This window comes from Aegilops tauschii, chromosome 3 (assembly GCF_002575655.3).
Source record: "Aegilops tauschii subsp. strangulata cultivar AL8/78 chromosome 3, Aet v6.0, whole genome shotgun sequence".
Lineage (NCBI taxonomy): Eukaryota > Viridiplantae > Streptophyta > Magnoliopsida > Poales > Poaceae > Aegilops > Aegilops tauschii.
The window spans coordinates 464,503,944-464,576,032 of NC_053037.3; positions in this window are offsets into that span (position 1 = coordinate 464,503,944).

Here is a 72,089-nt window from a genome sequence, read left to right on the forward strand (position 1 = left end):
GTGTTTGAAGGAATAGATCTAATGCAATAAAACTGGGTATGAACGGGGTATGATCAAAGTGTTACTTGCCTTGCTGATGATCCGCAAAACCTAGCGATTCGAAGTAACAAGCGGCACACTCCGGGTACTCTATCGCAAACAAACAAGCATACAATCAGTACTCAACTAATGCACAGGTAAAACTCGAATGAAAGATCCAACCAGAAAGTTCACCTTAAGAACTCCGGTTTGCAAAAAGAATCAACTCGAAAGAAACAACGAAAGTCAAACGGCGGAAGAAAGAAACTTCGTTTGCTAATCTGGATCTAGGTCAAATTTTACTGTAGCAAAAACTTGTTTGAGTAGGTTAAACGGAAAGAGAATTTCGAGACGAAACTCTAGGCGCTTGAATCATCTGATTCCGATAAACGAGCGAGAAGTTAAACAGAAACGAAGATTCGATCAGAAATCGAATCTGAGAAAATAACGAGAAAAATCCGTCGAAAAAGAAAAACGGACGAACGGTTAAAGAACGGACGTTCGTTAACAGAGAAAAACCGACGAACGCGTTCATTGAAACGAACGGTTCGGTGAACGCTCGTAAAATAAGAAAACCGAAAAAAAACCGATCTAGGGTTTTTTTTAAACGAAGGGTTTTTTTAAAAAGAAAACCGGTCAACGGGGCGAGGTCTACCTCGTCGGGGTAGAGCTCCGGCGGGGCTCCGGCGAGGGGCGGCGAGGGCGGCGGGGCTCGGGCTCGGGGGCGGCGGCGCGGGTGAGAGAGAGGAGGCGAGGGGGGGTATATATGAGGGGGGGTGCTTGGAGGAGGGGCCAAGCCGGGCGGCGGCGTAGCCGGGGCGGACACCGGCGGCGATCCCGTCTCCGGGACGGAGACGACCGGCGGCGGGGTTGGGCCGTCGGCTGGGCCTTTGGCCCAGTCGGCGCGCGGGCGTTTTTTTTAATAAGTCCCACGAAGAAAAATGCGTAGAAAAATAAATAAAAATCAGAAAAATATGAAATAAATTTTCCCCGTCTAGTTAGAAAATCTAGAATAGGGTGAACATTTTTAAAATCAAAAATAAATATTTTGAAAGCATGCATATTTTTAAATGCAATAAAAATTACAAATAAAATCCAAATAAATTTCAAATAATGATCTTAACATTTTTCCTCCAGTATTTTGTTTTGGAGAAGTCATATTTTCTCCTCTCGTTTATTTTAAGAATGAAATAGTTTTCCGGAGAGAAAAATAATTAAAATCCCAATCCTCGTTTGAAAAATCGAATATGAAAATTCGAGAAAATCCCCAACTCTCTCCGAGGGTCCTTGAGTTGCTTAGGATTTATCGAGGATTTGTCAAAATGCAATAAAACATGATATGCAATGATGATCTTTGTATAACATACCAAATTGGAAATTTGGGATGTTATAGAGGCACTAGAGCAACTGCCTAGCTCAAAAGATATAAGTGAAGCACAGAGAGTATTCTAACAAATCACGAATAATGTGTGTCCCTCTTAAAAAGGTGTGTCCAGAAAATATGATTGTGGCAAACTAAAAATCAAACAAAGCAAACACTACAAAAAAAGACACATCCGTGACATTTCGGGCCGAACGAATTTTTTTCCTGTCATGCTTATGACACTTCTATGACAATAATTGTGACAAAACCCGGTATCATCATAGATGTGGTGGGCTCCTACTTCTATGACAAAAAATCATGACAGAAAATGGGCTTTTCGTCCTGGGCGGGCTAGAGACGCAACTGCATGACATTCTTTGGGCCGTGCATGACGGAAAAAACCGTGCTAGATGGCGAGGAAAATATCGGGGAGTTCCTAGTTACGGTGGGTGGTCGGGGGCCGAGCGATGCGCGTTTCTCTCGTACACGTACGCGTGTGTGTGCGAGGCATTGCGCTCTAACTGAACCTGAGCGAGGCGTTGGGCTCTAACTGAACCCGAGCGATTGCACTGTTGGCTACGCGTTACTGAACCCGAGCAATCGATCGATGGCTGTTAACTGAACCCGATTGAGTGATTCCTTCGCCACTGCTGCTAAATGAAGCCGATCGAACCTGCTGCCTCTGGATGAACAGTGAGCGTTGTTGGGGGGGTTGGATGAATAGTTCCCAGTGGGGGGCGGATGAACAGGACCCCATGGTAGTAGAGGCCATTGCCGCTGGATGAACAGTACCCCGATCGATCGAGCCGGTTGGGGGGTGGATGAACAGGACGCCGTGGAGGGCTGGATGAACAGGATGACCCCATGGAGGGCTGGTTGAACAGTAGCCGGTGGAGGGCTGGATGAATAGTAGCCCGTGGAGGGGTGTTTGAACAGGACCCCGTGGAGAGGGCTGGTTGAATAGTAGCCGGTGGAGGAGCACGCGGTGGAGGCTGGATTAGCAGTCGCAGGTGGAGGCTGGAGGAGGTCGACGGTGGATGAACAGTAGCCCTTGAAGGCTGGAGGAGGTCGACAGTGGAGATGAACAGTATCCCGTGGAGTCCCGTTTTGCGGTACGCCACACCCCTCCCGGTGAACAGGACCCCCGTTTCGACCGTAGCGCTCCAACACAAGTTTGTTTCCTCCGTTTTGCAGTACGCCACACCCCTCCCAATCAACTGGACGCCGTTTCGACCGTAGGAGGTCCAAGAGAAGTCCGTTTCCTCCATTTTGAGGTACGCCAGACCCCTCCTGATGAACAGGATCCTGTTTCGACCGTGGCCAGTCGAACACAAGGCCGTTTCCTCCGTTTTGCGGTACGCCAGGCCTCATTTCCATCGCCTGTTCCGTCCAAGCCAGTTGGCTCCTGATGAACATGACGTATTCCGTTGCCTCCCGATGAACACGACACATTCCGTTGCCTCACCATGAACACGACGACGACGCAGTTTCTCCGTTCCGACCCAACCATGTACACAAGCCCTGGCCGTACGTATGCACGAGTAGGCATTCGAGACCCCACCCGTATGTACGTACGTGGCCGTATTTACTTTCTTGCACCCTGGCCGCTGTACATACGTGTACATGCTACGTGTGTGCCTCTACTACGACACGTGCCCTTCCTTACACGGCCACGGTTGATCGCTGCATCCTGCAGACAGACCGATCGTATGTACGTACACGTTCACGACCAAAATGACAACGCTACATACGCTTCGACCAGGCTGGTCCCAACTGTCAGGCACTTCCTTGCATGCGAAGATGTAGCTCGTGGGTCCCAGCAGTCAGGGGAGCGAATCATGTTTTTGCCCGTAATATGGACGCACTTCCTTGTGTGCGAAGATGTAGCTGGTGGGTCCAAGCAGTCAGGGGGGAAACTTTTTTCATGAAATACGATGGCCCGTCCGGTGGGTCCCTGCTGTTAGGTGGAGGAATAATTATTTTGCACGTAATAAGGAGGCACTTCCTTGCTGTGGCCGTGGACCCAGTTGTCAGCCTCTCCATGTATAGTACTCTTCCGATGGAAGTCGTTCTTTGACCACATTGACCACGCCGCGCTGAGAGCACCAGGGCGGTGGACGACGGCGAGGCCTAGGAAGGGGACGACGCGGAGCCGGGAAGAGGCGGCAGTGGATGCCCACACGAAGGGGAGTATGTGGGTTGACTGCGGTGTGAGGCTGCCGTCGTCGGAGAATAACAGGAGGTGTGGGTCAGTATAGTGGGATGGCATGGCCAATGGTGGCAGCACAGCCGGACATGGGTGGCAAGAGCAGGTTGCACGGTCGACGCTTGTTTGGGCGGCTGGAGCAAGAAGACTAGAGGTTGAAGAAGCACTACAGCCATTGGATGGACATCGTATGGTCACTGGAGCTAGAATCGTTCATATTGACTAAGTTGACAAAGCCCTCCGTCCCCGTCATCTTAGTAGGCCCACAAGTTAGCCTCCCACTATGGTGGGTCCCAGCTCATAGGGGGATTATTCATTTTTTGTGCGTAATAAGGAGGCACTTCCTTGCATGCGAAGATATAGCTGGTGGGTCCGACCTATCAGTGGGGGAACATTTTTTTGCGAAATACAGAGGCCCTTCTGGTGGGTCCCAGCTGTCAGGTGGAGGAATCATCATTTTGCCCATAATAAGGAGGCATTTCCTTGCGTGCGGCCGTGGACCCAGCTGTCAGCCTCTCAACGTACAGTCCACTTCTGATGCATGTCGTTCATTGACCACGTTGACCATGCCGCGCCGAGAGCACCAGGGCGGTGAATGACGGCGAGGCCTAGGAAGGGAACAACACGGAGCCAGGGAAGACTCGGCAGTTGTTTCCCATGCAGAGGGGAGTACGAGGGTTTCCTGGTTCGTCTGCCGTCGCCGGAGAATAACAGTAGGTGTGGGTGAGTAGAGGGATGGCTAGGCCAGCGATGGGAGTACGATGGGGCGGTGAGGCCTGCGCGGCAGCACAGCCGGCCGCGGGAGGAGGGAGCAGGTAGTCCCGCCGGCGCTTGTTTGAGCGGCTGGAGCAGGAAGAGTAGAGATTGAAGAAGCACGACGGCTGGTGGATGGACGTCCAACAGTCACTGCTTGTGCGTCAACCTTTTTTTAGGAAAGCCTCAAATTTGTGGAAAACAGCATACATCCCATCTGCCTTTATTTCTAATAATTTATAGCCCATTTGCTAATTCTTAAGGTTTTTTGGAGCCCATATTCTTTTTGTTAGCATTACAGCCCATATTGTGGCCACGGTTAAAAAATTATACAAAATTTTGCATATTTCGGTGCGGTCCGAACTGTTTTTAATCTCGAAATTTCGAGTCACATTCAAACTGATTTTAAAAATAAATCTATATCAATAGAAAACCCAACAAATTGTCCACGCATAAAAATCAATGCAATTTAAAATCTCGAAATGAAAAAAATGAAACTAATTGCCGGTTTGATGTGTTTTAAAAATGTACAACCCATTTCTCATTACTGATAGGCCATTTTCTCGGCCAGCCAAATGAAGCTCTCCTCGTCTTGAAAGATTTGCAGCCCAACAGGCCTGACAAAGCGACTTACTTGAAAATCACAAAAAACTAGGCTAGCCATTTTCAAAAAGAAAAAATATTGAGCTGGTCTGTGGTAAACATAAAAGAAAAGGTTGTCTAGACCGCACAGCCCAGTTGACACCCTGCTTCCATCTCAAAAACAAATTAGATAAATGCCAGTCCAATTATGGCGATTCATAAAAATGCCACTGCAATTTCCAAACTTTTAAAAATGCCACTGCAATTTTTGCAAATTTTGAAAAACGCCACTTCAAATTTTGCAAACTTTGAAAAAACGCCACTCCAGACTTCGAAAAATGCCACTGGAAATGACATGAAATTGGCATTTTTCAAAGTTTGCAAATTGCATTGGCATTTCTCGGAATCACCAGATTTGGAGTGGCATTTATCAAATTAACCCAAAACAAAAATAACTGGGCGAGCTGCTGGGTCCCTGGTGTTAGCCGCTCGTTGTGCAATGCTCTCGTTTATGGACTACGTTGACAATGGCATGGGACCCAGATGTCAGAAATCCATAGGAGGAGCCTTTTTTATTGGCTTGAAATAAGGAGGCACTTGCTTGCGTACTGCCATGACCTTGGTGGGTCCCTGCTGTCATCCTCTCCACGTACAATCATCTCCTGATTGTGTACGCGTCAACCTGGTAGGCCCACAAGTCTGCCTCTAAACCCGTAGCGGACAAATACAACCCATTTAAAAAAATAACAGCCCATTCCATACATTCAAACAGAAAGTTCAACATTCAGAGCAAAGTAACAGGTCTGATCCAGATATAGAGTACTGAACTTCCACGTTGACAACCATCATAGCCAAGTTAATTATCTACTCCCAATAATACTCTAGTAGTGTACAAGTACTAACTTACTCTTAGCTAACTAGACGATGTCGGCCGCCATCTGTGGTACAAGCTAAACGCCAGCACCGGCGTCCTCCGCCTCGCCTCGGACTTGCCAGAGGTGCGATCACTACAAAAAAAAAGACACATCCGTGACATTTTGGGGCGAACAATTTTTTTTCTGTCATACTTATGACACTTCTATGACGATAATTGTGACAAAACCCGGTATCATCATAGATGTGGTGGGGTCCTACTTCTATGAAAAAAAATCATGACAGAAAATGGGCTTTTCGTCCTGGGTGGGCCGGAGACGCAGCTGCATGACATTCTTTGGGCCGTCCATGACGGAAAAAACCATGGTAGAAGCAAGGGCGAGGAAAATAGCGGGGTGTTCCCGGTTACGGTGGGTGGTCGGGGCGGAGCGATGTGCGTTTCTCTCGTACACGCACGCGCATGGGTGCGAGGCGTTGGACTCTAACTGAACCCGAGCGAGGCGTTGGGCTCTAACGGAACCCGAGCGATTGCACTGCAGGCTACGCATTACTGAACCCGAGCGATCGATCGATGGCTGTTAACTGAACCCGATCGAGCGATTCCTTCGCTACTGCTGCTAACTGAAGCCGGTCGATGCTGCCTCTGGATGAACAGTGAGCGTTGCTGGGGGGGTTTGGATGAACAGTTCCCGGTGGGGGTGGATGAACAGGACCCCGTGGTGTTGCCTCTGGATGAACAGGACCCCGATCGATCGAGCCGATTGGGGCTGGATGAACAGGACCCCGTGGAGGGCTGGATGAACAGGACCACCCCATGGAGGTCTGGATGAACAGTAGATGGTGGAGGGCTGGATGAATAGTAGCCCGTAGAGGGGTGGTTGAACAGGAGCCCGTTGTCGGTGTCAAAACTGGCAGATCTCGGGTAGGGGTCCCAAGCTATGTGTCATGGATCGATGGGTAACAGGAGACAGGGGACACGATGTTTACCTAGGTTCGGGCCCTCTCTATCGAGGTAATACCCTACTTCCTGCTTGATTGATCTTGATGAATATAGGGTTACAAGAGTTGATCTACCTCGAGATCATATGTTGTGGTCTAAGACCTAAGGGTATGATGAGTAATGTCATAATAATCTATCGACTAGACTGGCCTTGGCTTATATAATGCACCAGAGGCCTAGGATAACAAGAGTCCTAGCCGAATACGTTGGTGGAGGGGAGTCGTTGTCTTGATCACCAAGTCTTGTGAATACTCCTTGTATGCGGCATGGGTTGCCCGAAGTGGTCCATGAGCGAACCGCCATGGGGGTCCTCGGCCCGATCCACCTAGTCAGGAGACGATGTGGTGAGTACCCCCTAGTCCAGGACTCCGTCAGTAGCCCTCTGAACCGGTCTTTGAGTTGGGGACGCTCCTCGATCCTTCCGAACTGTTCTTCATCTTCAGTCGTCGGTCTTGAAAACGGGTTCAACAAATCTTCTCATCTTCGATCTTGAGGATCGCCCAAGTAAATCCGGAGAGCTTACACCTTGGGTATCCGAGGAGCCGCTTTAAGTTATCGGCCTTTATCAATGCCTTGTTATTTTTATGCCACACCTCGGATTTGAATTTGTTCCCGGGCGGCAGTGTCCTCTTGTGTCCGAGCTCGAACGCCGGACTGTATTCGAGGTATCTTTTGCAGCTGAGCACCAACACCGGACCGCTTCCGAGCTCCAACGCCGTAATGTATCCGAGCTCCAATGCCGGACTATGTCCAAGCTCCAACGCCGGAGTATATCCGAGGTGTCATAGATCACCTTGGTTCAAAAAAGTTGAAGGAGTTTAGCCGAGCTTAATGCCGGAAATGCCCTTTTATGAAGCCAGCCACTGGCGCCCGAGCTTTATGCCGGACTGCTTCCGAGGTGGTGCACCACCCCGACTGCAAGCCGATTTTTCGTCAATATTTTTAATTGGTGCAATTTATTCTCTGCCGAGATATATAGCCAGTAGCCCTCAAGGTGTGTATCAGTCGAAAACCCGAGATGCACCAGAACGATGACATAAGACCGCTAATCCCAGTAGCCCCTGAGACTCAGGTTGATTCACAAAATCGGCCTGAGGATCAACTCCTAGCTCGGCAGAATACTTCGGGACACAAAAGCAGTGTGCAAAGTCCTCGAGACTCAGGTTGGGTGCGGCCGACCAACTTGAGGATCATAATCTCCTCGAAAACTATATTGCACTTAATTTTTCTGCATTGGATTGCCAATGCAGTAGCCGCCGAGACACTGGTCGGGTGGCAACACCAGATCAGGGGATCGATGTGCCCCTTTAATATTTATAAATAATGAGCGTGAAGCCCAGTAGCCCCCGAGCCTTAATGTGGGCATGGGTGGCCGAATTAAGGATCGATATCCGGAGTAAAATCACAAATTATGTGTAATGATTCTATGTATCCAAGTACTTTACATTAGTAATGCTAGGATCCGCATTGTACAAAACTTTGTAGACTGACCATCGGTTTCAACCTCCTCGGCCAGAAGCCGGGGAGTGTTTGTCCCACTTTATAAATCCTTTATGAGGGCAAAGATTTACGGCAAACAAGGCAATCCGGTCATACGGTTTTATAAACAAAGGTACGCGGAGAGATATGTTATATTACTTTTTAACGTAAGAAACATCTTCCAAAGAAAATAGTCCCGCTATCGGTTCCTTTCTTTGGGTTGTCATGCAAACCATGATCATGAAACCTCACCTCCGATCAATGCAGGAGAAAAATATTGAGGATTTAGTCCGGAGAAAGTTTTCGAAGTCTATGGTATTAATGAACCGAAATTTTCACTTCCATCGTTGCCGACCAATTATATCCTTTAAGATCGCTAGCTTTCGGCTTCACCCAGTCTGAGGTACTAACTCGGATGACCCGGTAGTAACAATCACATAGGTGCTCCCTTTACCGCCTAGCAGAACAATCGGGAATGTAGGGGTAAGCACAGGAGCCAGGCAACCCAGCTTGGCCAAAATATTAAGTCAAATTGATGCATATTTATGGCTTTATAACGATGATTGCGGAAGGGAGCCCTCGTATATTAAATACAAACGCCGATGATATGTTTATTTTGACTCTGTTGCGACCGTTTATCATTTGAAAGTGGCCCATCGTCGGCTTCCACCCCTGTGTAGATGCTACGCAGGGTGTTTCCGCAATAAAAAAACAACCCTTAGCTGACGTCTCGGTGCCCGAAGGCGGTTGTGTTAGCAGAAACAAGGCAATCAGATATGCGGGCTTTATAACTTTCAGTTAGTCCTAGGAGCTTAAAGCTGGAAGGCTAGTTACTAGCCCCGGTTAGTGTTCGGCGACAGCCGAGGTCATGCCGTAAACATTTCGTCCAATGTTATGAACGGCACGTCGCTTAACACGGGGTGACCTCCATTGATCTTATAGTTTAACGCAGTCATCGGATCGCTGACCAGTGTACGCTTATTGTGACAGTCAGTTTTCGGCTTTCTCCACTGAGGCGCTTAACCATGCGAGCTGGAAGCACAATCGCAGTGGTTCTCCCTTTGCACACCTAGCCGAACAAAGCGGAACGTAAGGGGCAAGCACAGGAGCCGGGCAACCCAACTATGGACCGAAGACACAATTCGAAACCGATGCATATACAGCAATATCCGAGAATGTTTTTGCCGAATCTCTAAAGCTGTCCGGCGTTGCACTACGAGACTTATGCTGGAAACACACAAATAGTTTAAAAGTGCATTAGGCTTGGAAAACCAAAAACTTCAGTAAAAACTTGATGTCCGAACTAGATCAAGTGTTTGGTGCCAATCCGAAAATTGGTCTTAAAAAATTTGTGCTTTTGTCGTGCATTAATATGACACATCCGATCTCAAGACCTCAAGCGGGTCAGCCCACGGCTGTAACCTCCTATCCCGAAGGCGGAGTACCGCTCGTTAGGCCAGTTTAGCGAACTAAACTCGAACGGCTTTGAGAGAGAAACTAGGCTCCCTGGCTATTGACCACACACTCACGTCGAAAAAAGGAGTGATAGAAAAAGATTTTGCAACGACCAAGAAGAAAACACTTATTATAAAACGGCTCATACTAATTTAAGATCCCCCAGTGACTTGGGTAAAAGAATTTTATGTATAATGATTGTATGTACCGAAGTACTTATATCATATCTATGTTCACCCAAACTTTAAACGTGTCTTAACCGACCGTCGGCTTCTCCCTCTTCGGTCAAGGGCCGAAAAGTGTGATGTACTCCACCTGTCGAGAATATCGACGGTGTTTCCGATAACCAGGCAATCAGGCCATAAGGCTATAACGGACAAAGCGCGCTCAGGGAACTTATGCTATATTACTGACGAAGTGTAAGAAGCATCTTCGAAGAAAATAGTACCCCCACCGATACCTTTCTTCGGTTGCTCATTGTTACTATGAGACTTGTGCAATGGATTTTTTGTACTCATGAGTACCGTTGTGTGCCGACCATGATTGAAACAATAAGAGCGCTAGCTTTCGGCTTCACCCAGTCTGAGGTCCGATCTCGAATGACCCGATCCTGACAATCACAGAGGTGCTCCCTTTACTCCCTAGCCGAACAATCGGGAACGTAGGGGTAAACACAGGAGCAAGGCAACCCAACTTGCGGAACACTTAAGTCAACATGGTGCATATTGTGGTGTAATACACGAACAGGGAACGAAGCCGTACAAGTATAATCATATGCAAGAGGAAAGGCCTCATAAAGGAAGCCCCAAGTAAACGGGGTATTTGAATTTGTGTGTCACAAACAAAGTTTTGACAAGGAAGTTTTCCACATACAACTTTTTGCCAAAAAATTATAATGCTTTGGTCAAACTGAACAAAATTTAAAGTTGAAAATTCTGAGCATAAAAGCGACTTAGCTGGTTAATGTGCTCAGTGTCAATGCACGGCCCAAGCTTATGGCGGGACAAGGTCCTAGCCCCCAAGCCGGTCCCGAGGTGGCGGAGCGAAGAGCTCAGCACTCCGAAGTGGCGACATAGCACGGCCAATGCAGCCCGACAGTGTGACGCCGAAGTCCCTGGCGTGGGTTAATGATGTGGTGACTGTCTGTGTCAAAACCGGCGGATCTCGGGTAGGGGGTCCTGAACTGTGCGTCTAGGATCGATGGTAACAGGAGACGGGGGACACGATGTTTACCCAGGTTCGGGCCCTCTCTATGGAGGTAATACCCTACTTCCTGCTTGATTGATCTTGATGAATATGAGTATTACAAGAGTTGATCTACCAGAGATCGTAATGGCTAAACACTAAATGTCTAGCCTGTATGACTATGGTAATGTATATATCCTTTCCGGACTAACCCCTCTGGACACCGGGGGGAATCTAGGGTTACATAGAGTCGGTTACATAAGAAGGAATCTTCATAGTCGGTCGCCAAGCTTGCCCTCCACGCCAAGTAGAGTCCAATCCGGACACGGGTACAATCTTCGGCCTTCATCTCTTCATATCCCATCAGTCCAGCCGAAAGGATAACAGACCGGACGCCCGAGGACCCCTTAGTCCAGGACTCCCTCAGTAGCCCCCGAACCAGTCTTCAATAGCGAGGTGTTGGGCACACAAATTGTCTTCGGCATTGCAAGGCGGGTTCCTCCTTTAATGATCTTCAAGTAATGTATTCGGCCATTGACCCCACGTCGCTCCCCTCGGCTTCTGCGCGTCAAATAACTTCGTCTTCCACGTGTTGGACGAATGTGGAAGGTCGGGGCATTTTTGTGAATAACACCCCGTCCATGCAGGGAAGAGCGCCTATTTAAAGAGATTAGATCCTAGATCCATTTGGCACCACGCAGAGAAAATCCCCGGAGACTGCTAGGAGAAACCATTCGACATGGCTAGCGTTCCCAGCTCCTCCTCCCGTTCCGGCCCAAAGAAAGGCGAGTGGGAGAGGTGTTCTGTGCCCCATAGTCAATTAGCGAAGCTGCAGACACAGGGATTTCTTCCCCCCGCAGATCTAGTCCCTGTTCGAGTGGGCCTAGACTCCTTCAACGGTGAGACCCAGGCAGAGGCCTTCCCCAATCCATCCGGGGGGAGCGAGTGTGTTTTGTCCCCTACCTACTAAGAGGCGTCAGATTTCCAATCCATCCGTTCCTCCGAGGGCTTCTGGAATACTATGGCCTCCAGCTACACAACTTCACCCCTGCCTCCCTTCTGCATGTTGCGGGTTATGTCGCTTTATGCGAACTATTTCTGGGCATCGAGGCTAATTTCGAGCTATGGAGGAAGTTGTTCTGCCTTGTCCCACGTAATCACGAGGGGTCAATATTTGAAGTGGGCGGAGCCGAAGTATGGTGTATCGCTGATACCGGATATCCGTCCGGCACACCAAGGAAGGCATCCGAAGAATGGCCTTCCGAGTGGTTCTATATCGAGGACGTTGCGCTTCCTGACCCAGTTCTAAAGGGTCTTCCTGAATTTGCGAGTGTTCCGCGGAAGAAACGCCACAGTTGGCGTCCCCGGAGTCTTGAAGAGGATGACAGCGCAGAAGTTCATCAGCTCATGAGCAAGATAAAGATGCTCGCTCAGTCCGGACTCACAATAATCGAGGTAATGGCGACCTCCATAGTGCGAGGGGTTCAGCCGCTTCAATACAGAGGGCTGCCAATGTGGCACTATAATGGAGAGGATGATGCCTCCCGCTGTGGCCGGAAGGGTCCGGATACCCCCACCGCTCTGGCTAAAATATTGGCCGAGCTGTTTAAAGGGGAGGAAGAGGATTTTCTTCGCATTAAGCGCAGAGATGGGTACTCTATGTATGATCCTCCCAGTTGGGTAAGCCTCAACCCCGCTGCTTCACTCATTCCACTTCCGGATCACTTTTGATAAATTTCAAGTATGTTTGTTATGACAGCACTTGTGGAAAGTCACCGAAGGACTTCATAGTCCCATCCCACAGCCAGAGAACCACAACCGGGAGCTAGATCCTGGGTTTGAAGAGGATCCGGATATATTCGTGGTGCTCGCGGAGGGAGTTTTTTACCAGACAAGCAATGACGGCATAGAAGTGGCCATCACCGCCGACTACCCTGGCCTTCTTCCAGCTTCACATGTAAATAATCAAGAAACACCTTCTCTAAAAGAGTGATCTTATTCTGCCTCACCCACCGCACTGTATCGTGCTCCACAGGGGAGACGTTCGATGATTCCGAAGAGATCGGCTCCTGCGCCGGGCAAGCCTTCGAAGAGGAAGACCGGTGAAGACACAGCCAGGCCTTCATCGAGGAGGTACGGATAAATATGCTTTTCAGCAGCCGCATCCGACTGTGACTTGTGTGTTTGTTTGATTACAAGAAAAAGGTTAGCCGAACTGTGTCCGGGGGCCCGGTCGGTCGTGCTCCCAACAACCGGGATTTAGGTCCAATCGGGGAGACTAGGGATGGTGTAGGAACAACGCCAGACTGCCCTTCGGCCGAGGGTTCAGAAAATATGTCCATCACCAACTCGGAGGTAGAGAGCGCCATGAACCATCGGCACTGCAGGGCTGTCTTGCGAGACCCCAAGTTCTCGGAAGAGGCATTCAATGCCTTTAGCTCGGGCGACGCATACATCCGAGCTGCTCGAGATGGGCTTAGAAGAGCCACGAAGCAATATCTGACAGATGTGCAGATAAGTTTTCTTTGTCCAAAAAAAGGATAACCCTATGCCCGCAGCCCCCGAGACTGAAAGTAGTTGGTACAACTGATTTAAGGATCGTTGTATGACCAGGCCTTTACTAAGAAGAATGGCCTGCTAGCCCAAGAGCTGGAGCAGTATCGAGCGCAGCTAAATGCTGCTACCCCCGAACTGGAGATCTTCAAGAAGGCATCTTCCGGTAATGTTCCCCTCCATCGAGGAACAATAATTTTATATCAACTGTGCTAATACTGTTGCTGATCACATAATAGGATCGCCTGATCAACTAGAAGAGAAGTTGAAGATCGCCCAAGAGGGAGAAAGAGAGGCGAAAAGGCTACACGCCACAGGCGAGCGTGTGCTGACCCGCGTCAGGGATGAGAAGAACAAGCTACAGGATTCCAACACTACATTGGGTGAAGAGTTGAAAGATGTGCGGGCCCAGCTAGCCGACTCCGTGAAGGAGAACAAGAAGCTGCGAGGTGGCATATTCAGTATGTATCTGAACTATTTTTAGAGTAGTTCGGAGATAAATGGAACTGATATAGTTATGATTGCAGGTATATTGACGGGCCGTCCTGAGGAGGAGGTGTCCGGATCATCAAGTGATCTGCTGCAAAGACTGCCGCAAGTGCACGAGCATGCTCGGCTGGCCATGCGGAGTGTTGCCAAGGCCTTATGGCCATCCGCCTCCCCTCCAGGAACTATGGAGGAGCTTGTAGAGCTGTTCAAGGGAGCGCGGCTGCGTATCTGACTATGGAAGATATTGGCCTGTCGAGAGGGTGCGCGAGAGGCCTGGGCCATGGTGAAAACGCGATATACCAAGCTGGATCCTAATCACATGGCCCGGGTTGGACCGCTAGGGTCAAATGGGGAAGAAATTCCCGTTAGTTTAGTATATGACCAAGTAGAGGTGGCCGCCAAATATTCCCAACAAGATTGTAAGTTAGACTGCCTGTTGGACGGTGTAGAGGAGGAAGTGTTCGAGGTTAAGTGACTATGTACTTTCCTCGTCATGTGGAACTCTAGCTGAATTGTATATCATTTGTCATGGCACACCTTTTCGCTTCAACCTCCGGACCTGAAGGTGCGGAGTGTTTCCAAATACCGTCGCAGCTGAATAGGCCGGGGTATGCATGGAAACTAGGCGTAGGGGTCATAGTTGCTTGAGCAGACAAGTTGTATCCGGCTAGATATGTTATATTACGTGGAGATTGTAAGAAACATCTTCCAGAGAGAATAGTTCCGTTAAGGGTTCCTTTCCCTGGGTGTGCATGCATTTAATGTACATGTCTGAATTGTGATGGGAAAATCACAGTGTATATAACTTCTGGGGGTTCGCAATGGAATAAATGAAAAGACATCTTTAATTCACCGACCGAATATTCCCTTAAGAACGCTAGCTTTCGGCTTCACCCAGTCTGAGGTACACATCCGGATGACCCGACAGTAACAATCACAGAGGTGCTCCCTTTATGCCCTAGCCGAACTAATGGGAACGTAGGGCATAAGCACAGGAGCCAGGCAACCCAGCTTGGCCAAAACTTAAGTCATATCGGCTCATATAATGGCGAAGAAAAGGTACATATGGAAGAAAACGCATATGTGATGAGCTTGATGCTCCATGAATAATGAAAAAGCTGCTGTCCAGGAAGCCCCCAGGTATAATGGACGTACATATGTAAATATGTGTACGTCAGCGGTGTTCGGTCAAGCCGTATGAGAGCTTTAAAGAAAAAAAATAGAGGTGGAAAAGAGAGAAAAAGTAATGGAAACTATACGCGAGAAGGAGACGAACAAAGAATTCGGTGCTAGGCATAGAACCTTCAGAGTCTAGCCGCGTTCCAGGGGTTCGGCTCTAGGCGATTGTCTGATGCATCACGAAGACGGTACGCTCCTCTGGTAAGAACTTCGTCAATTATGAAGGGACCCTCCCATTTGGGCTTGAGTTTGTCCTTTTTCTTCTCCGGCAAGCGTAGAACGAGTTCGCCAATGTTGTAAGTCTTGGCCCGTACTTCTCTGCTTTGATATCTTTGAGCCTGCTGTTGATAAAATGCTGAACGGGCTTTGGCGACGTCGCGCTCCTCCTCCAGGGTATCTAGGCTGTCCTGCCGATCCAACTCAGCCTCTTTCTCTTCGTACATACGCACTCGAGGTGAGTCATGTATAATATCGCAGGGCAACACAGGCTCTGCACCATACACCATGAAGAAAGGCATGTATCCGGTAGTACGGTTGGGCGTGGTCCGTAGACCCCATAGTACAGAGTCTAGCTCCTCAACCCAGTGCTTGTCTGATTCTTTTAAAGACCGCACTAGTCTGGGTTTGATGCCGCTCATAATAAGACCATTGGCTCGTTCGACCTGACCGTTGGTTTGCGGGTGGTAGACGGAGGCGTAATTGAGTTTAATGCCAAGATTAGTACACCAGGTTTTTACCTCGCCGGTTGTAAAATTAGAGCCGTTGTCGGTGATGGTGCTGTGTGGAACACCATAACGGTGCACCACACCGGATATGAATTCTATCACTGGGACGGACTCAGCCGTTTTGACCGGCTTAGCCTCTATCCACTTAGTGAATTTGTCCATCATGACCAGTAGATATTTTTTCTTATGGCTTCCCCCTTTAAGGGGTCCGACCATGTCTAGTCCCCAGACCGCGAAAGGCCAAGTAATGGGGATAGTTTGTAAGGCAATTGGGGGCATGTGGCTTTGGTTGGCGAAAAGTTGGCATCCGACGCAGCATTGGACGAGGTCCTGTGTGTCTGCTCGGGCTATCGGCCAATAAAACCCAGTAAGGAAGGCCTTGCTAACAAGGGCCCGAGCTGCGGCATGGTGTCCACCGAGACCGGCGTGAATTTCCGTTAAAAGCTGCCGCCCCTCTTCTTCGGAGATACATCTTTGAAGTACTCCGGTAGTACTTTTCTTGTAGAGCTCTTCGTCGTGAACTTTGTAGGCCTTCGAACACCGAACAATGCGGCGAGCCTCATTCTGGTCTTCGGGAAGCTCCTTCCTATTAATGTAGGCCAAGAAAGGTTCGGTCCATGGGGCAATGACCGCCATAATGAGATGGGCCGAGTGTGTTATTTCGGTGGCTGAGCCCTCGATACTATCGGTGTGTTCGGGATTTGGAGTTGTATTCAGATCTGGACTATTGTTGCCGCCCTCCCCTTGCCACACCACGGATGGTTTGAAAAGCCTTTCCAGGAAGATGTTGGGTGGGACGGGGTCGCGCTTAGCGCCGATGCGTGCAAGGACGTCCGCCGCTTGGTTACTTTCTCGGGCGACGTGATGAAATTCAAGTCCCTCGAACCGAGCCGACATTTTTAATACGGCCTTACAATAAGCCGCCATCTTTGGATCTTTGGTGTCAAAGTCGCCGTTTATTTGAGATATGGCGAGGTTCGAGTCCCCGCAAACCTCCAGGCGTTCTATGCCCATGGATACAGCCATCCGAAGACCATGCAGTAGGGCCTCGTATTCGGCTGCGTTGTTAGAGTCCGTGTATAATATCTGGAGTACATACTGGACGACGTCTCAAGTGGGGGATGTTAACATGACTCCCGCTCCCAGCCCTGCCAACATTTTGGAGCCGTCAAAATACATAACCCAATTGGAATATGCGCCGTACTCTTTAGGGAGTTCGGCCTCTGTCGATTCGGCGATGAAGTCGGCCAATACTTGGGATTTGATGGCTCATCGTGGCTTGTATGTTATGTCAAATGGAAGTAGCTCTATGGCCCATTTGGCGATCCGTCCCGTGGCATCGCGGTTGTTTATTATGTCATTGAGTGGGACCTCCGAAGCCACCGTGATTGAACACTCCTGGAAGTACTGTCGTAGCTTGCGGGATGCCATGAAGACCGCGTATGCTATCTTTTGGTAGTGGGGGTACCGGGACTTGCACGGTGTGAGGACACTTGATACGTAGTATACTGGTTTTTGGAGCAGAAATTTGTGTCCGTCCTGTTCTCGCTCGACGACAAGCACGGCGCTCACCACCTGATGTGTTGCCGATATGTATAACAACATGGGCTCGCCAGTGTTTGGTGCGGCCAGCATTGGGTTGCTCGCTAGGAGGGCCTTTATTTCCTCCAGTCCGGCAGTCGCCGCATCTGTCCATTCGAAGTTATCAGTGCGCTATAAAAGGCGATAGAGTGGTAGTGCCTTCTCTCCTAGTCTGGAGATAAAGCGGCTTAGCGCTGCCACGCATCCAGCTAGTTTTTGGACCTGTTTGAGGTCTGTTGGTGTAGCCAACTGTGACAGAGCTCGGATTTTAGCTGGATTTGCTTCGATTCCTCTATTGGAAACGATGAAGCCCAGCAGTTTTCCAGCGGGGACGCCGAAGTCACACTTTTCCGGGTTGAGCTTGATGTCATATGCTCGGAGATTGTCGAATGTAAGACGTAAGTCGTCTATTAGTGTTTCGACGTGCCTAGTTTTGATGACGACGTCATCGACGTAAGCTTCTACCGTTTTGCCGATCTGTTTCTCCAGGCATGTTTGAATCATGCGTTGGTATGTGGCGCCGGCGTTCTTGAGCCCAAAGGGCATGGTGTTATAGCAGAATGGCCCATATGGGGTAATAAATGTTGTTGCAGCTTGATCGGACTTCTTCATTTTGATTTGATGGTATCCGGAATATGCATCGAGGAAACACAGTGAGTCGTCTCCTGCGGTGGCATCGATGATTTGATCAATGCGGGGGAGGGGGAAGGGATCCTTAGGGCAAGCCTTGTTGAGGTCTTTGAAATCGACACACAGGCGCCAGGATTTGTCCTTCTTTGGAACCATCACCAGGTTTGCCAGCCAATCCGGATGTTTGATTTCTCTAATGAATACGGCGTCGATGAGTTTGGCCAGCTCCTCCCCCATGGCTTGTCGCTTGGGTTCAGAAAAGCGCCGCAGTGTTTGCTTAACCGGTTTAAATCCCTTTAATATATTGAGGCTATGTTCAGCCAGCTCGCGTGGGATCCCTAGCATATCTGAAGGGTGCCAGGCGAATATGTCCCAGTTTTCGCGCAGGAATTCTCGTAGTGCGGTGTCAACTGTTGGGTTCAGTTGAGCTCCGATAGATGTTGTCTTCTTGGGGTCCGTTGGGTGGACCTGGAATTTGACTATTTCTTCTGCTGGTTTGAAGGAGGTGGATTTAGGGCGTTTGTCGAGGATCACGTCGTCCCTGTCCATCGCGGAGCGTAGTGCGGTTAATTCTTCGGCCGCGAGGGCTTCGGATAGCGCCTCTAGGGCCAGGGATGCGGTTTTGTTTTCAGCGCGGAGTGCTATGTCCGGATCACTGACGAGAGTGATTATACCGTTTGGTCCGGGCATTTTGAGCTGCATATACCCGTAATGGGGTATGGCATGGAAGCGTGTGAAAGCATCCCACCCCAACAGGGCGTGATATCCGCTGCTGAAAGGGGCCACTTGGAAAGTTATTTCTTCAGACCGATAGTTCTCCGGCGTGCCGAATACTACGTCAAGTGTGATTTTGCCCGCGCACTGCGCCTCCCGACTGGGAATAATTCCACGGAAGGTTGTGTTACTTTGCTTGATGCGGCTCCTGTCTATTTCCATTTTATGGAGTGTGTCGTCATAAATGAGGTTTAGTCCGCTGCCGCCGACCATGAGGACCTTGGTAAGTCGAAACCCGTCCACAATGGGGCTGAGGACTAATGCGGCTGGCGCTCGTATTGTTCTGCACTTTGGTTCGTCACCGGCGTTGAATGTTATAGCCGTGTCGTTCCAGGGGTTTACTGCAGCAATTTGGCAGACTTCGGCGAGCTCGCGGAGTGCCCTTTTGCGCTTGTTGTTTGAAGCGAATGTCCCAAAGACCGTCAATACTCTTGAATTATCGTCTCCTGGGGGATGCCGTTCTAGGTCGTCCTTGATAAGGATGTCCTCGCCGCTCTTGGCTACCTGTCGTAGTATCCAACATGCTCTAAGGCTATGGGTTGCCACAGTATCTGGTGTTGTATGTATTTTGCATGGGCCATCGAGCCACCCCTCTAGAACGGTGTCGTGCCGCATAGCGGCTTTGTGTTTCTTGACTGTTGGACTGGGCGTGCCACGAGGGTGCGCCCTTTTCGCTTGTAGGGGGAGTTGAGTTGGGACTGACGGTTCCCAGGGAGCTGCCTGAGTTTTCCAGGCGCTCTCCATCGCGCTGTACTCTTGTACGATGGTTGCTAAGTCAGCGAATTTCAGTATGCGGCGGCGATTGATGGAGTTGAGGATTCCTTCGTCCGTGCAATTGTTGCGGAATGCTAATATTGCGTCCTTGTCACGACAATCTTTTACCTTGTCCTTGACAAGGAGGAATCTGGCCCAGAAGTGGTGGACCGTTTCCTGAGACTGTTGTTTTATGCTCATGAGAGCGTCTATGCCCGGGTGGGTGGGTGGAATTAAATTCGAACCCCAACCTGACGGATTATCCGGAGTCTGACGACCTGCCGGGCTTAACAGTCCGGGTTCCGGAATATCTTCTGATTGTTTAGGACCGCCGTCCGATGCTATGTTCGGAGGGCTGGTCGCATCCTTTCGCGGGTGAGTATCCGGCTCTTCCTGAACGGCGATCCGAACATAGTCCGTCTTCGATATAGAAGAAGACTCGCCGTCCTGCTCCACAACTACCGCAATCCGGTGGGTGACCGGGGGGGGGCTTGATTTCTCCTTGATCGGTTTTAGGCCCGATCCGATCGTAGTCTGTGGCGATTCCCAAAGCGGCGATGCGATCTAGGAGTTCGTTCAAAGACGAAAACTCTGCCGGATCCATCTGCTTGGAGTGCTCGGAGTTGATGCGAAGGGGGTTTTCGATGGCCCAAGAGGTCATCGTTGGCTCAGCGGCCGAACGGGCGATCATAGTAAAGCGGCCCAGCCGGAGGGTTTGGCCTGGGGCCATAGGACCCTCGGAGGTGATGTTGTCTTTAAGGACAAGGCGAGCCATCGAGCCTTTTGTCGACGGCACAGTGAAACTCTCAATGAAAGCACCAATGTCGGTGTCAAAACCGGCGGATCTCGGGAAGGGGTCCCGAACTGTGTGTCTAGGATCGATGGTAACAGGAGAGGGGGGACACGATGTTTACCCAGGTCCGGGCCCTCTCTATGGAGGTAATACCCTACTTCCTGCTTGATTGATCTTGATGAATATGAGTATTACAAGAGTTGATCTACCATGAGATCGTAATGGTTAAACCCTAAAAGTCTAGCCTGTATGACTATGGTAATGTATATATCCTTTCCGGACTAACCCCTCCGGTTTATATAGACACACGGGGGAATCTTGGGTTACATAGAGTCGGTTACATAAGAAGGAATCTTCATAGTCGGTCGCCAAGCTTGCCCTCCACGCCAAGTAGAGTCTAATCCGGACACGGGTACAGTCTTCGGCCTCCATGTCTTCACAGCCATCAGTCCGGCCCAAAGGATAACAGACCGGACGCCCGAGGACCCCTTAGTCCAGGACTCCCTCAGTGACAAAGCCCTCGGTCCAGCCGAGGTGACGTGGTATGTCGGTACGCCGAGGTGACAGCGCTGCCCGACCTGGATCCTTTACCTGTGCACACAAAATAGTGCAAGCCGGAGATAATAGGAATAATAATAAATGAAAAAAAGATTGTTGCATAATTAATAATTTATGCAAAGTGTGTAATAAAAGAAATATGGCCCGTGTCGATGAGGTAGAGCTCTCTCAGCGATGCCGAAGTCACCGACGCAACCGAACATGTCGGTATGGCGATTCGACCAACAAGGTGATAACGCGAGCCAATTCATGCCGATTGGGACAACGACGTCGGCTTGCCGAAGTGACCGCCTGACGCAGTCGAAGTCGATTACCTACACACATAAAATAGTGCGCTCCAAAAGGGATAATTGCTTTTCACAAAAATAATTTATTTAAAGAGATGTGGCCTGGCGCCGAAGTCAATGTCGATGCAGGGCGTCGGCGTGATGCGGTGAAGGCGTGGCAAAGCCTGAATTCACAGGCCGGTCCGAGTTCCGGATGCGGCATTCGCCGAACTGTATACGGAAGCTGACCGAACCACCACGCGACCGTCGTTAATGCGGCCTCCATTTGATAGACCTGCATACAGATGATGAAACAAACCAGAGTAATAATTCCTTGGGAAAAATGAAACCAAGCAAGAAAAAATACTAGGATTAATAGCACCTAGTTTATCTGTTGTAGCAATCTGAAGAAGGGTTACTCCCAAAATTGGGACTCGATCCGCACACCCATTGCCTGATGGGCGATAAAGTGATGGCATGGCGATGCTGGCAAAGGTGGGCTCGTCGAGGCAAGGCCCCAGTCCAGCTAACGTGATGAAGCTGGTCGGCTGGTGACGCCGAAGTCACCGGAGTATGTTGACGCAGAAATAGCAAAGTCCCCGGTCTAGCCGAGATGACGAAGCGGGTCGGTAAGGAGATGTTGCAGCTGCCATGTCAGCCGAGGTGTTCAAGCAGTTCGGCGTGATGGACATCGGCTTGAAGAAGCAACAGTGCGGCCATGCCGACGCTGGTCGTAACTTGTGACGCGGTCAATGCCGGATTGATGAAGTGACCGAGCGGCGATGTCGGCGCGCCTGACCCGTGCAATCCATGGGGCGATGGTGTTGGTGATGATTTATCCTTCACGATGCCGAACTCTTGTTCGGCTTGCCGAGCTAATGATCTGATAAGGTTAGGCTCGGCTCGACGAAGCGACGATCTATCTAGCGCAGGTCAGCAGACATGGAGCAATGTTACCGGACTGGTTTGACACCAGCGCGATGGTGAGGAGTGCCTCAAGAAGGCTTAAATTTTATGGGCACGTGTTAAGAACAACACACAATACCCTAGAATAAAATTCCTTTAAAAAGGTTGTCCAATACCACGTTCATAAAGAAACATGAATTCTGGTCGGATCCGTATTCGCGCAGAAAACAGATCTGAAAAGTGATACACTAATCGGAAGGTTCCCGGAGTTTGGACGGTCAGATCGAGCTGATAATTTTGAGGGGTGGTAGATACGGGAATTCTGCAGCCGATCAACGGTTGGATCTTCCAAAGGACATCCGAGCTAGGTGCTGGAGACCACGCCCTAAACTCGTCCAGATTCCCGTCCAGATTTGACAGGGCTCCGGTATATCGTAGATTGCCGGAGATTCCTCCATCGGAACTCGACGAAATTTTGCATGGTTGTTGTAGACTTAATTCCGCACAATTCCACCAAAGGAATCGTCAAAGCGATGCTCGAGGAGGTGGTGGCATCGGATACAAGTTTGTTGTTCAGAAAAACAGCACGGTCGTCCGAGGGCAATGTTGACGTTGAGCCCCCGAGCTGCAAGGATGATTTCTCCATGATCGTGATAGGGATCGGAGTTGATGTTGATGGAGGCCCGCATCCGAATATGATGACCGGAGGCAGGGCATAGTCCTTGCTCAAGCCAAGGTGACCAGTCGAGCCGGCGACGAAGATGCCGACGTCGAAGTCGATCTGGAGACGAGCCATTGACCCTTTGCCGATGACACAGCGGAACTCTCAATGAAAGCACCATTGTCGGTGTCAAAACCGGCAGATCTCGGGTAGGGGGTCCCAAGCTATGTGTCATGGATCAATGGGTAATAGGAGACAGGGGACACGATGTTTCCCCAGGTTCGGGCCCTCTCTATCGAGGTAATACCCTACTTCCTACTTGATTGATCTTGATGAATATAGGGTTACAAGAGTTGATCTACCTCGAGATCATATGTTGTGGTCTAAGACCTAAGGGTATGATGTGTAATGTCATAATAATCTATCGACTAGACTGGCCTTGGCTTATATAATGCACCAGAGGCCTAGGATAACAAGAGTCCTAGCCGAATACGTTGGTGGAGGGGAGTCGTTGTCTTGATCACCAAGTCTTGTGAATACTCCTTGTATGCGGCATGGGCTGCCCGAAGTGGCCCATGAGCGAACCGCCATGGGGGGTCCTCGGCCCGATCCACCTAGTCGGGAGACGATGTGGTGAGTACCCCCTAGTCCAGGACACCGTCACCCGTGGAGAGGGCTGGTTGAACAGTAGCCGGTGCAGTACCGCGCGGTGGAGGCTAGATGAACATGAGCCCGTGGATGAACAGTCGCAGGTGGAGGCTGGAGGAGGTCGACGGTGGATGAACAGTAGCCCGTGGAGGCTGGAGGGGGTCGACGGTGGAGATGAACAGTATCCCGTGGAGTCCCGTTTTGCGGTACTCCACACCCCTCCCGATGAACAGGACCCCTGTTTCGACCGTAGCGCTCCAACACAAGTCCGTTTCCTCCGTTTTGCAGTACGCCACACCCCTCCTGATCAACAGGACCCCCTTTCGACCGTAGGAGGTCTGTTTACTCCGTTTTGCGGTATGCCAGACCCCTCCCGATGAACAGGATCCCGTTTCGACCGTGGCCGGTCGAACACAAGGCCGTTTCCTCTGTTCTGCGGTACGCCAGGCCTCGATTCCATTGGCTGTTCCGTCCAAGCCCTCCCGGTGAACACGACGACGCATTTCTTTCCGACCCAGCCGGTTGGCTCCCCATGAACACGACAACGAAGTAGTTTCTCCGTTCCGACCCAACCATGTACACGAGCCCTGGCAGTACATATGCGCGAGTAGGCATTCGAGACCCTGCCCGTATGTACGTACGTGGTCGTATTTTCTTTCTTGCACACTGGCCGCTGTACGTATGTGTACATGCTACATGCGCACCTCTACTGCGACACGTGCGCGCCTCTACATCGACCAGTATGTACGTACACGTTCGTGACCAGAATGACAATGCTACGCACGCTTCGACCAGGTGGGTCCCGACTGTCAGGCACTTCCTTGCGTGCGAAGATGTAGCTGGTGGGTCCCAGCAGTCAGGGGGGCGAATCGTTTTTTTTGCCCGGATGCACTTCATTGCATGTGAAGATGTAGCTCATGGGTCCCACCAGTCAGGGGGAAATATTTTTTCGTGAAATACGGTGGCCCGTCCGGTGGGTCCTCGCTGTCAGGTGGAGGAATAATTATTTTGCGCGTAATAAGGAGGCACTTCCTTCCTGCAGCCGTGGACCCAGCTGTCAGCCTCTCCACGTATAGTCCAGGTCTGATGGAAGCCGTTCCTTGACCACGTTGACCATGCCGCGCTGAGAGCACCAGGGCGGTGGATGACGGCAAGGCCTAGGAAGGGGACGATGCGGAGCTGGGGAAGCCGCGGCAGTGGATGCCCACACGTAGAGGAGTATGAGGGTTCACTGGTTCGCTGCGGTGTGAAGCTGTCGTCGCCGCAGAATGATAGGGGGTGTGGGTGAGTAGAGAGATGACCTGGCCAGCAGTGGGAGTAGTAGGGGGCGGTGAGGCCTCCGCCGCATCACAGCCGGCCACGGGAGGCAGGAGCACGAGGCACGACCGGCGCTGGTTTGGGCGGCTGGAGCAAGAAGACCAGAGGTTGAAGAAGCACTACGGCCGTTGGATGGACATCGTACGGTCACTGGAGTTAGAATCGCGCATATTGACTAAGTTGACAAAGCCCTCCGTCCCCGTCAATTTAGTAGGCCCACAAGTCAGCCGACCACTATACTGGGTCCCAGCTAGCAGGTGGATTATTCATTTTTTTGTGCGTAATAAGGAGGCACTTCCTTGCGTGCGAAGATATAGAAGGTGGGTCCAAGCTGTCAGCGGCGGTAACGTTTTTTTCATGAAATACAGAGGCCCTTTCGGTGGGTCCCACATGTCAGGTGGAGGAATCATTATTTTGCGTGTAATAAGGAGGCATTTCCTTGCGTGCGGCCGTGGACCCAGCTGTCAGCCTCTCCACGTACAGTCCACTTCAGATGCATGTCGGTCGTTGACAACGTTGACCAGGCCGCGCCGAGAGCATCAGGGAGGTGGACGACGTCGAGTCCTAGGAAGGGAACGACACAGAGGCAGAGAAGACTCGGCAGTTGTTTCCCACGCAGAGGGGAGTACGACTGTACGAGGGTTTACTGGTTCGTCTGCCATCGCCGGAGAATAACAACAGGTGTGGGTGAGTAGAGGGATGGCAAGGCCAGCGATGGGAGTACGGTGGGGCGGTGAGGCCTGCGCGGCAGCACAGCCGGCCGTGGGGAGGAGAGAGCAGGCAGTCCCGCTGGCGCTTGTTTGAGCGGCTGGAGCAGGAAGAGTAGAGATTGAAGAAGCACGACGACCGTTGGATGGACATCCAACAGTCACTACTTGTGCGTCAACCTTTTTTTTAGGAAAGCCTCAAATCTGTGGAAAACATCATACAACCCATCTGCCATTATTTCTAATAATTTACAGCCCATTTGCTAATTCTTAAGGTTTTTTTGGAGCCCATATTCTTTTTGTTATCATTACAGCCCATATTGTGGCCACGGTTAAAAAATTATACGAAATTTTGCATATTTCGGTGCGGTCCGAACTATTTTTAATCCCGAAATTTCGAGTCACATTCAAACTGATTTTAAAAATAAATGTATATCAATATAAAATCCAACAAATTGTCCACGCATAAAAATCAACGCAATTTAAAATCTTGAAATGAAAAAAAGAAATTTGAAACTAATTACCGGTTTGATGTGTTTTAAAAATGTACAACCCATTTCTCATTACTGATAGGCCATTTTCTCGGCCAGCCGTATGAAGCTCTCATCGTCTTGAAAGATTTGCAGCCCAATAGGCCTCACAAAGCGACTTACTTGGCAAATCACAAAAAAAACTGGGCTGTGGCCGTGGACCTAGCTGTCAGCCTCTCCACGTACAGTACTCTTCCGATGGAAGTCGGTCGTTGACCACATTGACCACGCCGCGCTGAGAGCACCAAGGTGGTGGACGACGACGAGGCCTAGGAAGGGGACGACGCGGAGCCGGGGAAGACGCGGCAGTGGATGCCCACGCGGAGAGGAGTACGAGGGTTCACTGGTTCAGCAGTGGTGTGAGGCTGCCGTCGCCTTAGAATAACAGGGGGTGTGGGTGAGTAGAGGGATGCCCTGGCCAGCGGTGGGAGTAGTAGGGGCGGTGAGGCCTCCGCGGCATCACAGCCGGCCACGGGAGGTAGGAGCACGCGGCACCACCGGTGCTGTTTTGGGCGGCTGGAGCAAGAAGACCAGAGGTTGAAGAAGCACTACTGTCGTTGGATGAACATCGTACGGTAACTAGAGCTAGAATCGTTCATCTTGACTAAGTTGACAAAGCCCTCCGTCCCTATCAACTTGGTAGGCCCACAAGTCAGCCTCCCACTATGCTGGGTTCTAGCTGGCAGGGGGAGTATTCATTTTTTTGTGCGTAATAAGGAGGCACTTCCTTGCGTGCGAAGATAGCTGGTGGGTCCGACCTGTCAGCGGGGGGCACGTTATTTTCGCGAAATACAGAGGCCCTTCCGGTGGGACCCAGATGTCAGGTGGAGGAATCAAAGACTTGAGAAGGCGTACAGAACAAGCTAGTGTGCCAGTAAAGAGATGTTGCTGAGTTTTAGAAAAAAGAGAGACGTGCTCCTGTAACTAGTTCGAATCCAAACCTGGACTATGACTATATATGGTGCTATGCTACTCTGGAAGTAATGAAATTGACATATCCAACGTTCGCTTCTCCTCTTCTCTACTTACTCTGCCTAGCATCAGAAGCTCTGGCCGCAGCAACCATGTCCGCTGGCTGCTCGTCCACCTGCTCTTCAGTAGGCAACAACCAAATATGCGCCAAGTCACCACCCATACCATCGCCTGTGGGTCTCATCACACCCCCGCCGGCACACGCACCGCAGCCGGTTGCTCATCGCAATCCGCTGCCGTTGGTGTGGTGCCACTGCTGCAAATCACGCAGAGTCATCCGTCGCGTCTCAACCACAATCCTCAACCCTGGCCGAGTCTTCTACAAATGCCCGAATCATGGGGTAATAATATGTTTAAGTGTTGTTCTGCTGCTTTCAGTTGCTGATTTTTTTAATAGTTTGGTTGATGATCTTCCAATTTGATTCATGCAGAAAATGGAAGATTCGTGTGATTAGTATTTATGGGAAGTTGCTGATGTGGGGGAGTGCAACTACGCTGATTATTTGGTTAGCCGAGGAATCCCAATACCAGCAGGTTGGGGTGTTGGACAAGTAACTGAAGGAACGACAGAAGAGGAAGATGCAGAGCAGAAGGTTAAAAATGCAGTTCCTCTGATCATGGCCAAACAACAGCTGCTGAACGGCCTTGACAACAATGAGGAGATGAAAGAGCTTGTGAAGATAATGGGCAAAATTGATGTGCTCTGTAGGATGATTGTCTCTTTATTTGCAGTGTATGTAGCACTCATGATGTATTCAGTGGCTATGACATGAGCACTTTGCTGAAACTAGGAATGAATGAAACCTGTGTAGCAGGCTGGGCGTAGTGTTGTGAACATCTAATGATTTCTATTAACGGAAATCAGGGGGTATCCCCTTTTGCTCATAAATAAATAAATAGCAGAGGCCCTTTTGGTAATAAATAAATAAATTAGCAGAGGCCCTGTTGGGTCAGCTTTGTTCTCATTCGAAGATGTCGAGCAAATTGCAGTCCAATAGCAAACTATGTCATCAAATTCAAGTTTCACAGCCAAATATGAGTACAACTAAACAACAATTTCATCATGTTTTAGTCATCAAACAATCACCAAACACAAATCAGCATACATAACAAGTGATGTTCTCACAGGAAAATACTAAACAACATGTTCATCAGGTTTCAGTTGTCATAGCAAACACAATTTCACATAGTAGATAAAAAACGTCTTCTGACAGTCACATACGACAAAAGCAATGTAATCATCATCTGCAGTAGCAGCGTCAACATCTTCGCCATGTGTATCAGTCTGAATCGTAATTCCCCACGGTGTCATCATCTTCTTCGTCCTCAACATCCTCGAACGTTGGCTTCTTCTTGATCAACTCTTGTATGTCCACAGCACGATAGGCAATCTTTTCGCCGGCGTCATTGACGTGATGGTTCTCAAAGATATTAGGAACATCTGTGTTATCTTGTACATCAGGAGCAGTGTAAGCATCATCTTGTTGTGCAACTTGACTAAACGAATTCCTCTGCTCAAACCTTTGCAATACTCTCCAGTCATCGCTACGTGCAAATGTGTCTTCCAAGAAAAATATTTGTGTTGCTTGATTTGCCAAAATAAAAGGCTCGTTGGTCTGGTACGCCGCCTTGACATTTATGGATTTGAAATAATCATCGGCTCTAGGTTTTGCGATCCTGGAAAACAGGTTATACCAACGACAACACAACAGAACCACACACCGATGATCCTCGAAACTGGAGATATACTGCAACTGAACAATGTTTGTTATGTTAGCATACATTTCAGTTGTCTCTTTGTCATACATATCCGTGCTCATGATGGCACTATTTTGTGTCTTCCTACCTTCGTCTCGTCCAAGGGTGTTGTAGCACACATCTCCAACAACGCAAGATTCATAATGTCTTACCCGAGTATCAGGACCCATTGCTAGTGAGTAAAGGGCATCATCAACTTCCTGCCCATCCTCCCGCATCTTCTTAACCTATGGTTAGAAAATAGACAAGCTGATCATCTTATGTACTCAATATATTAAAAAAACTGTCACTGCAATTCAAAAGCTTACATGGCTCTTGAACCATTTCGCAAATCCTGCCATAACCAGTTTGCCAATGTTTCTTGGATTTTGCGGCAGTAACTCCTTTTTGTAGATGCTGCACAACATCGTAATCGCGTCAAACATCTAAATATATAAGAATGTATTGCAAGTTTAGTAGATTACGATGTATAAGCTGCAGTACTTAGCACTTACTTGATATAAGGTAGTATCTCAGGACAGTTATTCAACACATACCAAACCATTTTGTCCAAATCTTTAGGTCTGTCCTCTTGTCGACTCTTCCCTGTAACTCGAATAGAATAATCGAAAACATTGAGCCCAGGATTGTCTTCATCCACCTCTTTGCTAAGCTGATCAGCTGTTTCAATGTATTTTGAGCAGAATGTCAACGCTTCTGTAGCAATGTAGGCCTCTGCAATGGAACCCTCGGGTCTAGCTCTGTTCCTAACATAGCCCTTGAAAGTGCCTAGCCGCCTTTCAATAGGGCACATCCAGCCATACTGTACTGGACCTCTAAGTAGTGCCTCATCAGGTATATGAACAGCCAAATGCACCATCACATCAAACAAGGCTGGAGGATATATCTTCTCAAGGTCGCATAGGGTAGTTGGTATCTTGTCTCTAAGATGCTCCAAAGCATCTATCCTGATATTTCTACTGCAGAGTTCCCTGAAGAATTGTCCCAACTCCGCAACTGCTCTATATAAGTCAGGGCGGCCCAATCCTCTAAGGATAGCAGGTAAAACCCTTTGAAGTCGGACGTGGAAGTCATGAGTTTTCAACCCTTGTACCTTGTTTCCATCTGCACTAACTCTCCTTTCAGGGTTGGAAGCAAATCCATGTGGGAATCTCACACGTGACAGGACCTCGCTGAATTCTTTTCTTTTTACCTTGTCCAAGACGTACATAGCTGGTGCCATATCCCGTGGTTTACCTTCATCTTGCACCTGCAAATCTTGTCTGATACCCAGGTGTGTCAAATCAATCCTAGATTTTAAGGTATCTTTTGTCTTGCCTTCAATATTAAGAAGTGTGCCGATAATGTTGTCACATATATTTCTCGATGTGCATCACATCAAGATTATGCCGCAGATCCAAATCTTTCCAATACTCCAAGTCCCACAAAGTGGACCTGCGGGTAAACAATAATCTCTCTTCTGCCCTGCCACGCTTCCTTTTCCCGCTACCATTATCAAGATGGTTTCCTGGTGTAATATGCCTGACCTTCTCTAATTCCACTTGCAACTCATCGGCGGTGAGCCTCTTTGGCGCATCACGGCTTTCATGCTTTGCATTGAACACATGTCTTCGGTATTTTCTAGGATGCGGCTTGTCCTTGGCAAGGAAACAGCGGTGTGCAATGTAACAGATCTTGCTAAGTATTGCTTATGACAGCGGATTCCTGTCACAGTGAACACATGCATTGTAACCATGTGTCGTTCGCCCTGACATAGTGCCCAAAGCCGGATAATCATGGATGCACCAAATTATAACAACACGCAGAAAGAAATCAGCTCATGGGCTGCTATATAGGTCTCGAGTGAGAACACCCCTCCATAGCTGTTGAAGTTCCTCCACAAGAGGCTCCATGAAAAAATCAAAATCCTTTCCAGGACTTTTTGGACCTGGGATGAGCAAGGCCATCATGTAGTTTGATTCTTTGGTGCAGACATTTGGAGGCATGTTGTAAGGGATAACAAGCACTGGCCACATGCTACATGTGGCGCTCTGGTGGCCAAATGGGTTAAATCCATCTGAAGCTAAGCCAAGTCTAATGTTTCTTGGGTCAGCAGCAAACTTTTCGTGTTTCTGATTGAAGCTTTTCCACTCACTACCATGTCATGGATGGCTCATTACATTCTGATCTCTATACTCCTGGTTCCTAGAATGCCACAGTACATCCTCTCTTGTTTCAGCATCATGAAACAACCTCTGCAATCTTGGTGTAATTGGAAAATGTCTCAGAACATTATGAGGAATCCTCTTCACAACATTGCCATCTTTCCATCTTGATGATTTGCATTTCGGGCATTCACTTAAGTTGGCATAATCCTTCCAGAACAGAACACGGTTATTCTTACAAACATGGATCATATCATATCCAATTCCAACTTCACGAAGGAAATTCTTCATTTTACTGTAGGTGTGTGGCAGCTCAGACGCATCTGGGAAAGCTTTGCGGAAAGCAGCCAACGTTGCATCGAATGATTTGTTGGTCATCCGCTCAGACGTCTTCACCTGAAGAAAGGTGACCATAGCTGAGAATACTGACAGCTTATTTCCTGGGGTGACAGCCACGTTGCATTGTTCCAACATGCGGGCCTACCGTTTTTCTTCTGCAGGTGAAAGTTCACGGAATGCACGAGCATTTCGTAGCATTGTTTCAATGTTGGTCAAACTCACTGGCTCCGCCACCACCTCCTCCTCCTCCTCTCCCACCTGAGCATCAGGCAGATCAAGATGGTGATCTGCTGCTTCCACGTAGTCAATAACATTGACGTTCACAGCTTCACCATGATGAACCCACCTAGTATATGTGACCGACATCCCATACAATTGTAGATGATTTTGCACAGTTGACTGGGGTCTTGTAACTGAATTCATACAACTGCTACACAGGCAGAGCACATCTGATTTCGGACCACCGTACTCAGCTCTGATAAAGTTCATGAAGTTTTCAACCCCCTCGACATATGCGGCGGAGAATCTTCAAGCAGAAGTTATCCAAGTCCTGTCCATCTGTTAGACATACAAATTAGTTCTTCTACTAGATATTATAGGAAAAACATATATGCTTTTTATGAAGTCCAGAAGAAAATACCTAGGTCGATGTCTAAAGCTATAGCAAGATATTTGGACGAGCAGATCTAAGTAACAAAATATATGTAAAGCTAATTCAGCAAACATATTTGAGTGCTAAATTATGATAGGCTATTTCAGCAGTCAATGAGGCCGAGCACACAGCCATCAAACTATTGAAGGCCATCGCAGCAACAAAGATCGAGTATAAAATGGTGTAGAGCTATTTCACCTAACAGATTGGCTACTAGACCATGGCAATCTACGTCACAATAAATATATGGCAGGATATTTTAGCAACTAATCAGCCTTGGCATGCCATCTTAGCTAAGCAGATTGAGTGCAGAACAAGGCAAGGAAGCTTCTTAAGCAGAGCATATTGACTGTAAACTACTTCCGCAAACAGTGAGATTAACAGCGTCTATCAGCTAACATTCAGCGCTACACCGACATGCACAGGGCCTCAGTCTAGAATGCGCGTACCGTGGGAGAAGCTGACCGCCGTGCGTCTCCACACGAACGTCGCCGGCAGTGGCGGCGTTGACCGCCGTGCGCCTCCACGAGAATGTCACCAGCGGTGGCGGCGCGGCTAGAGGATGGCAGTCTACGAGAGCACACTGTGGGAGCGAGAGGATCGCCGTGCGTCCCCTCGACGAACCGTGGCGCTGACGTATCGGCGTGGCGGGGAGGGCGGCTTTGGCGGAGCAAATGGAGTGGAGGGGGACGGGGGGAGGGGGTTTGGGGAATATCATTGGCTAGTTGGCCGAAGGGCGGTTGAATCTAGGATTTGGGGGGAATTTTTGGGTGGGGGGAGGATTTTCGCGCGGTGGGCGGGGGAAGTTTGGCGCATGCTCGGTTTCTCCAAGTGCTGTCCCACGTGTCAGTAAAGAGGCAAGCCGAAGCGCGTTCAGTTTGCGTGAGCCGTTTGCAGGACCGAACGTGTGTGGGGTGCAATGCGACCGCGACAGGGGTGCTGTGAGTGTACCGCCTTTTTTTATTACATTTCGTAGGTTCCCGTAGATGTAGAAAGATGTGAAATGCGTGAATGTGCATTTGCAGATAAGGCCTTCCCTCGTTCATCCTTTTCTCCCATAAGATCTTGATCTTCCGTGCAACGCACGGGCATCTTGCTAGTACTCCTACAATATACTATATTATTGTGAAAGTTCATATACACCGGCCGAGATTAATGCAAACACGGCAGATTTTCATTACATTTCGAACTTCTATAGGACAGAAAAATAAAAGAAACCCGACCCTAAACCTATTCTACGGCGGCGACCGACGTCCTCCATCTGCGATCTCCATGTACGGGGGCGGGGTTCAAGAACCCGTGAAGTGAAGGTGCGGTCTCCGGTGAGGAAAAGTAGAACACAGGAGACGGACCGGCCAGTTGGCAAACCATGCCCTGCCGCCTCCCATGCCCTACTCATCCTCGGAGGAGTCCCCGACCTCGGCGGTGCCGGACGTTGGACGGCGGCAAGTAGGACGCGTGGCTGACGGTGCTCCCGTCGTCAGCCGCCAGCGTGGCCACCGCTTGTGCGGCGACTTGAGCGAGGGTGGCGACCTCGAGCTTCATCCCCGAAGACAAGCTCTCCCGCAGAGCGTTCGCGCTTGCGGTCATGGAGGATGTGGTGCTAGGTAGGAGGACGATGCGCTATGGTGTGGAGGTTAGCTGGGCGTTGCCGCTTTAAGTAGCGCATTCCGGTGAGGCCAAGTGTCCTGGTGCGTCATTAAGTCGCCGGTGTTGGTTCCTCGGGCACCGAGTCTCTTAACGATGACATACAGACGGATGGCATGAATGCGGGCAGCTGGCACTGGCTGGGAATGCACCGCGCGACGGCGCGAGGGACGAGGGTTTTTGGTGTGCCAGGGTAGTCAGCTGCGGTCGTGGCAACGTTGGAGATGCCCTTTGCTCACATGCGATCGACACATGTCATTGAAAAAGCAAGACGACCTGGCATGGTCTCAGGTCCTGAGGATGCAGTTGGCCGCGCTACACCACTCCGCGGACGCGTCCCAGCGCCCCGTGCATCCTCGACGAGCCGGGTGTTGGGGTGCGTTTGGATTGTGGCCAAAGTGCACCATACCAAAATTTTGGTCATGACCCAAAGATTGGTCTTTGTTTGGATGGTTGCCATTTTTTTGGCATGCCAATGAACTCTAGCCAACTCTAGTTCATTTTTCTTGCCGATGTCGGCCAAATCATGGGCAACCAAAACCTCAACCAAAATGTTGGCTACCCTATGCTTTGATGGGGCAACCTTGGGCACAAACCAAACATACTGTTGGTCGTGCCACAGCACTAACGCCACCCTCGGCACACTGAAACCGACTGTGTCCAGCGACGATGAGCGTGTCGCTCACCATGGTTGCCGTGTCCAGAGGCGGTGCTGGAGCTGCGCCACGTTGTTGCCCCCCACGACCCACATGAACGGTTGCCGGTGGCAAGGAGGTCGTGGGCCAGCTCCTCCATTGGACTAGTTTGCGCTACGTCACCCCGACAGGTGTGCCCCACATGTCGGTTTCCTTGTTTTCCCGGCCATATTCGAGCGTCAGTGCTCCGCGTTGCGCATTAGGCCTTTCACTATGTAGGCCAAGCGAGACAACTAATTGTTTATTTGAGCCGTTCAAGTATAATCATGTGGCGTTTGCTTATTTCTCATTCCTCTCCAACCCTCTTCTCCATCGATCATGTCGCCCTCCGGTCGAGTCCATCCTCCCGCATGCCTCATTTGAACATTCCGCCGAGTATCATTCGCTTGTGGGCCTAGACCATGCTTGTATTTCCAATGTTTTGTAATTTGTCCAACATGCATACAAACAAACGGTTCATTTAAAGTTTCACTTTGCCACCACTACGTGTCGCTTCGCGTCTTAGTTTTGACATACCATTCGTTTCATGCCCTGACAAATGTTGACGAGATCTATTGATGTTCAGAGATCAATTGCGTGTCGTGCAAGGAGATAAAGGTTTGGTCTGTTTCTATGATAGAAATGACCCGTGGGGGGGGGGTCTGTGGGGATCAGAGGGAGTATATTGTACGTTCATAAGCGAAACGAACTTATTGTACCCACCCTAGTCCTCTTTCAATCGATCTCCGGACCCCGAGATGAAATCGAGAGAGAACGAGTGGGGCCATGTGTGATACCTAAGGCAGATTCAAAATTTTGAACCGGTGATCATAGCATCTGCAAATCATATATAAAGGGTATTCAATGTTCGTTTCATTTTTGAACGTACAATATACTCCCTCCTATCCTTTCTAGTTTACATATGAGTTTTATGTGTAGTCAAAGTATCTCTACTTTGATAAAAAAACTATCAACATTCAACAACGCCCAATCAATATTGTTAGATTCGTACGTACTCCTAGATTTGTACTCGAGATGGTTTCCAATTTGTTTTCAACCACGTGAATGTGCTTGTTCTCGCGCATGCTCTTCCTACTGGGATTTCGCCACGTATAGCCAGTCCAATAGTAACTTTTTTTAAGCTCCCCATCCAATAATACTAGTGGAGTACTGACAACATCTGTACTAGAGTATGCAGTGCTCATAGTTGTACTCCCTCCTTCCATTTATATAGGGCCTATGTGGAGGAGAGAGATGTGAAAAAGTAAGGGGAGTGAGCTTTCATGCAAGAGCCTAGCTATATACGCATTCTTAGTTAAATACTACAATAAATATGAAGAAAGAGATGGAGAGGAGATGGAAAAAAGTACTAATACAATAGCCAACCTTATATTTTTTTGCGGGAAATAGCCAACCTTATAGCCCACACTACTGTATGAGTGCATATAATAGATGATGCCTATAGATGACATGGCAGTTCCTTATAGCCATCGACTGGCTATATTATTAACCATGCTCTAATGCGTTTTTCAAAACCGCATTTGACTATTGACAAGATTAATAGTACATGAGATGAATAATGTGAAAATTATATCATTGGAAGCTCCTTTCACATACGTATCCCTGCCTTACCCTCCCTTTTGGTCACTTAGACCCCATGCTTGCTAGGCCCCGCATGTCAGTTACTCAATGGGTTCGGCCACGTCAGGGGATCCTCATCCGTAGTATACTCCCTCTGTTTTTATTTACTCCGCATAAAATGACGCGGGCGTGGGAGGGGGAGGGACGTCGGTTTGCTCTCAACTGCGGTCCCACAAGCGAGCGAAAACGCAAGACGAAGCACGTTCCATTCGGTGAGCAACGTGGAGGGTCCAGCGTGCCGGGCTGCAACGCGAATGCGACAAGAGCGATGTATAGTCAAAACCGATTGACCGGTCGTCACCGGAACCACTATTCACACCAGAACCTTCGCTGCTCGGCCTACGCCAGCCACTGCCCTAAAACCACACCTAATCTCCAACCCCTTCCCCCCACCTTTCGATCCCCTAGCCCACATCAAGCGTCCCCTAGTTCGCCGGAAAGCCATGGTGCGCCGCAAGATCACGTACTACAAGATGCTGACGCCGGAGCGCCGCGCAGAAATCGCGGTGGCGGTCGGCGCCACAGACCTCCGTTCCCAAGCTCGCTTTGCGGCGGGCTAATCCCCGAGTTCTCTGGAGCCAAGCTACGAGCAGGAGGAAGCCGATCCAATGTTCATGGAGGAGGTCGCAGCGCAGAAGGCCCCGATGGGTATGAGAAGATGGATGTCGACTTCGTGCCGGCGGACCAGTGGTTCAACCTGGCGATACTAAAGGAGGACCGGGAGGCAGAGGCTCAACTCAACACGGAGCGAGCGCATGCCGCTGCCATCGAGGCTCTCCTGCAGGCAGAACCAGATGTCGTGGATGTGAACCAGGTGGCGGAGGCTCAACTTGAGGCGGAGCGCGCGGATGCCACTGCCATTGAGGCCCTCCTGCAGGCGGAACCGGACGTCCTGGACTTGAACCGGGCGGCGGAGGCTCGACTCGACGCGGAGCGCGCGGATGCCGCTGCCATCAAGGCCCTCCTGCAGGTGGAACCAGACGTCCTCGACTTGAACCAGGCGGTGCTCTCGTCCGTGCAGAGCGCCCGCACGCTCCGCGTGAACGAGTAGCTGGAGGCCGAGAACAACCACGGTGCGGAGACACACGTCGGCAGCTACGGCTGGTTCGCGCCGGCAGCCGAAGACGACGAGGCCGTCTCGTTCCGCGAGCAGTGATAGTTTTTATTTATGTTGATGTTTTTATGGATCTTTTGTTGTGTAAAAACATATATTGTTATGCAAGTCGCCTGACTTGGGTCAGTCTACCATTTCAGGTGGTTGGATGAATATCCTACGTCTCCTAACCCTTCTTCCTCACCTCTTCATCTTCCCCAACAAACCACCGCACGAGCCGATACTCCATAACATGCGGTTGGATAAACATACTCTATGAACGAAAATTATGTGCCAGCGGTAGGATGGCTGAGTTTGGTTTGTTCACATGCGACAACACGTGTCAGTGAGGGTGCGTTCCCTTGGTTGGGTTTGCGGCGTGCAGGAGCGACTGTGTGAGGGTGCGGTGCGACCGCGGCGTGCAGGAGTGACTGTGTGAGGGTGCGGTGCGACCGCGACAGCCGTGCGCAAGTGTACCTCCTTTTCATTTTGAAAACATTAGGCAAGCTTGGCAAAAATGTGTGGCGAAGTATGGCAATGCAAGGCCTAGACCCAAACAGGATAAGTACGTAGTACTACGTACTAGGAGTACTATTGTTAAAAAAGAAAGGCGGGGTTTTCCTTCGCGGGATTAATCGATACAAATCCTTGTTTCACGTGTCAATTAATGCATATTTTTTTTCTCCAAAGCCCAAAGAGCTAACCATCTCACTCCTCATCACTTGATTAATGCAGCGCCATGCAAACCAACCTTCTCACTTCCGCAAGCATGCAGGGGATATTAATGTCCTTGGTTGCTAGTACGAGGCAAACCCCATCAATTTTGCCTCGATTAGTGTTAGTGGCCTTTTGCAAATTGCAATTTTGATATACTGGCCTTGTGTACAAAAAAATGGAGGTAGTAACTATATTTGACTTCCTTCCCCATTGCGGTGACGTCGGCGATATCTCGAACGTTGTGGTTTGGCGAAGTGCATTCGACGGAGAACACCATTGAGGGAGACCATGGTAAGTCGTTCGCAAGTGCCGCCTGCAAGCCGAGACAACCGCCTTATTTGCATCCAGGAAGTCCGTTGAACCAAAGGATGCGTAAATGTACTAGTACTACTCGTACACAATAGCGTCGTCCGTCCAACTTAGTGCGGTGAGATGGTTTCTCGAAAAGACGATCGAGAAGCGGAGTCAGCGAAGAGTGAAATGATGGTTGCTTCGTCCGTGCTTTGTGATTTGACGCCTCATTGCTTTGTGATTTGTGATAGAAGGGACAGGGGAGTAGACTCTGTTCTCTATACTGTACATGCGTCCAAGCATGGGAGAAAGAGGAGAGACATTGCATTTTTCTAATCCTTCAATCAATCAATCAATCAGGAAGCTTCGGTTCCATCCTTTTGGCTTTGGCAACACCGTCCACAATGGTTCCCACGATGCCAAAAGCTATTTTCACATTTGGCTACACATTGTGGATGCCCTTAACCGTACCACTTGGTTTTGCTCCTGTGTGCTATCTATACAAATCTCAATTATATTGATCTAAAAAATAATAGAATCAAGATTAGTAAAAAGGAGGTGATTTTGCCGCGCGGATGGTGGGTGTAACACCCCGCATGTAACTTGCCATATTTGTAACTCCGACTCTTGCCATTTCCGGCTTTGTGTTATGATATTCCCTCTGTGGTCGGGTTTTGTTTTTCGTTTTGTATTTTTCTTTGTCATGCATTTCATATCATGTCATCATGTGCATTGCATTTGCATACGTGTTCGTCTCATGCATCCGAGCATTTTTCCCGTTGTCCGTTTTGCAATCCGACGCTCCTATCTCCTCCGGCGCACCCCTCTTGTTTTCTTTCGTGTGCGGGTGTCAAACATTCTCGGAATGGACCGAGGCTTTTCAAGTGGCCTTAGTATACCACCCGGAGACCACCGGTCAAGTTTCGTTCCATTTGGAGGTCGTTTGGTACTCCAACGGTTAACCGGGCATCCGCAAAGTCCATTTGTGTGTGCAGCAAAACCCCCCTAAAAACCAGCCCAAAACCCACCAAACTCTCTTCCATGCTCTAGGTCGTTCGATCACGATCGTGTGAGCGAAAACCGCACCTCATTTGGAGCCTCCTACCTCCCTCTACCTATAAATATGTGTGTACCCCGAGATTTTCGCGCAGTCCAACCCTAGCTCCGTTCCCTCTCCGCCGCCGGACACGTCCGGACCGGACCGGACGCGTCCGCCACCACGCCCCGACGAATCGGGAGCTGCCACGTGGCCCGCCGCCGCCTGTACCGCGCCGGCCCGCCGGGGCCTGCCCGTGGCCCTCCCGGCCCGCGCCGTCGCCCGCGGCCGAGCCGCGCCCGCCGCCGCAATGCGCTGCCGCCTCCTCGCCTCCTGCCTCGCCGTGCGCCGCCCTCGCGCCTCGCCGCTGGCCGCCGTTGCCGCCGTCGCCGGTCCAGCGCCGCACGAAGCTCCGCCGCCGCGGTCTCCTCCGGCCGGTGCCGTCCTCCCCCGCCGTGCCTCGCGCCTCCCCGACCTCCGGCCACTCCCCCTCCGTGTCCCCCCTCGCCGGCCGCCGCCTCCTCCTCTTCCCCGACTCCGGCAGCCCAGCCACGACGAGCCCGAGGTCGATCCAGATCCATACGCCCGTGCGTTGACTTTTCCCCGTCCCCCGTTTTTTTCCAAGTCATTGATATTTTACAGCATGTGCTCATGTTCAACAGTGCATAACTTCTTGTACATAGCTCCGTTTCGCGCGTGTAATATGCCAAATTGTTCGTCTCGTGATGCTCTTCATTTTGTTCAATTGCACCATGTTCATTAGAGGTCATCTTGATGCCCAAATATCTGTTGGAAGAGGGATAGTTGCTGTTATCTTCTGGTTCTTAGCAGAACTTGGGGATTTGTCATTTTTGTATCATTTAATCTGTGCATCTTATGGGCATGAGTTCTACATGTGTTTTGTTGTATGCCACGCCATATTTCCAAGGGTGTATGCCATGTATTTTTGTGATCTCTGTGGTGACTAGCACAAGCATGCAAAGTAGGCTCCGTAATGTTTCTGATTTCAGGGACTTAGTGATTTCTCTAAGTCCTTGTCTGCTGTTATTTTGTTGCCATGTTAACTTAATGCTACAGAGAGATCCATGCATATTTTGGAGATGTTCAGTAAGTATGTTTTGTAGCTATAGTTGTAATTGATCCATTCCTGCACTTGTTTGCAATTATGGAGTACCATAGCATGACTCAATCTTGCTCTACGTTTGCTATAAAATATTTCTGGCAGATTCTTAACATGATATGCAATTTTGCTAAGTTTGTTGTAGTTGATCCAGACATGCTATGCTTTTGTTCTTGCCATGGTTAGCTTCATAAACATGCCATCTTGGTGTAGGTATGCTTTTTTTGTCATGCATTGCTCTGTAGTGAGTGCATCAAGCTCACAAAGAGGCCTACAGATTATTATTTCTGCCATGCTCTGTTTTCTGCTAAGTCTGAAACCTGATAACGAAACTTGCTATGTTTACATGCTTGCCATCATATCTTCTGGACCTTTTTGGCTTATGGTCAGTAAGGGAATTTTGTCATATGCATTGAGTAGAACACTTCCATGCTTTGTTTCGCTATGTTAAGTTCCTGTAGCATGTTGATTTCGTGCTCTGAACATTGCTACCTGATGCTGTTTTCTGCCATGTCCAGTTTTTCACCAAGTCTGTGATCCTGTTATCTTTTGCACTTTTGCCATGCTTGTTTGAGCTTGTTATGTTATGATATAGCCGTAGCTCAGTGTTCATCTTTTGTCAAGAAACTCCTGTAGACTACTGCCATATACTTTGTTGCTATGTTGGAGTGCTGTAGCATTGTTACTTGTTGCATTTTAAGTGCTATCATGCTGTTAATCGCAGATTCGTGCCATTGCTGTTTTGCTTGCCATTTGCAAACCGTGCATCCGTTTCCGGTGATCTTTATATCGATTTCGACCGAAATCATCTCATCTTTCCAGTGGCATGCTTGGTTTGCCAAGTTACTGCCTTGTTCATCATTTTCCTTCCGGAGCACGCATATGCATCGCATATCATATCTCGCATATCATACATGTTCTGCATCATGTTGCTTGTGCTTTCCTCGTGATTGATTGTGGTTCCGTTTCTTGTGTTCTTGTCTTGGGTAGAGCCGGGAGATGAGTTCGTGAACGAGGAACCTGTTGACTACGCTTACGAGGATCAAGCTTTCGACAACTCTGAGAACCTTGCAGGCAAGATGACCACCCCTCGAAATCACTTCTATCTTTGCTTTGCTAGTTGTTCGCTCTATTGCCATGCTGCGCTACCTATCACTTGCTATATCATGCCTCACATATTGCCATGTCAGCCCCTAACCATCCTTTCCTAGCAAACCGTTGTTTGGCTATGTTACCGCTTTTGCTCAGCCCTTCTTATAGCGTTGCTAGTTGCAGGTGAAGTTGAAGTTTGTTCCATGTTGGAACATGGATATGTTGGGATATCACAATATCTCTTATTTAATTAATGCATGTATATATATATTTGGTAAAGGGTGGAAGGCTCGGCCTTATGCCTGGTGTTTTGTTCCACTCTTGCCGCCCTAGTTTCTGTCATACCGGTATTATGTTCCTTGAGTTTGCGTTCCTTACGCGGTTGGGTGATTTATGGGACCCCCTAGACAGTTCGCCTTGAATAAAACTCCTCCAGCAAGGCCCAACTTTGGTTTTACCATTTTCCGCCTAAGCCTTTTCCCCCGGGTTTTCGCGAGCCCGAGGGTCATCTTTATTTTAACCCCCCCGGGCCAGTGCGCCTTCGAGTGTTGGTCCGAACCGAGTAGCCTGCGGGGCCACCTCAGGGAAACTCGAGGTCTGGTTTTACTTTTAGCTTGACTTATCCGGTGTGCCCTGAGAACGAGATATGTGCAGCTCCTATCGGGATTTGTCGGCACATTCGGGCGGCTTTGCTGGTCTTGTTTTACCATTGTCGAGATGTCTTGTAAACCGGGATTCCGAGACTGATCGGGTCTTTCCGGGAGAAGGTTTATCCTTCGTTGACCGTGAGAGCTTATAATGGGCTAAGTTGGGACACCCCTGTAGGGTATTATCTTTCGAAAGCCGTGCCCGCGGTTATGAGGCAGATGGGAATTTGTTAATGTCCGGTTGTAGAGAACTTGTCACTTGACCCAATTAAAATACATCAACTGCGTGTGTAGCCGTGATGGTCTCTTCTCGGCGGAGTCCGGGAAGTGAACACGGTCTGAGTTATGTATGACGTAAGTAGGTGTTCAGGATCAATTCTTGGTCATTGCTAGATGACGACCGTTCTATTGCTTCTCTTCTCGCTCTCTTTCGCGTAAGATTGCCACCATATATGCTTGTTGCCGCTGCAGCTCCACCTCATTACACCATCCTTTCCTATAAGCTTAAATAGTCTTGATCTCGCGGGTGTGAGATTGCTGAATCCTCGTGACTCACAGATTCTACCAAAACAGTTGCAGGTGGCGACGATGCCAGTGCAGATGATGGGGTCGATCTCAAGTGGGAGTTCGACGAGGAACGTGGTCGTTACTATGTGTCTTTTCCTGATGATCAGTAGTGGAGCCCAGTTGGGACGATCGGGGATCTAGCATTTGGGGTTGTCTTATTTTCATCTGGATCTTGACCGTAGCCGGTCTATATGTTTGTATTCTGGATGATGTATGAATTATATTTATGTATTGTGTGAAGTGGCGATTGTAAGCCAACTCCTTATCCCATTCTTGTTCATTACATGGGATTGTGTGAAGATGACCCTTCTTGCGACAAAACCACTATGCGGTTATGCCTCTAAGTCGTGCCTCGACACGTGGGAGATATAGCCGCATCGTGGGCGTGACAGTGGGGGAGGTTTCTTATTTTTAGAGGACGTTGTCCTGGCGGTTTGCTAACATGCGGTCCCACATGTCAGTGCTTTACCAACCCGATCCGCTTCCCACATGAGGCAGAACAACCGCAGAAGCAACACGTGGTTAACTTGAAGAAGATGAGGGAGAAGCGGATTCAGCAACGAGTGAAATGATGGTTGCTTCGTCCCTCCAACTTCTTCTTTTTTAGCATTATTACTTCGTCCCTCCAACTTAACTACGGGAAAGGTGCAGCTTTGTGATTTGATGCCTCATTGCTCATTACTACGCCGGCGCCTTGACTGGGTGCTTCACCCCGGCTGCTCTGCACTGTATTCCGGTATGGCACGTGGACCCGGTAGCTTGATGTCCCACATGTCGGCGAAAGGGACTAGAAGATTTATGAAAGCGAGCGCTCCACTCTTACGACGGAGGAGTACATGACATGACGGCCTAGTGAACTGTCACTTGTACTGTATATAGTACTATAGTTTTGCTGTTTCACACAATCCATCGATACAAACCCGATTGAACAGGAAAGGGCGGAATTTTTCCCGTGCGGTATATGATACTGGCCATACATTTCAAAGGCAATTTTAATGTATGCAAACTGAATAATTCAGTAACAATATGATATCTAGTAAAACTAAAACATATATGATTTATTGTGTTAGAGTGTAGTAGTAGTGTTGTATTGCATAGTTGTTAGATGTAACATGCGAGAACGTGTAGAGATGTAGTTTTGGAGGGCCTACAGAGAGAAAAGCGTAATACGTTCACCGAACTTCAGAATAAGCTGATTACAGTCACTATATACGTTTTGCGGTGATTATACAGTCACTTGCTCATCGTTCAGCATCGGATTGCACTCTGTTGACCGGCCAAATAGTCTGCGTGGCACCATGTTGACTAGTTAAATTGACCACGTTCCTTGTGGGTCCCACCTGTCAGTTCGCATAGGGAAAAGGTCAGATAAACACAAATTTACGCAGGCGCGACAAGACTCCACCCCGTGCGCGGGAATCACCTGGTTGTGTATGTGTCTGTTAGGGCCTGATGTGTGCGCATGCACGTGTAGGTTGAGCACTTGAGCGTGAGAGTGTGTGTTGCTTGTGTGGTGTACTGGTGTGTGCATGCATGCGTGCATGTGTGCGTGTGAGTGTTGTGTGCGTGCGTGGCTGCGTGTGTACGTGTGACTGTTCCGTGCGTGCGTGGGTGCATGTGTTCATGTGAGTGTTGTGTGCATGCAGTTCGTGTGCATGCATGCGTGTGTGTATAATCACCACACCAGCTCCTGTGTGTTAAAACAAACGGCTCAGCATACCAATACAAGGCCACCTTGTCCGTTGTGCCCGCGGTCATGACTTCGAACCACCGTCCAATATTTTTTTGTTGTTTGTTTTCATTCTTACTAGCAAGATGCCCGTGTGTTGCATGTAACATCAAGATGCATTTGTATGACTAGTTTATCTTGTGAGAGAAAAGGATGAACGAGGGAAGGCCTTATTTGCAAATGTGGATAGGTGTGTGGGTACCTTTTTGCAAAATTGTCATAGTTTTTGCCTATCCGTCAGATATAAATCGGACGGCCTATATTGCAGGATGGCAGGGACACCATCATCACCAATCTGTTTTTTATAAGAGTGTATTTTATCCCTACTCTTATAAAAAACCATAGTCGGTGATGATCGTGTGCCTGCCATCCTGCAATATAGGCCGTCCGATCTATATGTGACGGATAGGAAGGAAACTATGGAAATTTTAGAAAAAGATACCCACACCCCTCTCCACACTTGCAAATAAGGCCTTCCCTTGTTCATCCTTTTCTCCCACAAGATAAACTACTCATACAAATGCATCTTGATGTTCCGTGCAACGCATGGGCATCTTGCTAGTACTTTATAAGAGTGTAGATGCAGTGTAGATACAAGCCAACAGGTGGGCCCAATGGTAGTGAGATAATGTGATGCAACACTAGAGGTTCCACGTGGAGCGTTTAACTGGTCAACTAGTCGTGTCTTGAGCAAATACAGGGTTGTACGGTGAGCCTGTGACTGTATAATAACCACAAAACGTAAATGGTGACCGTAATGAGTGGATTCTGAAGTCCAATGTACGTATCGTGCTTTCGCTTCAAATACAATGATCGTCATTGTATATATCGCGAGAGAAAGATGAAACATGCGTGAATGTGCTGGGGACTTACTTTTAGAGAACATGGAGATAGTTTGTGTGCCTACATGAAAGGGGCGTAGAGGGGGGGTATGCGATGGAGAAAGAGATGCTCTTCGTTTCTCTTTATTATGACGAACTTTATATATAGTATAAAAATATACAAATTCACAGTGCGGAATAAATATCATTGTGGGCACCATGCAATGCAAGGGTTCATACTCCTCCATATAACTTTGTAATGTTGTATATATGTAGAAATTCTAAAATATTTTTTTGGCCACACTTTATTCAAAAGGAATGTTGTATGCGAAATAAACGTGAAGAGAGGGCTTTTTAGATCAATAGGGTACGTGATGTAACATGTGTGAATGTGTAGTTGATGCATTTGGCCGGGCCTAGAGAGGTATGTGTGTGTATTACGTATTCGAGAGAGGCATGGATAGAGGGGCCGGCGGGGGGCGTGGGAGAGATAGCACAAGAAATGAGAGTGGTCTAGAGAGAGACGAATATGACGTCACGGCGAGAGATTCCCTTGAGTGTGTATATGCAAGGGGGGAGTGGATAGAGGCACCAGGAGAATATTTTTTGTGTGTGGTGTCTGTGTTTGTACGTGTGGCTGTGAGAAGATAACGAGACGTGGGGGCAGAGGGTGTGTCACCGCGTGAGGTCCGGTGGGTCGAGGTGAGGCCCTTCGTTCGGTTCCGTCCTGCCCCACATTGGTCGGCCCGTGACGCATTTAGGAAGACCCATGGATGACTAGTCGTACAAGACAAAGATAGCATAATTGTGAAGGACGCTATGTCCACTGACAAAGCCGGCTAGGATTTGTAACCCTAGGCTCTCGGACTAAGGTAACCCCTTTATCTCTGATATTACTATTCATCCAACCTAACTTTAAGGGGCATCCTACAGAATGCTCTGCTAGAATCATACTCGTCGATTAGGAAGAGAGGTGTGAGACAATGCGTGAGAGACAGACCTAAAGATAATGTGCGTACAGGAGACACATAGGCAGGTCTATGTATATAGGAAGGGTCGATGGGGATTGTGCATGTGTATGCTTGCGAGAGGAAGAGTGCTTGTGATAAAGGTTAGTGAAAACAGTCGTAAATGGTTACGAGAGGGAGGGAGGGTTATATCGAGAGCATGTGTGCAAGAAAGACACCTCGGGAGAGAGTGTGTGAGCATGTGTGAGAGACCACCGATGGAGAGTGAAACTACACGTAAAAGACTGCTGTACACATTGATTAAAGATATAAATTGTATCGAAATATTAGGATGGGATCATGATATTTGCAATTTGCGTAAGGAATGGTCAGTGATCCATCAGACATCTAGATTCTATCAAATTTGAGCATGTCTATGTTATTATTCGACACAATTGATCCACATAGTTAGTATTTTGAACTCCATACAATGCATCGCTTTAGCAATCGAATATAAACGTGAGTATAGTTCATGTTGTGTGTGTAAAGCACATTATACATATGAAAGTTACACAATGAACATTATAAATAGCTACCTATGAACTAGCATACATTTGAATTCAAATTAAGGTGGTTTAAAAAAATCGAATTCAACATGAAGTCCATTCAATTATTTGAATTTGATATCATGGCATTTGTAAATCATACCTAAATTATGGGGGCACCAATCTTTGCTCTGATTTTGTACATAATAGCATATGTAGTCGTGTACAAAATAGATTCAAATTTAGCTCCTCCATTGCAAAATAATCATAGTTATAGGATTTTCAAGTGTCAAAATTTCAAAAAGAAGCGGATAATTTAATGAGGTTTTCAAACATACAAGGTCAAATTTAACGTACTCTATTTAGGTCAATCCTCAAAGTTCAAGAGTACTCTAAACGTGAATGCTTGTGTTTCTTAATTTCGAACGAAGTGCCAAAAGAGCCTCTACTCGCCCGAAACCGCGTGAGACCAATGTTTGGTAGTTCAAGGAAATTACTTTTCTAATAACTCTGACCCGTGAAACCTACCGGCCCGACGTCGAAAGGTCTAAACCGGGGTAGGTTTGTAGCTTCATCTAGACGCCACGCAACCGCCTCCGAAAAACATTCATACACAATGGCCGCCTAAGCACACATGCGCGCGGCCGAAATTGCTCCCGCCCACTATTTGGGACACCTGGGATTACCATCCTACCCCTGACCCGCAGTAGGTCCGAAATTTAAGAGGGGGGCAAAGTTTGTACTTCCCCCAAATTTCAAACAAGCGCATCCCATCTTCTGTTCAAAAAAGCCAAAAACAAGCGCGTCCCAGACCGAAACATGGTTGTCCCCCTCCCCCCCCCCCCCCCCGCCCACACGTCCGATTCCCCATTCATACTCCATGGGCGCAAAAACTACCTCTCCACCAGCCGCGAAACTCCGGCATCCTCCGTCCGCCACCCCATTCCACCCATCAACCGCCGCCCACCTCCATCATGCCGGAGCCGATACCCCGACGTCGTCGTCCACCGCAACCTCAACCGCAACGCTCTCCAGTAGTTGAAGCCGAGGCCGAGCCGTCCGTACCCGAGCCAGTTCAACCACACCGTCCTGCGCATCACCGTTGCCGCTCCAACTTCGCCACCCTCCATCGTACCGGAGTTGTTCCTGCTACGCCGTCCTTCGCCGCCTCGGATCTGCTTCCCCTTCGCCGACATACGGCCACGGCAACACAGTCAACAATTTGGCCATGGGTTCGTCCAAGCCTGCACCCTCCTCCAAAACATCGGTTTCCCCGGCAAAAAGAAGAAGATCGGCGCGACATGTGGAGGCGACCACACCGGCAACTGAAAATGGTACTCCTCTTCCCTTATTCATGCAAATCTTACGTGTCTGCTTGCACGGTATTCATCCCACAGAAGACACTAGTTGACCGCTTGTTTTTGATACTAGATGTTCCTAGTTACTCGCGATGCACAAGCTTTCTCCTCATATACTATTTCACCTTAGCTAGAGGTCCGTCGCCCCCCTGGATTTCAATTCCTGGTCAGTTGATTCCCAATTAACGGAAGCATTCCCCGGCGTAACAAGCGCTAGTCCGCCTATTACGCCGGGGAAGCAGCGCCTCGGTGTTTATCTTAGGGGTGTCTGGGGCCTAGAGCTGCTGGCGCACGATCTGGACATCGGCCGGGATTAAAGGGATGGCCTGGGGGCGCTTCCAAGCATGGCGGTGGTGTGAGGTCGAGGGGAGGGCGGGGCGAGGGAGGCAGGGGTCTGGGCCGGTGGTCGCTGGCGGTTCGAGAAAGATCATCAATAGTGACTGGCGGGAGGTAGATGAAGGCCATCTGCCCGTTCCTTATAGATCGGACGGTTCATAAAAAAATCGACCGACCTATTTATTTATTTTTAGTCGACTGTTATCTTGATAGGACCACATGTGGTGGTGTGCTGGAGGAGTACCTGCATTTCCCAGCCATCCCAGTGCTCATATATTACAAAATCATATGGAGTAGAATCTAATTTTGTTTGCCATGCAATGTTGTAGAGCTATCATATGTCTCCTGTCATTTATTTTTCAGCCACCTGCTATCTGCTACTTTTACAGTGCACTAGTTCTGCACACACTTCACCCATACTCTCACTATTGTGTTTTTATGCAAGGGTATTTCACACTCTGCTGCCTTGACAGAAGCAGAAAAGAAAAGAGAGAAGTTGCTCCAGCGTGGTACGCGGCTAGGACAGACACGTTTGAGCCTTATAAAGGGTGCAATGTCAGCAGATGGAGACGGTAAACGTAGCTCTGGAGTTGATGACCTCGCTCGCCAGGAACCACCATCCCAGGTGCTTCCTTTAACTTAGCGGTGTCATATGTGGTTGCATGTTGCATATGGTGTCTAGCTTGTATTCGAAAGGCCGAAGTCGGTCTTTACTAAGATAAGGAAAGATATTTTTTACATGAACCACCATCCCGGGAGCACCAGAAGACAAATAGCTAGTCAGGGCACTGGCCGAGCCAGTGACAAGCCCAGCACAGACATGCATCACCTGGAAGCCAACTAAAAAGCCACGATGGTGGCGAAGTTGCCCACCTCCCACCAGGATCTCAGGTCTTAGATGACCATGCTCACCACTCCAGCCGGATGTCTAGCTTGTATTGCTTCCAATTTGGTTAAATTGCATCTTCTTAGCTTACACACTATACTTTGAATATGACACGCCTTCCTATTTTTGGTACATACTAGTACATCTATCTATTAACCATGTTCTTACATCAAACTAATGTTCTTGTGTATCCCTCATCAATCACTTATGATGAGGCAGTCAGGCCAGTGGACTACTGTGATAAAAGATCCTCATTTAAAGAATGCAGCGTCAGCCTCCCCACATGATTCTCAAGAAACAGCAAGGCTAGATGAAGATAGTGAACATAGCTCTATAGTTGATTACCGCATTTCCCTTACACTAGCATCGCAGGTGCTTTCTCTAACTTGGCAGCGTGATATGTGGTTGCATGTTGCATATGGTGTCTAGATTGTAATTCTTCTAATCTGGTTAAATTGCATGTGCTATTCTGCTTAGTTTGTACATTATACCTATTAATGTGACATGCCTTCCTGTTTTTAGTACATAGTACATCTATCTATTAAGCATGTCCTCACATAAAACTATTGTTTTTTTGTATCCTGCATAAATCAATATGACGAGACACCTTCAGTATATGCAGTGTGATATTAGTTGCATCTTTTATATGATTTATAGCATGCGCTGCTTCTAATTTGTTGAAATGCCATTTATGATGGGACACTTTTAACTTGGCAGAGTCATATTGGTTGCATCTTTCATGTGGTGTCTAGCTTGCATTGCTTCTTATTTGTTGGAATGGTTTCTGCTTAGTTTACACAAACAGTTGTGAACATGCCATGTCGTCCTGTTTTTCGTACATATTCCATCCTGGTATCATGTGTTTGCCTTACATCAAAGTAGTGATTGTCAGTATCATGCATGAATGAGTTCTGAAGAGAGAATTTTATTGCTTTTTTCTTGTCGGTTTTACTTGACAATTCAAAATCAATAAAGCGGAAGGAAGTTAGCAAGGCAGCGGATAAAGGTGCTCCTTCCAAACGGAGGGCCTCTACAGTTTCTACTCCTCCATCCCCCCAAGATGATTTCCAAGACAACACGTGCATAGACACTCAACGTAGTTGTGTTTATGATGAGCACATCTCCCCTAGTGCACCATCACCGGTGCTCCCTCTAACTTGCCACCGTTATATGTGGTTGCATGTTATGTGTGATGTCTAGCTTGTATTGCTTCTAATTTTGTTGAATTCCATCTGCTTACTTTACACATTATACTTGAATAAGACACGTGTTCCTGTTTCTAGAACATACAATATCTGTCTATCACACCATGTTCTTACATCAAATTACTACTGTTGTGTAACCTGCAACAATCACTTATCATAAGACACATTTGACTTCGGAGTGTGTTCGGGATATTACCACTGGGCGTAAACCGGCCAGGAGAGGCCAGGTTAACCCCATAAGTAGTTCATGTGTATCTGAAGTCCATGAAGACAGACGGTGACGCTTTATGAAGGCCCAGGGCCAAAAGCCGGTTTAAGGCCTGTAGACATAAACCGGCATTGATATGTAAACTTGTGTTTTAAGATAGAAGTAGCAGAGACCGAGCCGGACACGATTATGAGCCGGCCTCGGGATTCTGTAAACCGACGGGCGTCAACCCATGTATATAAGGGGACAAACCGGCAGCTGTTCAAGGACAACAGACAACAACTCGAGACTCAGGCAAAGCGTATTCGCTCCCTGGTCATCGAAACCCCAGCAATTCCATCACAACTAGACGTAGGCTTTTACCTTCATCGTAAGGGGCCGAACTAGTATAAAACTCTCTTGCGTTCCTTGTCCGCTTTAACCCCTTTAAGTTAACCCGTAGCGATGGCTCCACGACTAAGTCCTTTCTCTAGGACATCTACCGTGACAAAACCACGACAATTGGCACCCACCGTGGGGCTATCGCACGATGGTTTCAAGTTCTTGGAGGGCAACTTCGAAGGACTCAAGGGTTACGCTGTGGGCCGGATGATCAAGAGTCGTCGCGGCAAGCTCTACATCGACGATGCAGGCTGGGGCCCCGAGGCCGGCTCAATCGAGTACGGGTACCGGGTCCCCTTTGGTGGCATACACGTTTTCATTGGCAAGATCGGCGAACCGGGCCCTGAGCCGGACATCTGCACCGACCTCGTCGAAACGGCTCAGCGTGCGAGATCTGCCCGGGTCAAGCCTGTCATGAAGCGTGCCTTCGTGGGAGTTATCCATGGAGAGGAATCTGAGGATAGATCGGAATCTGGTGGTATGACCGTCGTTTATTCCAGCGACGAGTCATCAACCGGAGACACCGAGTCGTTATATCAGTTACAAGATGGCCGGATTGGGGGCTGTTCCGATGGCGACAGTATTCCGGGCCCCTTTGATCTGCCAAACCGGGTTGCGATCTTCATGGCTGGTACGCAACCAGCGCTCCACTCTTCGGCAGCGGCGATGATTTCCGGATCGACAGCGGCAACAGCGGCTGGGGCAGGAGGCCCTGTGCGACCGCCAGCTCAGGTTCTATCTGATTTGTTTGACGTGTTGGCAACGCTGATGGCGGAGGTTAACCCGGCGGATGAGAATGCACACAATGCGGAAATCGCGAAAGTGAATGATCAGATCACCGAGGCCAAAGCCGACTTAGCAGCTGAGGATACCAGGATGGCCGCGGAGCGGGCCGCTTTGGATGCACAAGCTTACCGGATTATGCTGGATCAGAGTGCGTCGAACGAAGTCCTGAAGAGGAGGTACCGATCTCACCTGCCGCTGGTTTATGACGCTAGAAATCTCTTTAACACCCCAGGAGTAGGGACCAGTAATCCGCCGGTGGTAAACCGGGTGGAGGCACCTGGAGCAGGGGTGCCGGTTCAGCAACGTTTGGTGGATCCGCCTCGTCAGAACAACATTGTAACACCGCATGTCCCCATGCCACCGGGTCATTACTCTAACCCGATGGACAACATTGTCGCTGCCGCTTCACGGCTGGCGGCCATCCCGATCGAAGGCGATTCTCCGGCGGCGGTCAAGACGCGTCGGGTTAAGGAGCTTCTTCAGACAGCCTTGGTTCAACAAGAGGCTTATTCATATAGTCGCGATCGCCACTCCCCGTCCAAGCCGGAGTTACAGCAGGCGTATGGATGAACCGGCAGTGTCAAGCAATGCGCGGAACCGTGATCCGCCCCGTGGCAATAACCCGGCGGGTGGTGCTGGTGATGCTCAGGAGGTGGTGGACCGGGCTCGGGCACGCAGAGAAGCCGAGTTAGCGGCGCAGCATGAAGCCCGTCAGCTTACTCCGGTTCGTCCAACCACATCGGTGGAACCAGGGGTTACCTCTAGTTCTTTGGGAGTGTCGTGTCTCGTCCCGGTGTTGCGCAATGTGCGCCTGCCCAAGGATTTCAAGGGCCCGCGCAAGGTGCCGAATTACACTGCCGATTTATCCCCTGAAACATGGGTCGAAAGCTATGAGATGGCCATGGGGATGCTGGATGTGGATGATGCGGCATGTGCGAAATACTTCACCATGATGCTAGAAGGGACGGCCCGCACTTGGCTAAAGAGCTTACCGGCTAATTCTATCAGGTCATGGGCCGAGTTGAGAGCCCGGTTTATTCAGAATTTCAAGGATACATGCAAGCAGCCCATGTCAATTGTGGACTTAGATGCCTGTGTCCAGGAGGAAGGAGAGTCAACAACCCATTGGGTGCGCCGGGTTTCGGAGATTTTGCATTCATCGGACCGCATCAACGCTGACACCGCAGTTTTAACATTGGAGGGCAATTGCCGGTTTGAACCCCTGAACTTGAAGTTGGGACGGCTCAAACGTCATTGTAATGACATGGGAACCCTCATGGCTGCACTGGTGAAGTATGCCGGCTCTGATAGTACCAAGGATCCCGAGTCTGACGATGATAAGACAGGGAAGGGAAAAAAGAGCGGCAACGCCAAGGGGCAGCACCACAACCCGGCGGGTCATGGAAACAGCGGCAAGCGTAAGGCGGACCACGGTTTAGACTTTGTGGCTAATACTAATACACAGGACAAGGGCGAGCGCAGTAAGGGTGAACCAGCCATGTCCAAAGCATGGGACGAAGGAGATCCCGTCCACGCACCTCTGGAAAGATTGTTACATCATGCAAGAGTTCAAAAATTCTGATTCTTTCCGGTATGATCATGGACCAGGAGGCGGTTCGGGCCCCGGGTCTCATGGGCCGGGTTATGGTGGAGGAAATTCCGGTTCAGGCTTCCACGGCAATCAGGGTGGACATAACAATCAAAGTAATCAGGGTGACCAAGGTGGCTATAATCATCAGGGCAATCAGCAGCAGCAGCAGTCGGGTTACCAGAGCAACCCGAAGTAGTTGAATAGCAGACAGTATCATGTCTTCACCACTAGCTTGGACAAGCGCGATCAGAAGCGTCATAAAAGGGCGGTGAATGCCGTTGAACCGGCGGTGCCCCGTTATTTGCGCTGGTCTGAGCAGCCGATTGTGTGGAGTAGAGAAGATCATCCACCCCGGGTTGACAATCCGGGTCATCTGGCTCTGGTGGTGGCACCTCAGGTGGGAGGTTATAAGTTCACTAAGGTACTCATGGATGGAGGGAGTAGTATCAATATCCTTTATTATGAAACTTTCCGTCGCATGGGGTTAACAGATAAAAATCTTAAATCGTCCAACATGGTCTTCCATGATGTAGTGCCTGGTAAATCGGCATATCCTGTTGGTAAGATAGCTCTGGAGGTGGCTTTTGGAGATGAGCATGACTCAAGATCAGAAACTTTGACCTTTGAAGTGGTGAAAATCAAAAGCCCATATCATGCCCTGTTTGGACGGCCAGCTTATGCTAAGTTTATGGCACGGCTTTGTTATGTCTATCTGCAGCTCAAGATGCCGGGTCACAAGGGAACTATAACCGTGCATGGAAGCCGCAAGATCGCTCTCGAGTGTGAAGAAGGTGATGCGGCTTATTGCAGAGTTGGTTTGTGCAACAGAAGAGTTGAAGTTTTACAAAGACAATGTTGATCCGGCAGATATGACTTCATTAAAGAAACCAACTACAGAGCATGATCCGGCCCTAAAATTCAAATCGGCTGATGAGACTAAGCTTGTTGACTTCGTGCCCGGCGATTCATCCAAGCAATTTAGCATCAGCGCTAACTTGGATCCAAAATAGGAAAGCGCGCTCATCGAGTTCATCCGTGAGAATCGGGACATCTTTGCATGGAAGCCTTCTGACATGCCAGGTGTACCGAGAAAACTCGCTGAGCACACTCTCAATGTTGATCCCAAGTATAAACCGGTCAAGCAGTTTATCCGCCGGTTCAATGAAGAAAGACGCAAAGCTATTGGAGAAGAAGTAGCCAGGCTCTTGGCGGCTGGATTTATCGTTGAAGTATTCCATCCTGAGTGGTTGGCTAATCCGGTGCTGGTCCTTAAAAAGAACGGCAATTGGCATATGTGTGTGGACTACACAAACCTTAACAAAGCTTGTCCAGCAGATCCTTTTGCCCTCCCTCGTATTGATCAAATTATTGATGCTACGGCGGGTTGCGAGTGTTTGAGATTTTTGGATGCATATTCTGGTTATCATCAGATCAAAATGGCAGTTAAGGACCAGGAGAAGACAGCCTTCATAACTCCCTTTGGAGCCTTCTGCTATGTGTCCATGCCCTTTGGGCTCAAGAGTGCCCAGGCGACTTATCAACGGTGTGTGCAGAATTGTCTTCATAAACAGATCGGCCGCAATGTTCATGCCTATGTGGATGATATTGTGGTGAAATCAAGGAAGAAGGAGACATTGATTGATGACTTCAAGGAAACCTTCGGTAACCTGCGGGTTTACAAAATGATGCTTAATCCGGCCAAGTGCGTCTTTGGTGTACCTGCAGGCAAGCTCTTGGGTTTTTTGGTGTCTAACCGGGGTATTGAATTTAATCCGGAAAAGATCAAGGCCATCACCTCCTTGGCCAAACCGAAGTGTATCAATGATGTTCAACGCCTGGCAGGACGGATTGCCGCGTTGAGCCGGTTTATCAGTCGCCTTGGCGAGAAGGCCATCCCTTTGTATCAGATGCTGAAGAAAACGGATAACTTCATCTGGAGTGACGCCGCTAATGAAGCATTTGAGGACTTAAAGCGGCAGCTGGCTAATCCGCCGGTTCTCGCCGCTCCGGTTGACAAAGAGCCATTGTTGCTATATGTGGCAGCTAACGCCTGGGCTGTTAGTGTGGCTATTGTGGTGGAGCGCAAGGAGGCCGGAAAGGAATATCCGGTTCAACGGCCGGTCTACTATATCAGTGAGGTACTTATTGAGTCCAAGCAGAGGTACCCGCATTGGCAAAAATTGGTGTATGGGGTTTTTATGGCAAGCCGGAAGCTTAAGCAGTATTTCCAAGGTCATCCCATCACGGTGGTTAGCTCTGCTCCGTTGGGAGATATAATCCAGAACAGGGAAGCAACTGGTCGGATTGCTAAGTGGGCTATAGAGCTCGGGCCTCACTGGTTGAAATACATACCCCGAACGGCGATCAAATCTCAGGCACTTGTGGATTTCATCAATGATTGGACAGAATAACAAGCGCCAAAGGAGAAGCCGGATCATACTTATTGGACTATTCATTTTGATGGGTGCAGGCAATTGGAGGGCTCGGGGGCTGGAATCGTATTAACTTCCCCACGAGGTGATAAGTTTTGTTATGTTCTCCGTTTAATGTTCCCTTGCACTAACAATGCAGCTGAATATGAGGCTTTACTCCATGGTCTTCGGATGGCTAAGGAGATGAACCTAAGCCGAGTTAAGTGCTTCGGTGACTCGGATCTGGTGGCTCAACAAGTGTCCGGCACTTGGGATTCCAAGGACCCACTAATGGCAGCATATCGTCGTGAGGTGGATATTGTTGCATGTCACTTTAAAGGTTATCAGGTGGATCATGTGGACCGGCGGAAGAATGAAGCGGCGGACGCTTTAAGCCGCCTGGGTTCCCAACGTAAACCGGTTCCACCTAATGTCTTCCTGGATGTTTTGCATAATCCGTCCGTCAAGCTCCCTGGTGAAGAGGATTTGGCTGTTCCTGATCCGGAGGCTCAGCTGGTGGCGGCTCTTCATGTTATCCCGGATTGGACGGTTCCATATCTGGCGTATATGAACCGGGGTGAGTTACCAGAGGATGAAACTTTGGCCAGGCAGATAATCCGGCGGTCCAAGTCCATGACTATTATCAATGGAGAGTTACATCATTGCCGTGTGACAAGGGCGTTTCAACGCTGTGTGTCTCCTGAGGAAGGCCGTGAAATTTTGCGTGAGATCCACGAAGGAGATTGTGGTCACCACGCCGGTTCAAAATCTTTTGTGGCAAGGCGTTTCGTCACGGTTTCTATTGGTTGACAGCTCATGCTGATGCCGAGGACTTGGTCAAAAGATGTGATAGCTGTCAGAAATTCTCAAGGCGCGCTCATGTACCGGCTCAAGAATTGAGGATGATTCCAATCACCTGGCCGTTTGCCACTTGGGGCCTGGATATGGTTGGGCCTTTCAAGAGATCCAAGGACAAGAAGACCCACCTTTTGGTGGCGGTTGATAAATTCACAAAGTGGGTGGAGGCAGAGCCAGTTAGTAAGTGTGATGCAGCTACGGCGGTTCAATTCATCAAAAAGGTGATCTTCCGGTTTGGCTTTCCACATAGCATTATAACAGACAATGGTACCAATCTGTCAAAGGGTGCCATGAAGGAGTTCTGTCAACGTGAGCACATCCGGCTTGACGTGTCATCAGTGGCTCACCCCCAGTCCAATGGTCAAGCGGAGAGGGCCAATCAAGAGATCTTGAGAGGCATCAAACCCCGGCTTATGGTTCCTTTACAACGGACGCCGGGTTGTTGGGTTGAGGAGTTACCTTCTGTGTTATGGAGCATCAATACCACACCCAACAGATCGACAGGATACACACCGTTCTTCATGGTTTATGGAGCGGAAGCGGTTCTTCCTAGTGACATCCGTCATGACTCACCTCGTGTAGCGACATATGTTGAAGCTGACAACGAGAAGGCACGGCAGGAATCTCTTGACCTGTTAGATGAGGAGCATGACATGGCGGCAGCCCGTTTGGCGATTTATCAGCAAGATCTGTGTCGTTATCATAGCCGTCGGGTTAGAACCAGAACCTTTCAAGAAGGCGATTTGGTGCTTCGACTCATCCAGGATCAGATGGACATGCACAAGCTATCCCCCCCCCTTGGGAAGGACCCTTTGTGGTTAGCAAGAATCTACACAACGGGTCATACTATCTAATCGATGTTCGAGAGCGCAAAGACTCACGTAAATCGGAGGAGGAGACTAACCGGCCGTGGAATATTGCTCATCTTCGGCCTTACTATACTTGAGCCATAGGCTCTGCTTATGTACATATTATGACAATGTGTATATTATGATCAATATAATAAACCGGAACCTCAGCTAAAGCGGGGTATCTGTTGATTTTCTTACATCATGTGTGGTTACATGGAGCTTCTGTTTATAAAGCGGCGTCCGGTTTACCCCTTGATTCAGCTTCTCAAAGCTTTATGTTACATCACTTGGGGGCTTGGTCGTATCCGAACCATATCTACACCTCTTGATCGGCGCAATGCCACAACATCACTTGGGGGCTTGGTCGTATCCGAACCATAGCTACACCTCTTGATCGGCGCAATGCCACAGCATCACTTGGGCGCTTGGTCGTATCCGAACCATCGCTACACCTCTTGATCGGCGCAATGCCACAACATCACTTGGGGCTTGGTCGTATCCAAACCATAGTCACACCTCTTGATCGGCTCAAAGCCACATCAATCCGGGGCCAAAGAGAGTGTTGTAAAACAACAGCTCAAACATAGGCACCCACTGAGCACAGCTCACAATGTTGCTTGGGGATTCTTTGCTTCGAAATGAACTAAGAATCTACACTTGTAACAGGCTATCAAGCCATGGCTTGGAAGCCTGGTGTATACACCTAAAACCCCGGGTTAACCTGCCTATTTAAGTAAGTCACTCCGCCCAGGTAAACCTGGTATGACCCTTCGAACTTTGACAAGTTACTCTAAAATGAAGACCCTGAACTTGTCAAGTTAAAACGATGATTGGTTAAGGATTGAGGACCATCTTAAAAGGCTTTGCAAAAATGGTTTAACTTAGTGGCCTGGCAGCCCATGAAAAGCCTCGAATTTGGGGCCTAGCAGCCCGTGAAAAGCCTCGACTACAACGGTTTTATTTGCCTTTTGCTAAGTTTTTCTTTCTTTTGATAAGATTTGTGATGTTTTCAAACCGGTGTTTATCTACCCGGTTAGGCTGTCAACTACAAGTTGTCAGTACATGATCAAGTTATAATCCGGAGAATATCAGCCTGGCCTGGTTTTGAGTCAAAGTCAGCAATATAGAATAAACTGGTGTTTATCATAACCCCAAACAGTTTTATTGTCAACCAATATCATATAACAGGAGTTACTTATACTCCAGATTAGGGTTATGACCCTCACTACAAAGTTGGTCAGCCAACATTATGCCTAAAGGTCACAGGTATCATATATTTCCATATTTGGTTATCTTTACAACCTTGGTTATAAACCTTGGTCATATATATGTATTTGGGTATCATGAACCACCCGGTGGTAAACCGCCAGGGCGCTTTAAGCTTCTTATCTGCAGGAACAGCTTGAATAAATGGCTATGGATTATGAACATCATATCTTAAGCATGTCGGATTAAGCAAGCATCAGTCGCAGATAAATATGCACGAAGGCATAACAGACCAAGTGTTTTAACTAGCCTATTACAATGTGTTCCAGTGCCCCAAAGGATAATGGTTTTCTCAAATCCGTGTTGCAGCATGTAGAAGGCTAAACCGGCCTCCGGATTATGATTGATCACCAGCTTGCCCTGACAGCTGCGGATCATCTTGCACCGGTTCATCCTCTTCGTCTCTACCCAGCGGCTGGAAGTCAATAGTTGTCCAGTCGATTCCAGATAATGCTTGGAACACAGCTTCGTCGCTTATAAGGGTGGACGGTTCAATATCAGGGGCATAAGTGTGCTTACGGATTGGAGGGATCAGATTTGGCGCTTCCGGAATTGGTGCAGCAACCCGTCTGTTCTTGTCATCATAACTTGCCTGATAGTATGAGAGATCAGCTTCTTCAGCCAATTGACAAGCCAGTGGACGTGCTTCCCGATTTATGGCGCGGAGATCCTCCTGGCCAAATTCTGATCCGTCTTCTTTTAAGCTTGGGAAGCCTTTAGCCACGTCCACCGGATCAAGATCAGGCACCCACGCCTTTGCCCGGTGACGTGGAATTGTCACGGCAGATGTCCTAGCGAAAGGACTTGGTCATGGAGCCATTGCAACGGGTTAGCTTAAAGGGGTTAAACCGGACAAGGGACACAAGAGTTTTATACTAGTTCGGCCCCTTACGATGAAGGTAAAAGCCTACGGCTAGTTGTGATGGAAGTGCTGGGGTTTCGATGACCAGGGAGCGAATACGCTTTGCCTGAGTCTCGAGTTGTTGTGTGTTGTCTTTGAACCGCCGCCGAGTTGTGCCTTTATATACACAGGTCGACGCCTGCCGGCTTACAGAGTCCCGATGCCGGTTTATACACATACCGGCCCGGTCTCTACTTTGTCATACCTTACAATACAAGTCATGTACTACATGGCGGTTTATAGCTACAGGCCTTAATCTACCTTTGGGCTTTGGGCCTTCAAGTCTCTGTAGTAAACCGCTTTATTCCTTGTCTTCATGGGCTTTTAAGTATAAACAATCCATTATGGGGATAACCCGGCTTCCTTGGCCGGTTTACACCTAGTAGTAATATCCCCAACATTAGGCCCCAGATTGATTTGAACCGGTTCATGTCAATCTCCAAAACCTTGAGAAAATCTCTTCTTCCATATCCTCGCATAAATCTTGTAAACCGCCATGACGTCATCATCCAAAATCATAATAAACCGCCATGACGTCATTTGTTATTTTAAATGGTATATTCCTCACCTTCATTACTAAGCCTCCGACAATCGAGGCGACAAATCTGTCACATATCCATTTGTTAGGCTCCTCGATTCTTGCGCTTGACCCTTATCCTTTCGTCTTTATAAATACGGTCGAGGGTCCTTTCCGTTTCCCCCTTTCTCTTCGTCTCCTTCTTCCTCGCGACGCCTCAGAACCCGAGCTCTGTCACCGCCGTCGTCCTTCATATCTGCATCAACCAAGGCCGCTGCATCAACCTGATCGAACCAGTGCAACGCGGCGCTCCTCCGCTGTTCCACAGCACCAGTGAGTTCATTTCCTTTTCAATCTCAGATCTGCATTAGGGTTCCGTCGTTTGTCAGTGTTCTTCCCTGTTCGTCTTCTTTCTGTTCTTAGATCACATAACTTGATTTGTAACTGATAGTAGAAGTAGGCGATGACAGTATAGCGCCCTTTACCAACCTCAGAAAACACATTTTACTGCCTGAGATCCAATCAAACAAACGTGTTCTTCCACTGCCACCATTTTAGGTTAAATTTATTTCCTCTTTTTAGAAATGTGGCAGATCCAAATTTATACCACCGATCTGTGAAATCTGTTTGCGCCATACTTAGAAATTTTTGTAAATCTGTAGCCTCTATACCATTGTGGGCGGTTTATCCTTTAAACTTTGATAACTCATCATATACCATTAGCCCTCTGTTAAACCGCCAACCTGCTTTAAGTGCTGAAATCCGGTTTAGTACACCCAAATGCTTGAAATATCATCGTCTTCCATCATTGCGCCGGTTTGGAAGTTGTAACCATGAACTTTAACCCGGATACCGTGCTTTTTTCCAGCTTGTCACCAGAAATGGCCAAACAATTCTGTTCCTGTAATTGGGTTCCTTCCCGGGTTACGGAAGCGTGGCTGGCTGGTTGTGTTGCAACGGGCGCTTTAGCAAATAAGGACACTATTCATTGGCGAGTCCCCGGTCCAGAATTTCCTCCTAAACCCCAAGACGGAGAAGTTATTGTATTTACTGATCACCTGAGCCGAGCCTTCACTCCTCCCGGATCAAAAAATTTCTATGACGTGCTCGCCGACTTTCAAATCCCCAAGATATCGGTCCAAACTCCATATCCAATATTTGTGACTGGCAAGTATTCTGTGAAGTGTACCTGCAAGAGGAGCCTACTGTTGATCTATTCCAGGATTTCTTTTATCTAAACCGCCGTACTGAGTTTGCGGATGGGCCCAATACTGAACTAGGCGGGGTTTCAAATCAGAAGAGGAGAGATGTTGATTTCCCTCAAGCCAAGCTTCATAGTCATCCTAAGGACTGGAATCAGACTTGGTTCTACTGCCGCAACACAGCCCCAGCCAATGAAAATCCTTTGCTGGGTTGCCGTCCACACCGGCTTACCCAAGCTCATCCCTTTCCTCAATGGTTGACCGCCCAGGAGCGAGCAAAATATGCCCCTCAACTGGCAAAGCTCAGAGCCTTTGTTGCAAATGGGCTGACAGGCGTGAATTTTGTCCGATGCTGGGTTTCATGGAGCGTTTTACCTTTAAGCCGGCGACCCGGTTTAATGTGTGAATACACAGGGGATCTGAAAGACCCGCAACGCCATATTGACATCTAGCTGACTGATGATGAAGTCACCGAAGCTGTTAAAAAGATGCTTAATGAGCCAATAGATGTGTGCAGCAAAACCGGGCTCAGTCCTTTCTATGCTGCCAATAAACCGCCAAAGGTATAATCTACCGTATTTATGCCTTTATCCATCCTTTGTTAAATTTCTCCTTTGATGACTTACTATTTGTCTATGCAGGCCGATGATCCATTCTGGAAGAAAAAATCACATGATAAACCGGTAAAGAATCCTCGGCTTAAGACCAAGGCTTCAAAAAAGCCTATGAAAAGAAGGAACGTTGAACCGTCCGAGCCCATTATTGATGATGATCTGGATATTCCGGATTTAGAGGTAGAACTTGACTCTCTTGGTTCATTCTTTATACACCTTATTGACAATGGTCATTATCAGGATGAAGCGGAAGCCAGCCATGCTGATGAGGTAACTATTCTTTCTTCTGATTCTGATCCTGTGCCAGTACCAAGAATCCGTCGAGCCATTCGGAAAGTAAAATTTTCATGCCCTCCTTCTTATTTGGACCCGCACTTTCTTTTAAAGACGCAGCAACATGAAGCTCGCCGCACAACTCGACATAGTGGCCAAGTGGTGATCTCCTCCGGTTTACCAAATTCGCCGGTTTGCAAACGCCGCCAAGAGGTTGCTTATACTCCTGACACCCTTTATCCTAAGGCGGGTTACATCCGATATCCTCTTAATCCGTCTGACTCAAATTATCAGGGAACTTCCCATTCATCGTCCGGCGAGTCATCAGCGACACAACTTCCTCCTCTGAGAACCGTCCCTGGGTAAGCATAACATACTTTTAAAATTTTGGCCTTGTATTATATTGTCATATCGATCTTCGTGGTTGCTCTTTTTCAGTGCTAAAGCCAGACCAAGCAAGAAGGCTAGATTGAATCGGCCAACCGACCATGAACCAGCTATCGAGCCGGAGAAAACCCCAGAGGCTATTGACCCGGAGGCTAACACTGTTATTGATAATCCGGAACCTCAAACAACCGACACGCTTGTTGAACCGGTAGAAAATAATCCAACAAGCCAGTCAGCTGATCCATTAAGTCCAACTATTGATCCGCCGAGTCCGGCTAAAGCATCCGATAAACCGCCAAGCCTTGCCAAAACTACGGATGACGATGTTGTCGTAACTGGCCTTGGTTTCAGCTCCCCTGGTCGTCCTGTCGCATTATCAAAGCATAGCGCCAAAGAAGAAATTTCTGCTATGGACAAAGGGAAATGGAAATCCGAGTTATCCAATTATACCAACCTCAGCGCTGAAGACCTTCATTCTGGTTTTTTAAACCGCCTGTATACAAGCCGCGACTTTGAAGCCGGTTTAGTAGGCCTGATGAAGGAGCGGTATGAGGTAAATGTCACTTTCCCTTTGCATAAATATTCCAACAGTCCATTTTTAGAACTGGTCTAACGTATCAACTCCAGTAGCCCCCAAGGGCCGGTGCATAACATTGGTTTGAACCGGGTCTTGAATCGATATTTGCATTTTGCTGCTGTAGCCCCCATGAACCGGTACATCCTACTAATCTCACCACTTATAATGATGACAATCCATCTGAATCTGAACGAATACGCATTAGCCCCCAAGTGTCAAGTAGATAACTTGTTATGTGCTTGAGACTTTAAATTAATAGATGATAAGAAGCAATCCGCATTAGCCCCCAAGTGTCAAGTAGATAACTTGTTATGTGCTTGAGACTTTAAATTAATAGCTGATAAGAAGCAATCCGCATTAGCCCCCAAGTGTCAAGTAGATAACTTGTTATGTGGTTGGGAGTTCAATGTTGTAATGCTAACTTATTATCTGTATTTTGCAGGCTGAGTTGTCCAAAAAAGACTCCCAAATCACTGATCTCCAAGGAAACATCAAGTCTCAGGTAGATGAAACTTGCAAAGTTAAGAGTGAGTTGACCACCGCTTTAACAACCATGGAGCAGCAGAAGGAATTCTTCAAAGGCGAATGGGCAGATTGGGCAATTGAAAAGACCACCTTGTTAAAGCGGGCAGAAGATGCGGAAAACGCCCTTAAACCGGCCACAGAAGAGCTGAGCAGCCTGAAGCGGCAGATTGATGCCATGACCTCTGCCATCTTTGGTAACAATCTCTTCACCAATATGTAACAACACCAGTTATAAAAACTTCCGGTTTAATAATAATATGATCCTTTTGCAGGTAGCCGTGTTACTCATCTTGGCGCAGATATGCGCAAAAAATTGAAGGTCGTCTATACTTTGGTAGAGCAGCTTTATACCGGCGCGCAATGAGCTATCTGCACAGCTTCCAATAACCATCCGCCCCCGTCGCTAATCAAGGAAGCGCTGGAAAAATTGTCTATGATGCCTGCCCGGATTGTGGAATTGAAGAAACCCACTGCTAGGTCCGGTGCCCTTACTGCACTGATGCGCGCCAAGGCCTGGATCTCTGACCTTGATCCGGAAGATGTTGGAAATGGTTACCCAAGCCAAAAAGAGGACGGTTCAGAATTTAACAATGACGATCTCCGGGCTATCACAAGAGAGATGCGACCACTGGCAAGTAAGTTGGCTGAACATACTAACTTGTCAATTTACCAGAATGTATATGACGCCAGTGGCAAGCGAATAAGTGCTCCAACTTATGACATGGAAAGTCTGATCCCGCCGATCCGTAAGCACACTTACGCTCCTGATGTTGAACCAGCTGATCTTATACACGACGAAGTTGTCTTTCAAGCCTTATCAGGAATTGGTTGGACAACTATTGACTTCCAGCCACTGGGTGGAGAGAAGGAGGATGAACCGGCGCAGGAAGATCCGCAACCTTCACATCAACCTGAGGCAAAATCATAATCCGGAAGCCAGTTTAACTTGTGCCTATTGTCATCTTTGTGAAAAACAATCATTCTTATGGGCAGTCGAAACGCCTTGTAATAGGCTAGCTTGAACAGCTGATCTGATATGCCATCGTGCATACCTGTTGCACACAATATTGTTAATCCGTCATGCTATATTTGCTTATGATCTTTATCGGTTTTACACAGCCCTGTTTCTGCATAAAACAAAGTGAAAATTGTCCTCGCAGTTTACCACCGGACGGGTCATAATGCCCAATATATAGCCAAGGTTGATAACCATAGCTTTAAATAATGAAATATGAAACATATCATACCTGTGATATTGAATCACTTTGTTGGTTTACCAACATTCTTGTAATAAGGGTGACGACCCAAATACTGAGTATTGATAACTCAAACCATGTTATGCCGGTATATAATAAGTGATGCCGGGTTATGATAAACACCGGATGATCATCCTAGCAACTTATAGTTAACTCCAGGCCGGGTTAAATAAACACCGGTTTATACGGATGACTTATAATCAGGCCGGGCCATTGGACGCCGGTTTAGCTCAAAACTTTAACAAGGGAAAAAAACAAAACTGACCAATAAAAACCAGAGAGAAAAAACTTGTAGTCGAGGCTTTTCAAGGGCTGCCAGGCCCAAATTCGAGGCTTTTCATGGGCTGCCAGGCCACTGAGTTAAACCGTTTTACAAAGCCTTTTAAGATGGTCCTCAATCTTTAACCAATCGCCGGTCTATCATTGACAAGTTCAGGGTCATATGCGATTGACTTGTCAAGTTGGCGGGTCATACCAGGTTTACCTGGGCGGAGTGACTTACTTAATGAAGGCAGGTTAACCCGGGGTTTTAGGTATATATACCAAGCTTCCAAGCCACAGCTTGATAGCCTATTGCAAGTGTAGATTTCTTTGTTCATTGCGATAGCAAAGAATCCCCAAGCAACATTTTGAGCTGTGCTCAACGGGTGCCTATGTTTGAGTTGTTCTTGACAACACTCTTTGGCCCCTAAGTAATGGCATTGCGCCAGCCAAAAGGTGTAGCTATGGTTGAACACAACCAAGCCCCCAAGTGACTTACTGTCGTGGCTTTTGAGCCAGCCAAGAGGTGTAGCTATGGTTCGAATACAACCAAGCCCCCAAGTGACTTTCTTTTGTGGCCTTGAGCCAGCCAAGAGGTGTAGCTATGGTTCAAATACGACCAAGCCCCCAAGTGACTTATATTGATAGACAGCTGTAAAGCTGATTCAAAGGGTAAACCGGATGTCTCTTTACAAACAGAAACCTCCATGTAACCACTCATGATATGAGAAGAAAAGTAGATACCCCGCTTTATCTGGGCTCCGGTTTATTATATTGATCATAATATATACATCGTCAAAATATGTACATGATAGGAGCCTATGGCTCAGGTGTAGTATGGCCATAGATGAGCTATGTTCCACGGCCGGATCGTCTCCTCCTCTGACTTGCGTGAGTCTTTATGCTCTCGAACATCAATGAGGTAATATGATCTGTTGTTCAGATTTTTGCTGACCACAAAGGGCCCTTACCAAGGTGGGGATAACTTGTGCATATCAGTCTGATCTTGGATAAGCCGAAGCACTAGATCGCCTTCTTGAAAAGTTCTGGTTTTAACCCGGCGACTGTGATAACGCCACATGTCTTGCTGATAAATCGCCGAGCGAGCCGCCGCTACGTCCCGTTTCTCATCCAACAGGTCCAACTCATCCTGGCGTGCTCTTTCATTATCTGCTTCAACATAAGCTGCCACTCGTGGTGAAGCATGACGAATATCACTTGGAAGGACAACTTCCACTCCATAAACCATGAAGAAGGGTGTATAACCCATAGATCTATTGGGGGTGGTGTTAATGCTCCATAAAACGGAAGGCAGCTCTTCAACCCAACAAGCCGGTGTCCTCTGCAAAGGAACCATAAGCCGGGGCTTGATCCCCTTCAAGATTTCCTGATTAGCTCTCTCCGCTTGACCATTAGACTAGGGGTGCGCCACTGAAGACACATCAAGACGGATGTGCTCTCTTTGACAGAACTCCTCCATAGCACCCTTGGAAAGATTCGTGCCATTGTCTGTTATAATGTTGTGTGGAAAATCAAAACGGAATATCACCTTCTTCATAAATTGAACCGTCGTGGCTGCATCACATTTGCTAACTGGCTCTGCCTCCACCCACTTGGTAAATTTATCAACCGCCACCAAGAGGTGGGTCTTCTTATCCTTAGACCTCTTAAAGGGTCCAACCATATCAAGCCCCCAGGTTGCAAATGGCCAGGTAATTGGAATCATCCTCAGCTCCTGAGCCGGAACATGAGCTCGGCGTGCAAACTTCTGACAGCCATCGCACCTTTTGACCAAGTCCTCAGCATTAGCATGAGCCGTCAGCCAATAGAAACCATGACGAAAAGCCTTAGCCACCTGGGACTTTGAACCGGCATGATGACCACAATCACCTTCGTAAATTTCGCGTAAAATTTCACGACCTTCTTCAGGAGAAACACAACGTTGAAAAGCCCCTGAGACACTGCAATGATGTAGATCGCCATTGACAATAGTCATGAACTTGGAACGCCGGATTATCTGCCTGGCCAGAACTTCATCCTCTGGTAACTCACCCCGGTTCATATACACCAAATATGGGATCGTCCAATCTGGGGTGACATGAAGCGCCGCCACCAACTGAGCCTCCGGATCAGGAATAGCTAAGTCTTCCTCCGTGGGTAGCTTGACCGACGGGTTATGCAAAACATCAAGAAAAACATTGGGCGACACCGGTTTACGCTGGGAGCCCAACCGGCTTAAAGCGTCCGCCGCTTCATTCTTTCGCCGGTCTACATGATCAACCTGATAACCCTTGAAATGACCTACAACAATATCCACCTCTCGACGATACGCTGCCATGAGGGGGTCCTTGGAGTCCCAAGTACCAGAAACTTGTTGAGCCACTAGGTCCGAGTCACCAAAACATTTAACCCGGCTCGGATTCATCTCCTTAGCCATCCGAAGACCATGGAGCAGGGCCTCGTACTCAGCTGCATTATTAGTACAAGGAAACATCAAGCGGAGAACATAACAAAATTTGTCACCTCGAGGGGAAGCAAGAACCACTCTAGCCCCCGAGCCCTCCAATTGCCTGGATCCGTCGAAATGAATCGTCCAGTATGTGTTATCCGGTCTATCCTCCGGCACCTGCAACTCTGTCCAGTCATTGATGAAATCCACGAGTGCTTGAGACTTGATGGCCGTGCGAGGCATATATTTTAATCCGTGAGGACCAAGCTCAATAGCCCACTTAGCAACCCGGCTAGTCACTTCTCTGTTCTGGATGATATCTCCCAAAGGAGCAGAACTGACCACAGTAATGGGATGGCCCTGAAAGTATTTCTTCAGCTTCCGGCTCACCATAAAAACCCCATATACAAGCTTCTGCCAATGTGGATATCTCTGTTTTGACTCAATGGGCACTTCACTGATATAATAAACCGGTCGTTGAACCGGATACTCCTTTCCTGCCTCCTTGCGCTCCACCACAATAGCCACGCTGACAGCCCGAGCATTAGCAGCCACATATAACAGCAATGGTTCCTTGTCCATGGGAGCAGCAAGAACAGGTGGTTCGGCAAGCTGCCGCTTTAGAGCCTCAAACGCTTCATTAGCCGCATCACTCCAGACAAAGTTGTCCGTATTCTTCAGCATTTGATATAAAGGGATGGCCTTCTCCCCGAGATGACTTATAAACCGGCTCAATGCTGCAATCCGGTCTGCCAGTCGCTGAACATCATTGATGCACTTCGGTTTAGCCAGTGAAGTAATAGCCTTGATCTTCTTCGGATTAGCTTCAATGCCCCTATTAGACACCAGAAAACCCAAAAGCTTGCCTGCTGGCACACCAAAAACACACTTGGTCGGGTTGAGCATCATTTTATAAACCCGGAGATCAAAGGTCTCCTTTAAGTCATCTATTAATGTTTCCTCCTTCCTGGACTTTACCACAATATCATCCACGTAAGCATGAACGTTGCGCCCAATCTGGTTATGAAGACAATTCTGAACACAACGCTGATAAGTTTCCTGGGCACTCTTGAGCCCAAAGGGCATAGACACATAGCAGAAGGCTCCAAAGGGAGTTATAAAAGCTGTCTTCTCCTGGTCCTTAACTGCCATCTTAATCTGATGATAACCTGAATAAGCATCCAGAAAACTCAAACGCTCACAACCCGCCGTAGCATCAATGATTTGATCAATACGGGGGAGGGCAAAAGGATCAGCCGGACACGCTTTGTTCAGATCCGTGTAATCCACACACATACGCCAGGTGCCATTCTTCTTAAGCACCAGCACCGGATTAGCCAACCACTCCGGATGAAAAACTTCAACAATGAACCCTGCCGCCAAGAGCCGGGCTACCTCCTCACCAATAGCCTTGCGCCTCTCTTCATTGAACCGGCGAAGGAATTGTCGGACCGGTTTAAACTTGGGATCAATATTAAGGGTGTGCTCAGCGAGTTCCCTCGGTACGCCTGGCATGTCAGAAGGCTTCCATGCAAAGATATCCCGATTCTCACGGATGAACTCGATGAGCGTGCTTTCCTATTCCGGATCCAGATTTGCACTGATGATGAACTGTTTGGATGAATCGTCGGGCACAAAATCAACCATCTTAGTCTCATCAGCCGATTTAAACTTCAAGGCCAAATCATGCTCCGTGGTTGGTTTCTTCAAAGAAGTCATGTCCGCCGGATCAACGTTGTCCTTATAGAACTTCAACTCCTCTGCTGCGCAAACTGACTCAGCATAGGCCGCATCACCTTCCTCACACTCCAAAGCGATCCTGCAGCTTCCATGTACTATGATAGTCCCTTTATGACCCGACATCTTGAGCTACAGATAAACATAACAGGGTCGTGCCATGAACTTAGCATAAGCCGGCCGTCCAAACAGGGCATGATACGGGCTTTGGATTTTCACCACTTCGAAAGTCAATGTCTCTGATCTTGAGTCATACTCATCTCCAAAAGCGACTTCCAGAGCTATTTTACCAACCGAATAGGCTGATTTGCCAGGCACCACACCATGGAAAACAGTGTTCGACGGTTTAAGATTCTTATCTGTCAACCCCGTACGACGGAAGGTGTCATAATATAAGATGTTGATACTACTGCCTCCGTCCATGAGCACCTTAGTGAACTTATAACCTCCAACCTGAGGCGCCACCACCAACGCCAAATGACCCGGAGTGTCAACCCGGGGCGGTTGATCCTTTCGGCTCCAGACAATAGGCTGCTCAGACCATCGCAAATAACGAGGCACTGCCGGTTCAACCGAGTTCACCGCTCATTTATGAAGCTTCTGATCGCCTTTGCATAAGCTGGTGGTGAAAACGTGGTACTGCCCACTATTCAACTGCTTTGGGTGACTTCGGTATCCTGACTGTTGCTACTGCGGTCCTTGTTGGTTATAACCACCCTGGTTGCTCTGATTGCCTTGATTGCCATGTCCACCCTGATTACCCTGGAATCCTGAACCGGAGTTGCCTCCTCCATAACCCGGCCCATAGGACCCGGATCCTGAACCGCCGGATGGTCCATGATCATTCCGGAAGAAATCTGAATTTTTGAATTCTCGCATCATATAACAATCTTTCCAGAGGTGCGTGTCCGGTTTGTCCTGCGTTCCATGCTTCGGGCAGGGCTGGTTCAACAGGTAATTCAGGCGCTCTGGATTATGACTGGGCTCTGCCCTTCTTGGGGGCGGCTTTCCTTTACGACGCTGACCATTACCCTATGTATTGGTGCTTTCCGCTTACCATTATTATTGTGGCCCGTCGGGTTATGCTGCTGCCCCTTGGCGTTGTCACTCTTCTTTCCCTTCCCCGGTTTGTCATCGTCAGACTCGGGGTCCTTGGTACTATCAGAATCAGCATACTTAACCAGTGCAGCCATAAGTGTTCCCATGTCATTGAAGTGACGCTTGAGCCGTCCCAACTTCAACTTTAAAGGCTGAAACCGACAATTCCCCTCCAATGTTATAATCGCTGAGTCGACATTGATGCGATCCGAAGAATGTAAGATCTCTGAAACCCGACGCACCCAATGGGTTGTTGACTTGCCTTCTCCCTGGACGCAGGCAGCTAAGTCCACAATTGACATAGGTTGCTTGCACGTGTCTTTGAAGTTTGCTATAAACCGGGCTTTTAACTCAGCCCATGTCCCAATGGAATTAACGGGTAAGCTTTTCAACCACGTGCGAGCTGTTTCATCCAACATCATAGCGAAATATTTCGCGCAGGCCGCTTCATCCACATCTAACATCTCCATAGCCACCTCATAACTCTCAATCCATGACTCGGGAGGCACATCAGCGGTGTAATTAGGCACCTTACGGGGGCACTTGAAATCCTTGGGCAGCCGTACATTGCGCAAAGCCGGGACGAGGCAGGGCACCCCCCAAGAGCTGAAAGTAAGGCCTTGCTCTACGGAAGCCACCGGACGAATCGGAGTGAGTTGACGGTCCTGCGCTGCTAACTCGGCTTCTTGACGTGCTCCGTTGTTCACCACATCCTGAGCATTTGCCCCGCCACGCACCGGATTAGGTCCTCGAGGAGCGTCTCGGTTCCGCGCACTGCTTGACACAGCCGGTTCATCGATGTGCCTGCTATAACTCCGGCTCGGGCGTGGGGTTGAATGAATTCTGTCTCGGCTGTATGAATAAGCCTGCTGCTGCACCATAGCCGTCTGAAGAAGATCCCTAGCACGCCGCGTCTCAACCGCCGCTGGGGATTCACCCTCCATTGGAATAGCGGCTAATCATGATGCGGCAGCGATCATATTATCCAAAGGGGTGGAGAAGTGACCCGGCGGCGCCGGTACATACAGCAGCGGGTTATGGGTCCGTCGAGGGGGATCCGTCACCCGTGGCTGATCCGGTGCTCCGTTCCTCGGCGCCTCAATCCGGTTCACCGCTGCCGGATTACTGGTTCCTGCTCCTGGCGTGCCAAAGAGATTCATTGCCTCATAAACCGGTGGTAGTCATGATCGATGCCTTCTCCTTAACACGTCGTTTGAAGCGTTCTGATCCAACAGGAGTCGGTAATTTTCCACCTGAATCCGCTATGCTTGTGCCTCTAAAGCGGCCCGCTCCTCAGCCATCCTGGTTTCTTCAGCCGCTAAGTCCTCCTTAGCTTGAGTTATCTGATCCTGCAGCTTAGCCACCTCCGCATTATGCTGATCTTGGGTGTCGGCGGTAACTTGTGTGGTCAGTAAGGTCGTCCAGGCATTCAATAAATCAGACAAGATTTGGGCCGGCCGGCGCGCGGGGCCTCCCGCCCCAGCTGCCGGTCCGGAAATTATTGCTGCCACGGTTGAAGATTGCAACGTGGGCTGAGTTCCAGCCATGAAGATCGCAACCCGGTTCGATGATTCAAAGGGGTCCGGAATACTGTCGCCATCGGAATAGCCCCCAAACAGGCCATCTTGCAGTTGGTACAGTGACTCGGTCTCCCCAGTGGACGACTCGTCATCTGAGTAGACGACAGTCTCGCCATCGGACGCCGGTTCAAGTTCCGCACCATTGGTGAATCCTATGAA